The following is a 70,070-nucleotide window of genomic DNA, read 5'->3' as shown; positions in this document are numbered from 1 at the left end:
AAGAGAAAAGAAAAAGTTAGAAAGAGTAAGAAGATAAAGGAGGAAAAGCAAGAAAAAACGTTGGTTTACGAGAACCTTTCCTCGGATGACTCGAATTTGCCATCCACGAGACGATCTGACCACATAACGGACGTGGTCTGCCTCTCATCCACAGGGGATGACTCAGGCGTGGAAGACATGGTGATGGCAGCACAGGCCCCTCAGCCACCAGCGCAGGCCCCCGATCCACCAGCTTCACAGGCCCCCAATCCACCAGCTTCACAGGCCCCCGATCCACCAGCTTCACAGGCCCCGGATCCACCAGCGCCACAGGCCCCCGATCCACCAGCTTCACAGGCCGCCGATCCACCAGCTTCACAGGCCCCCGATCCACCAGCTTCACAGGCCCCCGATCCACCAGCTTCACATGCCCCCGATCCACCAGCTTCACAGGCCCCCGATCCACCAGCTTCACAGGCCCCCGATCCACCAGCTTCACAGGCCCCCGATCCACCAGCTTCACAGGCCCCCGATCCACCAGCGCCACAGGCGCCCGATCCACCAGCTTCACAGGCCCCCGATCCACCAGCTTCACAGGCCCCCGATCCACCAGCGCCTCAGGCCCCCGAACCACCACCTCCACAGGCCCCCGATCCACCACCTCCACAGGCCCCCGATCCACCACCTCCACAGGCCCCCGATCCACCAGCGCAGGCCCCCGATCCACAAGCGCAGGCCCCCGATCCACCACCTCCACAGGCCCCCGATCCACCACCTCCACAGGCCCCCGATCCACCAGCGCAGGCCCCCGATCCACCAGCTTCACAGGCCCCCGATCCACCAGCTTCACAGGCCCCGGATCCACCAGCTTCACAGGCCCCCGATCCACCAGCTTCACAGGCCCCCGATCCACCAGCTTCACAGGCCCCCGATCCACCAGCGCCACAGGCCCCCGATCCACCAGCTTCACAGGCGCCCGATCCACCAGCTTCACAGGCCCCCGATCCACCAGCTTCACAGGCCCCCGATCCACCAGCGCCACAGGCCCCCGATCCACCAGCGCCTCAGGCCCCCGAACCACCACCTCCACAGGCCCCCGATCCACCACCTCCACAGGCCCCCGATCCACCACCTCCACAGGCCCCCGATCCACCAGCGCAGGCCCCCGATCCACAAGCGCAGGCCCCCGATCCACCACCTCCACAGGCCCCCGATCCACCACCTCCACAGGCCCCCGATCCACCAGCGCAGGCCCCCGATCCACAAGCGCAGGCCCCCGATCCACCACCTCCACAGGCCCCCGATCCACCACCTCCACAGGCCCCCGATCCACCAGCGCAGGCCCCCGATCCACAAGCGCAGGCCCCCGATCCACCACCTCCACAGGCCCCCGATCCACCAGCTTCACAGGCCCCCGATCCACCAGCTTCACAGGCCCCCGATCCACCAGCGCCACAGGCCCCCGATCCACCAGCTTCACAGGCCCCCGATCCACCAGCGCCACAGGCCCCTGATCAAGCTGCAGGCAAGGCCCCTCATCCACCAGCAGACTTGGGATGAAAAGCTGGCCGAAATCTGCCAAATAAACAGTCATGGACTTGGACTTGAGTGTCCATTTTGCTGATGTCACTGTGTTTGTTTGTTGTTTGCTTTTGTTGTTTGATGTTTTTGTTTTTTTACAGCATTTTGCAGTGAATAAAAGTTCACAGTTAACTTGATCATTGCTTCCTCTTTCTTTGTTTTTAGAGGGTCTGTCATCAACGACAAAGAGGAGATAAAAATCACTAATCCTTCCAGCATTTCGATTGAAATGCCTAAATTGCTATTGATACAGATAACTGAACCTTCCAATCTAAAAATATTAATCACTAATGGTTCCGGGTTTTGAATTCTGATGAATTAACTGATTTTAAATCAGCCATTGCTGGCTCTAAGTTTGACAGTCTAACTTTTTCAAATACAAATGTAGATGGTTACTGCTTCAAAATAAAAATAAAAAAGGTTTACTATTGAAGAACTGGTTGAATATTGGCATCCATAGTAAAGTGTTTCAAACATTCAAGTTTAAGAATCGGAATTGCTTTATTGTCCCACATGGGGGAAATATGTTTGCCACAGCATCCAAAGGACAGAATATTACAATGACAGACAGAACAAAACAACAGCAGCAGCAGACGGCGGCAGCGGCGGCTCTTCTTCTTCTCTTTCGGTATTTACAAACATCCGTAAGTAGAATAGAACAAAACAAAGGAACAAGGACGCAGAAAACAAACAAAGACACTTGCTTGTAAACAGGCCAATCCCAGTTGAGAATATGACTTCCTGGGATGAGCTAACAAGCTTCATCACACATTTTTTCAAATCCAAAATGAAAAATTCAAATAAGTGATTCTTGATCCTAAATTGAATCCAAAAACGGCATCTCATAATTCGAGCCTGTAGCCCAATTGGCCGCTGAGTACGAGCCAATGAGACGCACTGTTGGGAGAGCATAAGAGGCAGCGCTTGCATTCGCATGCATTTGTTGGACGCGTAAATGAGGTAAGGTAAATTCCAGAAATGTGATATAAAGTTGTTTTTTACCATCAATCTTTATCACTAAGGCTTCTTCCAAATTTAAAATGACATTCGCAAAATAATTCCGGAAGGTGAATCTTTATCACTAAGGCTTCTTCCAAATCTACTATAAAATTAGCTAAATTATTTCAGAAAGTGATTATATATTACTAAATCTCCCAAATTTAGCATAATTTCGCTAAATGATCCCGAAAGTGAATATGAATTACCAAGGCTTCCAAATTCTGCATAATAATCCATAATTGATTCCATAAAGTGAATATTTATTACTTACTTCTTCCAAATATAACAAGACTCGCTAAATAACACCAGAAGGTGAATCTTTATCGCTAAGGCTTCCAAGTTTGACTTAAAAGTACTTTGTGTTCCAAATAGCTCATCTGAAGCCCTAAATCTTCAATTCTTCTTCTTCTTCTTCTTCTTCTTCTTCTTCTTCTTCGAGAGAGAGAGATAGCGAGTGCCATTATCTTGTCGTCGGTCTTTAGAGGAAGGGTCGTCGTTCTTGAAATCGGCCAAGCGCCCATCTCTCACGTTTGCTTTTCTTCACCAGGGGAGACGATGCCCACCAGTCTTGCTCCCCCCTCCAATCTGCATGTCTTCGTTCCCGTTGTGCAATGCCATCCTGCTGAGGGTATGCCATTTTCTCAGAATGCAATCTTCCTCTTTCAGTCTAAAACAGAAGGAAATATGACAATAAATAATGTTCTGCATTACAACATTTGGAATGATGGAATGATTGTCCATTTAAAAAAAGAGAAGGCAAGGTTTTCTCACCATCTGTTGTGTCACAAAAACAGCTGGATGAAGGTTGGTGTTTGTAACTCGCTGCGGTATCTACGAAGCAATCTGGAAATATAGCGGAGAAACACATTTGCGATGGGTAAAGGAAGGATAAAAAGGCATTATGCGTTGGTCTTTCTGCACAGATTTCAATATCACATATTTACGATCTGAATATTTCTGCCGTCATTTAGGTACTGCAATTGAAAATGGCGATGGATCGCACTGTATCGTAATATGGTGAGCGCAGTGTCTCAAATTCTTTGTTATCTGTCTTGTGGATGTGGATATTACTCAAAGCTTAATGTGCGTATTTACTCTCGAATGGCCATCCCTGTTTAGGCAACCACCTGATGATGTCGGAAAATACCGTGTAAGTGTTAAAAGCATCTACCACCGTGGCCAAAGACTGTAAATATGAAATCGGATGACCGTTTGTTTGTTTGTTTCTTTCTTTCTTTCTTTCTTTCTTTCTTTCTTTCTTTCCTTCTCTGTCTCTCTGTCTGTCTGACTGAATGTCTGTCTGTCTGACTGACTGTGTGTTGTTTTTTTCCCCCCCTTTCTTAGTGCGCGGATCCCTTCGACTGTGGCATCGCTCTGCTGGCTCTTGTTCTCGTCCTCCTGTTGACCTACATCTTCTACCTGTTAGTGCGCTGTAAGTTTGGACACGGTTGAGAGACAAAAAAAACCCCCCACACCCTTTGGTTGAGCCCAGAAGACTTGCAAGTTGATTTAAAGAGAAGGCTTTAAGACTCTAAAAATATGATCTTGCATAATTAAGGCATTCCAAAGACAGATATGTCAATCACTTGTCTTAAAAATCTGAACTGAAGGATCATTTCGAACCAATTCCAAATAGTGGATAAAAATGACTAAAGGTTCCAACTTGCTATTTCTTTCTGCTAATTCTTCCATGTTCAACTTCCACCTTACTGAAAGTGCATACGAATCCCTAATTCTTCAAAAAAGATAACCCACACCCTTTGGTTGAGCACAGAAGACTTGCAAGTTGATTTAAAGAGAAGGCTTTAAGACTCTAAAAATATGATCTTGCATAATTAAGGCATTCCAAAGACAGATATGTCAATCACTCGTCTTAAAAATCTGAACTGAAGGATCATTTCTAACAAATTCCAAATAGTGGATAAAAATGACTAAAGGTTCCAACTTGCTATTTCTTTCTGCTAATTCTTCCATGTTCAACTTCCACCTTACTGAAAGTGCATACGAATCCCTAATTCTTCAAAAAAGAAAACCCACACCCTTTGGTTGAGCCCAGAAGATTTGCAAGTTGATTTAAAGAGAAGGCTTTAAGACTCTAAAAATATGATCTTGCATAATTAAGGCATTCCAAAGACAGATATGTCAATCACTCGTCTTAAAAATCTGAACTGAAGGATCATTTCTAACCAATTCCAAATAGTGGATAAAAATGACTAAAGGTTCCAACTTGCTATTTCTTTCTGCTAATTCTTCCATGTTCAACTTCCACCTTTCTGAAAGTGCATACGAATCCCTAATTCTTCAATTCACATCACGATAACATAACTCCCCCCTCTTTGTAGATGTCTTCCAGTGACTCCGTCGGCGGTCCACCGGGTCGAAAAATCAAGGAAGAGCCAGGCTCCCCGGTAAGTGCAAGTTGTTGTTAAATAGCGTAATAACACGCTGTTGCATTACAATGCACGAAGGCGCGCGCTCGCAAGAGTCGGATTCACATTGGGATTCTCTTTGCTGTACCCCCCCTCAGGTGAGGCCGGCTTGCGGTCGAAGACGGGGCGTGTTGGTGAAGCAGGAGCCAGAATGTTCAGTAAGTAGAAAGCAAGTCGTTCTATGCATTTGCAATAAGTATCCAACAGCTTTGGTTAACCTAAAACTGTAACCGTCTCCATCTCTGTTCTACTCGATAAGAGGTTCAGGCTATTGACCTCTTTTACACTTGTCCTTAGGCAGCCTTTCCTACCCTGGCAGGACGTTTGAAGTGTGAGGTGGGCAAAAAACAAACAAACAAACAACACACAATCTTACTTCATCAATATTCAGGACAAGACATGTCATTGAAAACATTTAAATGCATCGCAATGTCATTGCGACAGTGTATCAAATACCCATCAACTGTGTCATTGTCTCATCTGTCGTCCTCGGCTCAGCCCGACAGCTCGTCCGACGATTCTTCTTCTTCTTCTTCTTCTTCTTCTTCTTCTTCTTCTTCTTCCGGCGATTCCTACGATTCCTCTACCAGCGACACAGATGATTCTTCCTCCAGCAGCTCCGATGACTTGCCAGTGTTCTCGCCACGACCAGTGAGTCTCACCATTTCATGCACCCACTGCATGCAAGACACATTTGTGTCATTGCAGTCGTTGTTTTTTTTATTTTTTTATTTTCTTTCTGCTTCCTTCCTCACCATCGCGCAATCAGGGAAAACGAAGGAGGCTTCACTACACTCAGGAATTTGACCAGCTGCTGAGACGGCTTTTTCGAAAGGAGCTCAAAGAAGGGGACATCAGGCGGCAGAGAGTAGGAATTTGCGTCCTTCTGTGTCTTCTCCAAATCCGCATCATTTTGGACTGTTTGTTTTCACCCTCTCCTTAGATCAAAGAAGTCCTCTCGGATTCCGCCGACCTGTTGGCGGAGGCGAGAAAGCTCCATCTGACCTTTGAAAATGTCCGGACGAGGCTCCGCAAACTCGCCTTTACACCAGAGGACTTCTACCGGAGAGACTCCTGGACCTGAGGTAGGCTACTGAATGACAGCGAGGCACTTCAGACATCGCGTGTGTGCGTGCGTGCCTGCTTGCGATGATATATTGATTATTGAGCAGTCGCCCTCTTTTTTTCACCTTCCCGATGTGAAAACACACACACACACACACACACACACACACGTCGACATTATAAAAAAAGTACTGTTGTTATTCCAAATTTGATATACAAATCACTAATGATGACAAGATATAAATAATAATAACGTAGAATCCGCTTAGCGCTTGGGATATTACTTTTGGATTAACAAAATATGGAATCTATTTAGGACGCCTTATGAGCTAACAAGCTTCATCATTCAACAATTTTTTCAATCACAAAATATGAGTATTTCGAATAAGTGATCCTCGATCCTAAATTGAATCCAAGAACAGCATCTGATATTTCCAGCCCTGCCAGATTGGCGGCAGAGTAGGAGCCAATGAAACGCTCCGCTCGGAGTATTACAAAAAAAAAGCCCTTCCTTCCGAGCAGCGCATGCATTCGCACGCATCTGTCGGACGCGTAACTGAGGTGAGATCAATTCCAAATATATATGATATAAAGTTGCTAAGCCCTCCAAATGTACCATAAGATGCGCTAAATCATTCCGGAAAGTTAATCTTTCTTCCTATATATTTCTGCAGGTAGTGCATATAAATCCCTAATTCTTCCAAGTTTAACTTCCAACTTTCTGTATATGTCCGGGAGTGCATATAAATCCTTCCAAATTTAACATAAGAGTCGCTAAACGATTCCAGAAAGCGAATATTTATCACTAAGGCTTCCAAAGTTAACATAAGATTTTCTAAGCGATTTCAGAAAGCGAATATTTATCACTAATGTTTCCAAGTTTGCGCTAAAATGACTTTATCTTCCAAAACCGTGTTTTAAAATGTCACAAAAACAGCTGGATGAAATTGCACATTTGTAACTCATTGTATCTGTATCTGTGAAGCATTCCGCAAATATAGTGGAGGAACAGATTTATGAATGGTAAAAAAAAAAAAAGGAAAAAAGACAGAATTCTGTATTTGCTGTTATACACCGATTTGAGTATAACTTTTCTCATACAAGTGTTTCTGTCATCATTCAGGTTCTTCGGAAGACCAGTCGCACCGGATCGCTTGCACCACATCCCCACATGGTAGGCATGGTGTCTGGAGTTCTTTGGTGTCTGTCTTGTGGACGTGCATTGCATTTTACTCAATACATAATGTGTGTAGTCATTCTAGAATTGCCCTCTCTTTAGGCAGATGTCAGCCCCCCTCCCCGAGAAGTGAACTCACCTGTTGTCGTCCGAAAATTGTGTGTAAGTGTTAAATGTAGTATCTGTGACTTTGGCCAAAGGGCGTGAATACGAAGCACACTGACTGTTTCTTTTCTCTCTCTCAGTGCAAGGATCCTTTAAACGTCGTCTTCGGTCTGCTGTTAATCTTTCTGATTCTCATACTCCTCTACATTTTCTTCATCACGTGGCGTAAGTATGGAAATTTTATTTTTGGATTTGCTACTAACTAACTAAGTGTCAGCGTAACCGTTTGCGTCATTATTCTCAGCCAATTTCTGGGGTTAATCACCAGAAATTGAATCACTTTGTGAATAGAAGAATTTAAAGATGATGATGAACAATTGCTGGCGTCTCGCTTTGCAGATGTGTTTCGGGGATCCAAAAGCCAGCCCTGATGGGTCGACATGAGGAGCGGGGCTCTGGCACCCGTTCTTGGGTTATGGTGCCTTCAGTTCAGACTCCGCCCTCCCTCGCCTCAGAGATGAACTCGTCCTCGGCGTCACCTGTTTGTTGTCCACGACCGGCGGACGGCGCGACCCTCAGCCACTGAATGCCTTTTCTGTTGTCATGTTGAGCGTTTTGAATAAAAAAATTTCGTGAAAGGGTCGCGTTTTCTTTTTTCAATGTTCCCGATATTAGCACACACACACACACACACACACACATGTCAAGTACATTTAAAAGTACTAATTTTTATTCCAAATTTGTCATACAAATCAGTAATGATAACAACATATAAATTAAATTGACCACACCGTCCAAATTTGTCATTCCAAAACTACAGTATAAATTGCTAAATATAACCCAAGTTGTAATATAAATTACTAAACAGATTCCAAAGTTAAACGTTTATTAGATAGCAATACTGTCATAAGACAAAAAAGACAACTATACAATAATTTGCAAATAGGCAGTGTGTCAGTCAGTAATATCAGTCATGTAAGTGTGGGTGTGTGAATAATGAAGCGTAGGGTGTTGTGGAGTGAAAACAGAACCAGAGACAAACAAACAAAAGGCCTGCGGCTGCTGGCCGGTGGAAGCGTCAAAGCCAGAGAGGGCGAACAGCACTCTGTGGCAGCAAGGCACAGGTGCTCCAAATTCGGCTGGCTGCCACACCCACACTCTCCCAGGTACCCCGTAGATCTGCAGGGAAAATACAGACACAACTCCCAGAGTTGAGTTAGATTGGCATTCCAAAAATGTTACCACATTTGGCACTAACGTCATTCCAGGAAATCCGAGAAGGTGTGGTCACTGATTGTCCAATCAGAAATGAGCTCTCGAAGGCATATAAAAGCAACCTTGGCCAGCTGAAGTGCCACCACTATCGAATGCACAGGCCTGAAGTACAGTGCAAGGTGAGCGTCTTAAAGCCTACTATGTTCATTCCAGATTTTGTATAGAAATCACTAATGATGCCAAGATATGAATTAAATGACTACTAAATAGATTCCAAAGTTAAAATGTTATTCCCTAAAACTTCCAGAAATACAATATAAGTGACTAAAGACATCACAATCACAAACTTGGAATTTGTTTGGTAATTATATTCTATTTTTGGAATCACAAACTTGGAATTTGTTTATTAATAATATATACAATTTGGAATCACAAACTTGGAATTTGTTTATTAATAATATATACAATTTGGAATCACAAACTTGGAATATAGTTAGTAATTATATTCTATTTTTGGAATCACAAACTTGGAATTTGTTTATTAATAATATATACAATTTGGAATCACAAACTTGGAACTTGTTTAGTAATTATATTCCATTTTTGGAATCACAAACTTGGAATTTGTTTATTAATAATATATACAATTTGGAATCACAAACTTGGAATTCAGTTAGTAGTTATATTCTATTTTTGGAATCACAAACTTGGAATATAGTTAGTAATTATATTCTATTTTTGGAATCACAAACTTGGAATTTGTTTGGTAATTATATTCTATTTTTGGAATCACAAACTTGGAATTTGTTTATTAATAATATATACAATTTGGAATCACAAACTTGGAATATAGTTAGTAATTATATTCTATTTTTGGAATCACAAACTTGGAATTTGTTTAGTAATTATATTCTATTTTTGGAATCACAAACTTGGAATTTGTTTATTAATAATATATACAATTTGGAATCACAAACTTGGAATATAGTTAGTAATTATATTCTATTTTTGGAATCACAAACTTGGAATTTGTTTGGTAATTATATTCTATTTTTGGAATCACAAACTTGGAATTTGTTTATTAATAATATATACAATTTGGAATCACAAACTTGGAATATAGTTAGTAATTATATTCTATTTTTGGAATCACAAACTTGGAATTTGTTTATTAATAATATATACAATTTGGAATCACAAACTTGGAATTTGTTTAGTAATTATATTCCATTTTTGGAATCACAAACTTGGAATTTGTTTATTAATAATATATACAATTTGGAATCACAAACTTGGAATTCAGTTAGTAGTTATATTCTATTTTTGGAATCACAAACTTGGAATATGTTTATTAATAATATATACAATTTGGAATCACAAACTTGGAATTTGTTTAGTAATTATATTCTATTTTTGGAATCACAAACTTGGAATTTGTTTATTAATAATATATACAATTTGGAATCACAAACTTGGAATTTGTTTAGTAATTATATTCTATTTTTGGAATCACAAACTTGGAATTTGTTTATTAATAATATATGCAATTTGGAATCACAAACTTGGAATATAGTTAGTAATTATATTCTATTTTTGGAATCACAAACTTGGAATTTAGTTAGTAATTACATTCCAAGTTTGTGATTCCAAATAGTGAATATAATTACTAAACAGGTTCCAAGTTTGTGATTCCAAATAATGAATATGATTACTAAACAGATTACAAGTTTGTGATTCCAAATGGTGAATATAATTACTAAACAGGTTCCAAGTTTGTGATTCCAAATAATGAATATGATTACTAAACAGATTACAAGTTTGTGATTCCAAATGGTGAATATAATTACTAAACAGGTTCCAAGTTTGTGATTCCAAATAGTGAATATGATTACTAAACAGATTACAAGTTTGTGATTCCAAATGGTGAATATAATTACTAAACAGATTACAAGTTTGTGATTCCAAATAGTGAATATAATTACTAAACAGTAGAGGTGGAACAGACAAAAGATACCAGTTTTGGGAATTTTTTATTCACAAACCGTGACGAATAAAACGAGGGTACCAAATGCGATGGAAGTAGGTAAATGCGTACTGCAGAACCCCCGAAGGGCTAAGAATTTGCATACTCCACGTCGAAATTAAACAATTCTGAAAAAAGAGAATTTGGATTCAAGATTTTCCAGAAATGCCATACGTTCAACTAAAAATGTAGTGTTAAGGACTAGGGCTTCTGTCGCACTTCTGGAACTCGTAGAATGGGCCGGAATTCCCAACTTGTCAGAAGGACTTTCCTTCCAAATTGGTACATTAGAGGGAATACCCAACTTGGAAATCACATTCTTGGGTGAGTTTAGGGATTTCGATGCACCGTTTGGAGTGGGAGGGTTAAAGGGAAAACCGACCAATCACAGGCCGGATGCGAAACGAGGAATCGATTTAGGAATTGTATGCACCTTTTGGAATCCATTTATGGATTTGGATGCAAGCTTTGGAATCCATTTAGCGTAGCTGTATTGATGTGACAAGTGTCTGCAATTTTAGCCCAAGCTATGCTAACATTACTTTCTCTATTCCCACATGTATCTTCAACCATTCAAGAACTTTTGCGAGGAAGTGACAATGGTAAGTTTTAACACAGTTATCAACAGATTTTTTTAACCTCTTGAAGATGATATCATCAAACCGTAATGTGTTTTTTTTCAACATTTATCACACATTTGACTGTAGCAGTGTGACAACAACAACAACTACGCCCGCGCCGCCAGCCAGCCACCCGTGGACTCCGGTGCCCCTGGGGAAAAAACAAGCAAGGAGCAGGAGGCTGATCGCCCTGGGACACCTCAGGTAAGTGTCAGTGTGTGTGTGTGTGTGTGTGTGTTTGAATGGGTTAGCTTTCCGTTGATGAGCAGGTTGTCGCTGTGTGAATACACTCCAGTTACACTAAATGGTAACGCTTGACTTTTTGATTTTTTAGGACAAAAAGATGCTCCAGATAGGCGTAAACCTCACCTTCGTTCCGGGGGCAGCCAGCGACGAGGAGGGAAACACCCCCCCTTCAAGCCAGAACCCCAAGCCGCTCAACATGGTTCCGGACGCAGTCCCCAAGGGGTTAGACTCCAAGCCCCCGGGGAGTTTTTCTGTGGACAACAAGAAGTGGGAGCATTGAGGGCATTCGACTGTTGTCGACATTGTTTTTGCTTTAATGCAGTTCATTAAAAAGTTTGTTATTTGTTGTTCCGTTTTAAAAATAATGAAGTTCCTGTTCCTGTGAATTCAGAGGAACGTACAGAAATAGTTGCTGTACAAGTCACGAAACGTGGCTTCAGGGTGAGCTGTGGCACATGGAGATGGGCGCTTACTTTTTTTTTGTTTCTTTTCAGCTCATGTGTGTCTGAGTAATAAAAAATAAATAATAATGAATATTAAAAAAGTTTCTCTATACAAAGTACACATTTTAATTAATAAAGTTATGATAATGATGATTGTGTTGGTGCATATTTGTGCCTTTATCCTGTTATAATGTGTATAAAGTCCACAGATTCCACACATGATATCCTAATCTCTAACACATCCAAATAAAACTGATATCCTACCCTCTAATGCTTCCAAGTTACCCGCGCCCTTGGTACTCCAGTTTAAATTACAAAAATAAAATCCTAATCACTAACACGTCCAAATTTTTCTGCGCCCCTGGTACTCCAGTTTAAATGACAAACATAAAATCCTGATCACTAACACGTCCAAATTTTTCTGCACCCCTGTTACTATCTTAAATTACAAACGTAAAATCCTAATCACTAACACGTCCAAATTTTTCTGCGCCCCTGGTACTCCAGTTTAAATGACAAACATAAAATCCTAATCACTAACACGTCCAAATTTTTCTGCGCCCCTGGTACTCCAGTTTAAATGACAAACATAAAATCCTAATCACTAACACGTCCAAATTTTTCTGCGCCCCTGGTACTCCAGTTTAAATGACAAACATAAAATCCTAATCACTAACACGTCCAAATTTTTCTGCGCCCCTGTTACTCCATCTTAAATTACAAACATAAAATCCTAATCACTAACACGTCCAAATTTTTCTGCGCCCGTTACTCCATCTTAAATTACAAACATAAAATCCTAATCACTAACACGTCCAAATTTTTCTGCGCCCCTGTTACTCCATCTTAAATTACAAACATAAAATCCTAATCACTAACACGTCCAAATTTTTCTGCGCCCCTGGTACTCCATCTTAAATTACAAACATAAAATCCTAATCACTAACACGTCCAAATTTTCCCTGCGCCCCTGGTACTCCATCTTAAATTACAAACATAAAATCCTAATCACTGATACTTCCAGAAATCCTTGTCCGATTGACAAAAAACACGATTCCAGGGCGGGGTTCTCCGCATCTTGGCTTACCTGACACACCTGTCTGTCGGCTGGACCCCCGCGGACTCCGCCACGGTGCGGTGCGGTGTGGTGCCACCTTCGACCGCGATCGGCCGGCCGTTCCGTCGTGATTATGACCCAAATATTCGGGTCGGCTCTGGTCTTAGTCTTGCTTTGCTTTGCTGGTTTCCAGTGTCATGGTGTGTTTCTTTTTAGCTCATGAGTGTCTGAGTAATAAGAAATAGAAAATGATGAATATTAAAAAAGGCTTCTCTATACAAAATACACATTTCAATTAATACATTTATGATATAGATGAGTGTGTTGATTCGCATTTGTGCTGTTTTGGTGTTATAATGTGTCCAACCTGTACTGATTCCAAAAATGAAATCATAATCACTAACACGTCCAAATTTTTCTGCGCCCCTGGTACTCCATCTTAAATTACAAACGTAAAATCCTAATCACTAACACGTCCAAATTTTTCTGCGCCCCTGGTACTCCATTTTAAATTACAAAAATAAAATCCTAATCACTAACACTTCCAAATTTTCCCTGCACCCCTGGTACTCCAGTTTAAATGACAAACATAAAATCCCGATCACTAATACTTCCAAAAACCCTCGTCGGATTGACAAAGAAGACGATCCAGCGCGGGGGTCTCCGCATCTTGGATCGGCCGGCCGAAGCACCGCCGTATTTCCCGTGGTCACAGTCTAAATATTCGGGTAGGCTCTGGTCTTATTCTTGCTTTGCTTTGCTGGTTTCCAGTGTCATGGTGTGTTTCTTTTTAGCTCATGTGCGTCTGAGTAATAAGAAATAGAAAATGATAAATATTAAAAAAGGCTTCTCTATACAAAATACACATTTCAATTAATACATTTATGATATAGATGAGTGCGTTGATTGGCATTTGTGCTGTTTTGGTGTTATAATGTGTCCAACCTGTACCGATTCCAAAAATGAAATCATAATAACTAACAGCTCCAAATTTTTCTGCGCCCCTGGTACTCCATTTTAAATTACAAAAATAAAATCCTAATCACTAACACTTCCAAATTTTCCCTGCACCCCTGGTACTCCAGTTTAAATGACAAACATAAAATCCCAATCACTGTTACTTCCAAAAACCCTCGTCGGATTGACAAAGAAGACGATCCAGCGCGGGGGTCTCCGCATCTTGGATCGGCCGGCCGAAGCACCGCCGTTTTTCCCGTGGTCACTGTCTAAATATTCGGGTAGGCCCTGGTCTTATCCTTGCTTTGCTTTGCTGGTTTCCAGTGTCATGGTGTGTTTCTTTTTAGCTCATGTGTGTCTGAGTAATTGGAAATAGAAAATGATAAATATTAAAAAAGGCTTCTCTATACAAAATACACATTTCAATTAATACATTTATGATATAGATGAGTGCGTTGATTGGCATTTGTGCTGTTTTGGTGTTATAATGTGTCCAACCTGTACCGATTCCAAAGATGAAATCATAATAACTAACACCTCCAAATTTTTCTGCGCCCCTGGTACTCCATCTTAAATTACAAAAATAAAATCCTAATCACTAACACTTCCAAATTTTCCCTGCGCCCCTGGTACTCCAGTGTGGACTTAGTCATATTTCGGCTAAGTCCAAAATGGAATACCAGGGGCACGAAAGCTGAAACGGAGTACCAGGGGCGCGAGCTTCCAGCGGGTGCGGCTATTGGCTTCATCCCAGGAGGTGTGCTTAAGTGTGGGTACGCAGGTCCGGCTGGGGCGCAAGGTTCCTGGAGAGTCCATCTCTGGCTCTCCACAGGGAGACTTCTGGAGCCGTCGTGCCCGCCTCTGGAGGTCCACGGCCGGGCTTGTTGGTGCCGAGCTCCCCGGTCCCTGGAGCTTAGCTTCCAGGAGGCCGTCTCAGAGGGTCCTGGGGGTCATTTGGAGCGGATTGAGCGCTCACTTCCAAGGCCTCTGGAGCTCAGGGGCCCGGCTGGAGCAGCCGACGTGCCCAGCCTCTGGAGCTGACGTGCCCAGCCTCTGGAGGTCCACGGCCGGGCTTGTTGGTGCCGAGCTCCCCGGTCCCTGGAGCTTAGCTTCCAGGAGGCCATCTCAGAGGGTCCTGGGGGTCATTTGGAGCGGATTGAGCGCTCACTTCCAAGGCCTCTGGAGCTCAGGGGCCCGGCTAGAGCAGCCGACGTGCCCAGCCTCTGGAGGTCCACGGCCGGGCTTGTTGGTGCCGAGCTCCCCGGTCCCTGGAGCTCAGCTTCCAGGAGGCCATCTCAGAGGGTCCTGGGGGTCATTTGGAGCGGATTGAGCGCTCACTTCCAAGGCCTCTGGAGCTCAGGGGCCCGGCTAGAGCAGCCGACGTGCCCAGCCTATGGAGGTCCACGGCCGGGCTTGTTGGTGCCGACCTCCCCGGTCCCTGGAGCTGAGCTTCCAGGAGGCCATCTCAGAGGGTCCTGGGGGTCATTTGGAGCGGATTGAGCGCTCACTTCCAAGGTCTCTGGAGCTCAGGGGCCAGGCTAGAGCAGCCGACGTGCCCAGCCTCTGGAGGTCCACGGGCGGGCTTGTTGGTGCCGAGCTCCCCGGTCCCTGGAGCTTAGCTTCCAGGAGGCCATCTCAGAGGGTCCTGGGGGTCATTTGGAGCGGATTGAGCGCTCACTTCCAAGGCCTCTGGAGCTCAGGGGCCCGGCTGGAGCAGCCGACGTGCCCAGCCTCTGGAGCTGACGTGCCCAGCCTCTGGAGGTCCACGGGCGGGCTTGTTGGTGCCGAGCTCCCCGGTCCCTGGAGCTTAGCTTCCAGGAGGCCATCTCAGAGGGTCCTGGGGGTCATTTGGAGCGGATTGAGCGCTCACTTCCAAGGCCTCTGGAGCTCAGGGGCCCGGCTAGAGCAGCCGACATGCCCAGCCTCTGGAGGTCCACGGCCGGGCTTGTTGGTGCCGAGCTCCCCGGTCCCTGGAGCTTAGCTTCCAGGAGGCCGTCTCAGAGGGTCCTGGGGGTCATTTGGAGCGGATTGAGCGCTCACTTCCAAGGCCTCTGGAGCTCAGGGGCCCGGCTGGAGCAGCCGACGTGCCCAGCCTCTGGAGCTGACGTGCCCAGCCTATGGAGGTCCACGGCCGGGCTTGTTGGTGCCGAGCTCCCCGGTCCCTGGAGCTTAGCTTCCAGGAGGCCATCTCAGAGGGTCCTGGGGGTCATTTGGAGCGGATTGAGCGCTCACTTCCAAGGCCTCTGGAGCTCAGGGGCCCGGCTGGAGCAGCCGACGTGCCCAGCCTCTGGAGCTGACGTGCCCAGCCTATGGAGGTCCACGGCCGGGCTTGTTGGTGCCGAGCTCCCCGGTCCCTGGAGCTTAGCTTCCAGGAGGCCATCTCAGAGGGTCCTGGGGGTCATTTGGAGCGGATTGAGCGCTCACTTCCAAGGCCTCTGGAGCTCAGGGGCCCGGCTGGAGCAGCCGACGTGCCCAGCCTCTGGAGGTCCACGGCCGGGCTTGCGGGTGCCGACCTCCCCACCCTTGGTACTCCAGTTTTAATTACAAACGTAAAATCCTAATCACTAACACGTCCAAATTTTTCTGCGCCCCTGGTACTCCATTTTAAATTACAAAAATAAAATCCTAATCACTAACACTTCCAAATTTTCCCTGCACCCCTGGTACTCCAGTTTAAATGACAAACATAAAATCCCGATCACTAATACTTCCAAAAACCCTCGTCGGATTGACAAAGAAGACGATCCAGCGCGGGGGTCTCCGCATCTTGGATCGGCCGGCCGAAGCACCGCCGTATTTCCCGTGGTCACAGTCTAAATATTCGGGTAGGCTCTGGTCTTATTCTTGCTTTGCTTTGCTGGTTTCCAGTGTCATGGTGTGTTTCTTTTTAGCTCATGTGCGTCTGAGTAATAAGAAATAGAAAATGATAAATATTAAAAAAGGCTTCTCTATACAAAATACACATTTCAATTAATACATTTATGATATAGATGAGTGCGTTGATTGGCATTTGTGCTGTTTTGGTGTTATAATGTGTCCAACCTGTACCGATTCCAAAAATGAAATCATAATAACTAACACCTCCAAATTTTTCTGCGCCCCTGGTACTCCATCTTAAATTACAAAAATAAAATCCTAATCACTAACACTTCCAAATTTTCCCTGCGCCCCTGGTACTCCAGTGTGGACTTAGTCATATTTCGGCTAAGTCCAAAATGGAATACCAGGGGCACGAAAGCTGAAACGGAGTACCAGGGGCGCGAGCTTCCAGCGGGTGCGGCTATTGGCTTCATCCCAGGAGGTGTGCTTAAGTGTGGGTACGCAGGTCCGGCTGGGGCGCAAGGTTCCTGGAGAGTCCATCTCTGGCTCTCCACAGGGAGACTTCTGGAGCCGTCGTGCCCGCCTCTGGAGGTCCACGGCCGGGCTTGTTGGTGCCGCCCCCCCCCCGGTCCCTGGAGCTGAGCTTCCAGGAGGCCACCTCAGAGGGTCCTGGGGGTCATTTGGAGCGGATTGAGCGCTCACTTCCAAGGTCTCTGGAGCTCAGGGGCCAGGCTGGAGCAGCGGACGTGCCCAGCCTCTGGAGGTCCACGGCCGGGCTTGTTGGTGCCGACCTCCCCGGTCTCTGGAGCTGAGCTTCCAGGAGGCCATCTCAGAGGGTCCTGGGGGTCATTTGGAGCGGATTGAGCGCTCACTTCCAAGGTCTCTGGAGCTCAGGGGCCAGGCTAGAGCAGCCGACGTGCCCAGCCTCTGGAGGTCCACGGGCGGGCTTGTTGGTGCCGAGCTCCCCGGTCCCTGGAGCTTAGCTTCCAGGAGGCCATCTCAGAGGGTCCTGGGGGTCATTTGGAGCGGATTGAGCGCTCACTTCCAAGGCCTCTGGAGCTCAGGGGCCCGGCTGGAGCAGCCGACGTGCCCAGCCTCTGGAGCTGACGTGCCCAGCCTATGGAGGTCCACGGGCGGGCTTGTTGGTGCCGAGCTCCCCGGTCCCTGGAGCTTAGCTTCCAGGAGGCCATCTCAGAGGGTCCTGGGGGTCATTTGGAGCGGATTGAGCGCTCACTTCCAAGGCCTCTGGAGCTCAGGGGCCCGGCTAGAGCAGCCGACGTGCCCAGCCTCTGGAGGTCCACGGCCGGGCTTGTTGGTGCCGAGCTCCCCGGTCCCTGGAGCTTAGCTTCCAGGAGGCCGTCTCAGAGGGTCCTGGGGGTCATTTGGAGCGGATTGAGCGCTCACTTCCAAGGCCTCTGGAGCTCAGGGGCCCGGCTGGAGCAGCCGACGTGCCCAGCCTCTGGAGCTGACGTGCCCAGCCTCTGGAGGTCCACGGCCGGGCTTGTTGGTGCCGAGCTCCCCGGTCCCTGGAGCTTAGCTTCCAGGAGGCCATCTCAGAGGGTCCTGGGGGTCATTTGGAGCGGATTGAGCGCTCACTTCCAAGGCCTCTGGAGCTCAGGGGCCCGGCTAGAGCAGCCGACGTGCCCAGCCTCTGGAGGTCCACGGCCGGGCTTGTTGGTGCCGAGCTCCCCGGTCCCTGGAGCTCAGCTTCCAGGAGGCCATCTCAGAGGGTCCTGGGGGTCATTTGGAGCGGATTGAGCGCTCACTTCCAAGGCCTCTGGAGCTCAGGGGCCCGGCTAGAGCAGCCGACGTGCCCAGCCTATGGAGGTCCACGGCCGGGCTTGTTGGTGCCGACCTCCCCGGTCCCTGGAGCTGAGCTTCCAGGAGGCCATCTCAGAGGGTCCTGGGGGTCATTTGGAGCGGATTGAGCGCTCACTTCCAAGGTCTCTGGAGCTCAGGGGCCAGGCTAGAGCAGCCGACGTGCCCAGCCTCTGGAGGTCCACGGGCGGGCTTGTTGGTGCCGAGCTCCCCGGTCCCTGGAGCTTAGCTTCCAGGAGGCCATCTCAGAGGGTCCTGGGGGTCATTTGGAGCGGATTGAGCGCTCACTTCCAAGGCCTCTGGAGCTCAGGGGCCCGGCTGGAGCAGCCGACGTGCCCAGCCTCTGGAGCTGACGTGCCCAGCCTCTGGAGGTCCACGGGCGGGCTTGTTGGTGCCGAGCTCCCCGGTCCCTGGAGCTTAGCTTCCAGGAGGCCATCTCAGAGGGTCCTGGGGGTCATTTGGAGCGGATTGAGCGCTCACTTCCAAGGCCTCTGGAGCTCAGGGGCCCGGCTAGAGCAGCCGACATGCCCAGCCTCTGGAGGTCCACGGCCGGGCTTGTTGGTGCCGAGCTCCCCGGTCCCTGGAGCTTAGCTTCCAGGAGGCCGTCTCAGAGGGTCCTGGGGGTCATTTGGAGCGGATTGAGCGCTCACTTCCAAGGCCTCTGGAGCTCAGGGGCCCGGCTGGAGCAGCCGACGTGCCCAGCCTCTGGAGCTGACGTGCCCAGCCTATGGAGGTCCACGGCCGGGCTTGTTGGTGCCGAGCTCCCCGGTCCCTGGAGCTTAGCTTCCAGGAGGCCATCTCAGAGGGTCCTGGGGGTCATTTGGAGCGGATTGAGCGCTCACTTCCAAGGCCTCTGGAGCTCAGGGGCCCGGCTGGAGCAGCCGACGTGCCCAGCCTCTGGAGCTGACGTGCCCAGCCTATGGAGGTCCACGGCCGGGCTTGTTGGTGCCGAGCTCCCCGGTCCCTGGAGCTTAGCTTCCAGGAGGCCATCTCAGAGGGTCCTGGGGGTCATTTGGAGCGGATTGAGCGCTCACTTCCAAGGCCTCTGGAGCTCAGGGGCCCGGCTGGAGCAGCCGACGTGCCCAGCCTCTGGAGGTCCACGGCCGGGCTTGCGGGTGCCGACCTCCCCACCCTTGGTACTCCAGTTTTAATTACAAACGTAAAATCCTAATCACTAACACGTCCAAATTTTTCTGCGCCCCTGGTACTCCATTTTAAATTACAAAAATAAAATCCTAATCACTAACACTTCCAAATTTTCCCTGCACCCCTGGTACTCCAGTTTAAATGACAAACATAAAATCCCGATCACTAATACTTCCAAAAACCCTCGTCGGATTGACAAAGAAGACGATCCAGCGCGGGGGTCTCCGCATCTTGGATCGGCCGGCCGAAGCACCGCCGTATTTCCCGTGGTCACAGTCTAAATATTCGGGTAGGCTCTGGTCTTATTCTTGCTTTGCTTTGCTGGTTTCCAGTGTCATGGTGTGTTTCTTTTTAGCTCATGTGCGTCTGAGTAATAAGAAATAGAAAATGATAAATATTAAAAAAGGCTTCTCTATACAAAATACACATTTCAATTAATACATTTATGATATAGATGAGTGCGTTGATTGGCATTTGTGCTGTTTTGGTGTTATAATGTGTCCAACCTGTACCGATTCCAAAAATGAAATCATAATAACTAACACCTCCAAATTTTTCTGCGCCCCTGGTACTCCATCTTAAATTACAAAAATAAAATCCTAATCACTAACACTTCCAAATTTTCCCTGCGCCCCTGGTACTCCAGTGTGGACTTAGTCATATTTCGGCTAAGTCCAAAATGGAATACCAGGGGCACGAAAGCTGAAACGGAGTACCAGGGGCGCGAGCTTCCAGCGGGTGCGGCTATTGGCTTCATCCCAGGAGGTGTGCTTAAGTGTGGGTACGCAGGTCCGGCTGGGGCGCAAGGTTCCTGGAGAGTCCATCTCTGGCTCTCCACAGGGAGACTTCTGGAGCCGTCGTGCCCGCCTCTGGAGGTCCACGGCCGGGCTTGTTGGTGCCGCCCCCCCCCCGGTCCCTGGAGCTGAGCTTCCAGGAGGCCACCTCAGAGGGTCCTGGGGGTCATTTGGAGCGGATTGAGCGCTCACTTCCAAGGTCTCTGGAGCTCAGGGGCCAGGCTGGAGCAGCGGACGTGCCCAGCCTCTGGAGGTCCACGGCCGGGCTTGTTGGTGCCGACCTCCCCGGTCTCTGGAGCTGAACTTCCAGGAGGCCATCTCAGAGGGTCCTGGGGGTCATTTGGAGCGGATTGAGCGCTCACTTCCAAGGTCTCTGGAGCTCAGGGGCCAGGCTAGAGCAGCCGACGTGCCCAGCCTCTGGAGGTCCACGGGCGGGCTTGTTGGTGCCGAGCTCCCCGGTCCCTGGAGCTTAGCTTCCAGGAGGCCATCTCAGAGGGTCCTGGGGGTCATTTGGAGCGGATTGAGCGCTCACTTCCAAGGCCTCTGGAGCTCAGGGGCCCGGCTGGAGCAGCCGACGTGCCCAGCCTCTGGAGCTGACGTGCCCAGCCTCTGGAGGTCCACGGGCGGGCTTGTTGGTGCCGAGCTCCCCGGTCCCTGGAGCTTAGCTTCCAGGAGGCCATCTCAGAGGGTCCTGGGGGTCATTTGGAGCGGATTGAGCGCTCACTTCCAAGGCCTCTGGAGCTCAGGGGCCCGGCTAGAGCAGCCGACATGCCCAGCCTCTGGAGGTCCACGGCCGGGCTTGTTGGTGCCGAGCTCCCCGGTCCCTGGAGCTTAGCTTCCAGGAGGCCGTCTCAGAGGGTCCTGGGGGTCATTTGGAGCGGATTGAGCGCTCACTTCCAAGGCCTCTGGAGCTCAGGGGCCCGGCTGGAGCAGCCGACGTGCCCAGCCTCTGGAGCTGACGTGCCCAGCCTATGGAGGTCCACGGCCGGGCTTGTTGGTGCCGAGCTCCCCGGTCCCTGGAGCTTAGCTTCCAGGAGGCCATCTCAGAGGGTCCTGGGGGTCATTTGGAGCGGATTGAGCGCTCACTTCCAAGGCCTCTGGAGCTCAGGGGCCCGGCTGGAGCAGCCGACGTGCCCAGCCTCTGGAGCTGACGTGCCCAGCCTATGGAGGTCCACGGCCGGGCTTGTTGGTGCCGAGCTCCCCGGTCCCTGGAGCTTAGCTTCCAGGAGGCCATCTCAGAGGGTCCTGGGGGTCATTTGGAGCGGATTGAGCGCTCACTTCCAAGGCCTCTGGAGCTCAGGGGCCCGGCTGGAGCAGCCGACGTGCCCAGCCTCTGGAGCTGACGTGCCCAGCCTATGGAGGTCCACGGCCGGGCTTGTTGGTGCCGAGCTCCCCGGTCCCTGGAGCTTAGCTTCCAGGAGGCCATCTCAGAGGGTCCTGGGGGTCATTTGGAGCGGATTGAGCGCTCACTTCCAAGGCCTCTGGAGCTCAGGGGCCCGGCTGGAGCAGCCGACGTGCCCAGCCTCTGGAGGTCCACGGCCGGGCTTGCGGGTGCCGACCTCCCCACCCTTGGTACTCCAGTTTTAATTACAAACGTAAAATCCTAATCACTAACACGTCCAAATTTTTCTGCGCCCCTGGTACTCCATTTTAAATTACAAAAATAAAATCCTAATCACTAACACTTCCAAATTTTCCCTGCACCCCTGGTACTCCAGTTTAAATGACAAACATAAAATCCCGATCACTAATACTTCCAAAAACCCTCGTCGGATTGACAAAGAAGACGATCCAGCGCGGGGGTCTCCGCATCTTGGATCGGCCGGCCGAAGCACCGCCGTATTTCCCGTGGTCACAGTCTAAATATTCGGGTAGGCTCTGGTCTTATTCTTGCTTTGCTTTGCTGGTTTCCAGTGTCATGGTGTGTTTCTTTTTAGCTCATGTGCGTCTGAGTAATAAGAAATAGAAAATGATAAATATTAAAAAAGGCTTCTCTATACAAAATACACATTTCAATTAATACATTTATGATATAGATGAGTGCGTTGATTGGCATTTGTGCTGTTTTGGTGTTATAATGTGTCCAACCTGTACCGATTCCAAAAATGAAATCATAATAACTAACACCTCCAAATTTTTCTGCGCCCCTGGTACTCCATCTTAAATTACAAAAATAAAATCCTAATCACTAACACTTCCAAATTTTCCCTGCGCCCCTGGTACTCCAGTGTGGACTTAGTCATATTTCGGCTAAGTCCAAAATGGAATACCAGGGGCACGAAAGCTGAAACGGAGTACCAGGGGCGCGAGCTTCCAGCGGGTGCGGCTATTGGCTTCATCCCAGGAGGTGTGCTTAAGTGTGGGTACGCAGGTCCGGCTGGGGCGCAAGGTTCCTGGAGAGTCCATCTCTGGCTCTCCACAGGGAGACTTCTGGAGCCGTCGTGCCCGCCTCTGGAGGTCCACGGCCGGGCTTGTTGGTGCCGCCCCCCCCCCGGTCCCTGGAGCTGAGCTTCCAGGAGGCCACCTCAGAGGGTCCTGGGGGTCATTTGGAGCGGATTGAGCGCTCACTTCCAAGGTCTCTGGAGCTCAGGGGCCAGGCTGGAGCAGCGGACGTGCCCAGCCTCTGGAGGTCCACGGCCGGGCTTGTTGGTGCCGACCTCCCCGGTCTCTGGAGCTGAGCTTCCAGGAGGCCATCTCAGAGGGTCCTGGGGGTCATTTGGAGCGGATTGAGCGCTCACTTCCAAGGTCTCTGGAGCTCAGGGGCCAGGCTAGAGCAGCCGACGTGCCCAGCCTCTGGAGGTCCACGGGCGGGCTTGTTGGTGCCGAGCTCCCCGGTCCCTGGAGCTTAGCTTCCAGGAGGCCATCTCAGAGGGTCCTGGGGGTCATTTGGAGCGGATTGAGCGCTCACTTCCAAGGCCTCTGGAGCTCAGGGGCCCGGCTGGAGCAGCCGACGTGCCCAGCCTCTGGAGCTGACGTGCCCAGCCTATGGAGGTCCACGGGCGGGCTTGTTGGTGCCGAGCTCCCCGGTCCCTGGAGCTTAGCTTCCAGGAGGCCATCTCAGAGGGTCCTGGGGGTCATTTGGAGCGGATTGAGCGCTCACTTCCAAGGCCTCTGGAGCTCAGGGGCCCGGCTAGAGCAGCCGACGTGCCCAGCCTCTGGAGGTCCACGGCCGGGCTTGTTGGTGCCGAGCTCCCCGGTCCCTGGAGCTTAGCTTCCAGGAGGCCGTCTCAGAGGGTCCTGGGGGTCATTTGGAGCGGATTGAGCGCTCACTTCCAAGGCCTCTGGAGCTCAGGGGCCCGGCTGGAGCAGCCGACGTGCCCAGCCTCTGGAGCTGACGTGCCCAGCCTCTGGAGGTCCACGGCCGGGCTTGTTGGTGCCGAGCTCCCCGGTCCCTGGAGCTTAGCTTCCAGGAGGCCATCTCAGAGGGTCCTGGGGGTCATTTGGAGCGGATTGAGCGCTCACTTCCAAGGCCTCTGGAGCTCAGGGGCCCGGCTAGAGCAGCCGACGTGCCCAGCCTCTGGAGGTCCACGGCCGGGCTTGTTGGTGCCGAGCTCCCCGGTCCCTGGAGCTCAGCTTCCAGGAGGCCATCTCAGAGGGTCCTGGGGGTCATTTGGAGCGGATTGAGCGCTCACTTCCAAGGCCTCTGGAGCTCAGGGGCCCGGCTAGAGCAGCCGACGTGCCCAGCCTATGGAGGTCCACGGCCGGGCTTGTTGGTGCCGACCTCCCCGGTCCCTGGAGCTGAGCTTCCAGGAGGCCATCTCAGAGGGTCCTGGGGGTCATTTGGAGCGGATTGAGCGCTCACTTCCAAGGTCTCTGGAGCTCAGGGGCCAGGCTAGAGCAGCCGACGTGCCCAGCCTCTGGAGGTCCACGGGCGGGCTTGTTGGTGCCGAGCTCCCCGGTCCCTGGAGCTTAGCTTCCAGGAGGCCATCTCAGAGGGTCCTGGGGGTCATTTGGAGCGGATTGAGCGCTCACTTCCAAGGCCTCTGGAGCTCAGGGGCCCGGCTGGAGCAGCCGACGTGCCCAGCCTCTGGAGCTGACGTGCCCAGCCTCTGGAGGTCCACGGCCGGGCTTGTTGGTGCCGAGCTCCCCGGTCCCTGGAGCTTAGCTTCCAGGAGGCCATCTCAGAGGGTCCTGGGGGTCATTTGGAGCGGATTGAGCGCTCACTTCCAAGGCCTCTGGAGCTCAGGGGCCCGGCTAGAGCAGCCGACGTGCCCAGCCTCTGGAGGTCCACGGCCGGGCTTGTTGGTGCCGAGCTCCCCGGTCCCTGGAGCTCAGCTTCCAGGAGGCCATCTCAGAGGGTCCTGGGGGTCATTTGGAGCGGATTGAGCGCTCACTTCCAAGGCCTCTGGAGCTCAGGGGTCCGGCTAGAGCAGCTGACGCGTTTATATACATATATACACCAATACATATTTATGTATATATATATATATATATATATATATATATATATATATATATATATATACACACATATATACATATATGTATATATATATATATATATATATATATACATACTTAAATCATAACTAATAAATACTCTGTAATTGAATGATGTCATATATGTCAAGACAGACATATATCAAGACAAGCATGGCACGTATTCCATATAAGTGAACCTCTATCCTAAATTATGTCCATGCTCTGATTGGCCGAGAGCGAGCCAATGAAAGGCTTTAAATAGCCCTTCCATCAAGTGCATCCATTTAGATGCACTTGTTGGATGCAACACTGAGGTAAGACCAATTTCAAGTCATCATCTAACGCTACTAATGCTTCCATATTTGCAATGAGATTCACTAAATAACATCCAGAAAGTGAATATTTCTCACTAAGACTTCCAAATTCAGCCTAATTTCTACTAATTGATTCCAGAAAGTGAATATTTCTTACCAAGGCTTCCAAATTCAGCCTAATTTCTACTAATTGATTCCAGAAAGTGAATATTTCTCACTAAGACTTCCAAATTCAGCCTAATTTCTACTAATTGATTCCAGAAAGTGAATATTTCTTACCAAGGCTTCCAAATTCAGCCTAATTTTTACTAATTGATTTCAGAAAGTGAATATTTATTACAAGGCTTCCAAATTCAGCCTCATTTCTACTAATTGATTCCAGAAAGTGAATATTTATTACCAAGGCTTCCAAATTCAGCCTAATTTCTACTAAATTATTCCAGAAAGTGGTTATGTATTACTAAGGCTTGCAATTTGGGTGTAATAATGACTAGGTCTTCAAAATACTGAATATCATTAATATCGCGCGTCCGCCTCGGTGGTGAGTGTGTGTGTGTGTGTGTGTGTGGGGGGGGGGGGGGGGTAATGAGTAACGATAACGGACTAATAAACTAATAGACTAATAACGTCTGTCTGCTTGTCTTCACCAGAGAAAAAGATGCCACGGAGTCCAGTCCCGTGTCCAGTCTGTGCGGTGCCCTATGTTGCTGTTCGCCAGCATCTGGTCAAGTACCACCAGATTGGAAACTCCATAGAATTGAAGCTGCTCCTCGGCTACGCTTCGGCGACGTAAGTACCGTTCGGTGGCTCTGATGAATCGCGTCTCACACCTCCGCTTTTGTTTCCTTAATGGTGTCGCGTTTATTATTGTTAATTTTGAATTGTCATTTTTTTCTTTTCTTTTTTTTTCTTTTCTTCTCTTATTTCCAGCCATAACGGCAGGCTAACATGTCCCATATGCAAACGCAAAAAGCTATCCCGGCTGGACAAGCATGTGGAGAATATGCACGGCGGGCTGAAGGTTAGTTCCTCTGTCCGCCTTGATTTAAAATACACAATATCAACATGTGCTATTGGCGTACACGTGTCGTGCTGAGATTTAACCTTCAATGTGCTTTCTTGCCATTACAGAAAGAGACTCAGAAAAATATTCTGAGGATCGCCAAACGGAGTGCCAAATTGAAAGCCCTGAGGAGGCTGAGGAAGTCCAATCCCCTGCCAGCGATGATGACCACCCTGGACCAGGAGAAGCTGACGTCGAGCAGTGATGGAGATGGAGATGGAGATGAGGATGGAGATGGAGATGAGGATGGAGATGAGGATGGAGTTGGAGATGCCACCGCCAGCCCCAGCAGCAGCAGCGCCAGCGCCAGTGCCAGCGCCAGCACCAGCACCAGCCACAGCGCCAGCACCAGCACTCTCTCTTCCTGTGGTCATGCCTTACCTCTACGGAAAAACTGTAACGGCTGCGTCGGTCTCAGGGTAAGAATTCACCGGCTGAGGAGCGACACGAATACTTGGATGACATCATCGACTCCTTCTCGGGAGCAGCAGGAGTCCACCCAGCAGCAGCAGCAGCAGCAGGAGGAGGAGGAGGAGTTGTCCACCCCTTCTCTTCATCATCATGATCAGCAGCAGCAGTCCTCCACCCCGCAGCACCCGCAGCAGTCGTCCACCCCGCAGCAGCAGCAGTCGTCCACCCCGCAGCAGTCGTCCACCCCGCAGCAGCAGCAGTCGTCCACCCCGCAGCACCCGCAGCAGTCGTCCACCCCGCAGCACCTGCAGTCGCCGTCCACCCCTCACCAGCAGCAGTCGTCGTCCTCTTCGTCCACCACGCCAAAGAAGATGCTGGAGTACAACCCTCAGACTCCAGGGAGTTCTGCGCGTAAAAAATTCGAGAGGAGAAAAATTGTGAGCGACCCGACCAAGCTACCTCGCTATGGTATTTACATTTTTGTATTACTCGCATATAAGATATTCTTGTTGTTTATGTTGTTGTTGTTGTTCTCCTAATAATCGATACAATTTGCTAATAATTCCAAAAAACAAATTTTAATCTCTTTATCTTTCACATATTGTATCCACATCGCACGTGCGTTTGGTGCAGGTTTTCCAAATAATCGATACAATTTGCTAATAATTCCAAAAAACAAATTTTAATCTCTTTATCTTTCACATATTGTATCCACATCGCACGTGCGTTTGGTGCAGGTTTTCCAAATAATCGATACAATTTGCTAATAATTCCAAAAAGCGAATTTTAATCTCTTTATCTTTCACATATTGTATCCACATCGCACGTGCGTTTGGTGCAGGTTTTCCAAATAATCGATACAATTTGCTAATAATTCCAAAAAGCGAATTTTAATCTCTTTATCTTTCACATATTGTATCCACATCGCACGTGCGTTTGGTGCAGGTTTTCCAAATAATCGATACAATTTGCTAATAATTCCAAAAAGCGAATTTTAATCTCTTTATCTTTCACATATTGTATCCACATCGCACGTGCGTTTTGTGCAGGTTTTCCAAATAATCGATACAATTTGCTAATAATTCCAAACAACCCTTATAACAATAAAATTCTCTTTCCCTTTCACACAGAAAAAATTCTCGACTTGTGGTTCAAGAACATCGCCGCTGGAAACAGGAGACAGGAGGAGAACGCGAGGATGCGGGTTGCACACGCCCGACGGTGGATGCTCTTCATGGCAGACCGCAGTATACCGGAGATGACGTTCAGTTTTTTGAGAAACACTGAGAGGCTGCTTGAGTAAATACTTTAATACTCTTTTTAACTTTCTTGTGTCTATCAAACACTACGTGTAACCGAGAGGAAGGGAGAGAGTAGCACGTTGCAAATCTACTAGGTGTGCTAATCTGTGTGTGTGTGTGTGTGTGTGTCTCTCTCTCTCTCTCTCTCTCTCTCTCTCTCTCTCACTCACTCACTCTCTCTCACTCACTCACTCAGATGGCGGGACACGCTCAAAAAATATGCTGTCACAACGCAGCTAATTATTCTTGGCAACGTGAGGGCATTTCTACAATTCCTCTTGGAGGCACAACTCCAGGAGGTCAAGGCTCCTCAAAAATTACTGAGAGGAGTTATTTTCATCTTGAAGTCTGCTGCAAGAATGTGCAAAAAGGACATTGTGACGCATCGGCAATCTGTCAGGATGAAAAAAACTAGTAGGTTTAACCGCATCTGTTTTTATTTTTTATTTATTCTTATTCTTACTATTTTATTATTATTATTATTATTATTGTTATTATTTATTCATTTATTTATTTATTTATTTTTATCTCGCCAGTCACGACACCATCATTTACTTGAAATCCGGTTTGTGTCTGACTTTCAGGTTTGCTTGTGAAGGCCGCCCACATCAGCTCCTACCTCCGGCAGGTGCGAAGAGAGATACCGGCTGCACTGCGTAAGTATTTCGGTTACCGGCGTTTGAAAACTCAGATAAGACGAAGATGGTTGTGGCACGCTAGTTGAAAATGTCCTTCTGCTTTACAGTGCGCCTGGAAAAACGGCCAAACAGAAAAAAGTTGGATCATTTCTACGGACTCATCGCCGGATTCATTGTCTGTACGACGGGCCACAGGAGGGGGGTCCTGGCAAACCTAAAGGTGGAGGAGGTGACGGCGGCAGACTGTGACAGGAATGGCAGACGTATAATTGGGGTAAGAGCGTGCTGTGTTGGCAGACTTGGAGATGTATTTCGTGCAGTGTTTTCCAAATAGTCGATACAATTTGCTAATAATTACAAACAACGCATTTTAGTCTCTTTATCTTTCACATATTGCATCCGCAAAGCACGTGCGTTTGGAGGTGCGTTTCCTGCAGTGTTTTCCAAATAGTCGCTACAATTTGCTAATAATTACAAACAACGCATTTTAGTCTCTTTATCTTTCACATATTGCATCCGCAAAGCACGTGCGTTTGGAGGTGCGTTTCCTGCAGTGTTTTCCAAATAGTCGATACAATTTGCTAATAATTACAAACAACGCATTTTAGTCTCTTTATCTTTCACATATTGCATCCGCAAAGCACGTGCGTTTGGAGGTGCGTTTCGTGCAGTGTTTTCCAAATAGTGGATACAATTTGCTAATAATTACAAACAACGCATTTTAGTCTCTTTATCTTTCACATATTGCATCCGCAAAGCACGTGCGTTTGGAGGTGCGTTTCCTGCAGTGTTTTCCAAATAGTGGATACAATTTGCTAATAATTACAAACAACGCATTTTAGTCTCTTTATCTTTCACATATTGCATCCGCAAAGCACGTGCGTTTGGAGGTGCGTTTCCTGCAGTGTTTTCCAAATAGTCGCTACAATTTGCTAATAATTACAAACAACGCATTTTAGTCTCTTTATCTTTCACATATTGCATCCGCAAAGCACGTGCGTTTGGAGGTGCGTTTCCTGCAGTGTTTTCCAAATAGTCGATACAATTTGCTAATAATTACAAACAACGCATTTTAGTCTCTTTATCTTTCACATATTGCATCCGCAAAGCACGTGCGTTTGGAGGTGTGTTTCGTGCAGTGTTTTCCAAATAGTGGATACAATTTGCTAATAATTTTAAATAGTCGATCCATACTTGCTAATAGTTCCAAAGAAAGTATTTTAATCTCTTTATCTTTCAGATAATGTATCCATATCACAGTGCGTAATTATTTGCTTTATTGATTTCTTTTCTCGCTCTCTCACTCTCTCTCTCTCTCTCTCTCTCTCTCACTCTCTCAGGTCACACAGCACAAGACGAAGGAAACGTTTGGTCGCGCTCTCATTCCTTTGAATAAGGAGGAGTACCTTTGGCTCAGCAGATTCATCTACCACCGACACAAATTCAAGTGCGGCGACTCTGAGATTTTTTTCTCTAATTCCAATGGTGGCCCCTACAACGTACTCCTGGAGTCCTTCCAGGCCACCTGGAAAGGTTTCGGCCTACCGGGGAGTCCGACCTTCAATCTGATCCGCAGCAGTATCAGCACCTGCGTAAGAATTCTTATTATTTTTTTATTTATTTATTTAATTTTTTTAATATTCAATCGGTTCGAGTTTTGACCAGCTAATAAGTGTTTTTCCTCAACTTGTTTTATGTCTTCTCTTTTTGTAGATCGGGAGGTCTTTGGACACTAGCAAGAAGTCCAGCGTCCGCAGGTTGATGTGCCACTCGAATGCAACAGCTGAGAAGTTTTACGAGGCAGATCTGGACTTCAAGGAGGCTTTCGAGTCGAGGGCTCACACCGCCGACGCTCTGTGTCAGAACACTGAAAGGATTGAAGAAAAAGAGTCGGACTCGGAAGATGGTGATGGTGATGGTGCTGCTGCTGCTGCTGCGGAGGAGGAGGAGGAGGAGGAGGAGGACAACAACGACGACAACGACGAGGACAAGGAGGAGGAGGAAGTGTCAAAAAAAGACAATTCACAGACACAGGAAGACGGAGAAAGGGGACAGAAAGAGACTGATAAAGAAATGAAAAAGCAACCCAGGAACAAGGGGAGATCAAAAAAGCCAATGATGACCAGACTACAGAGGAAGAAAAGGGACAAGAAAAGAGCTGAAGCCCCTGACCAGGCAGAGAAGGGAATGGATGAGGGGTCTGCCAAACTCCCAGACGCAGACAAAGACGCTACACAGGGGATGAGCTCAAAGAAGAGGAAGAGGAAGAGAAAAGAAAAAGTTAGAAAGAGTAAGAAGATAAAGGAGGAAAAGCAAGAAAAAACGTTGGTTTACGAGAACCTTTCCTCGGATGACTCGAATTTGCCATCCACGAGACGATCTGACCACATAACGGACGTGGTCTGCCTCTCATCCACAGGGGATGACTCAGGCGTGGAAGACATGGTGATGGCAGCACAGGCCCCTCAGCCACCAGCGCAGGCCCCCGATCCACCAGCTTCACAGGCCCCCAATCCACCAGCTTCACAGGCCCCCGATCCACCAGCTTCACAGGCCCCGGATCCACCAGCGCCACAGGCCCCCGATCCACCAGCTTCACAGGCCGCCGATCCACCAGCTTCACAGGCCCCCGATCCACCAGCTTCACAGGCCCCCGATCCACCAGCTTCACATGCCCCCGATCCACCAGCTTCACAGGCCCCCGATCCACCAGCTTCACAGGCCCCCGATCCACCAGCTTCACAGGCCCCCGATCCACCAGCTTCACAGGCCCCCGATCCACCAGCGCCACAGGCGCCCGATCCACCAGCTTCACAGGCCCCCGATCCACCAGCTTCACAGGCCCCCGATCCACCAGCGCCTCAGGCCCCCGAACCACCACCTCCACAGGCCCCCGATCCACCACCTCCACAGGCCCCCGATCCACCACCTCCACAGGCCCCCGATCCACCAGCGCAGGCCCCCGATCCACAAGCGCAGGCCCCCGATCCACCACCTCCACAGGCCCCCGATCCACCACCTCCACAGGCCCCCGATCCACCAGCGCAGGCCCCCGATCCACCAGCTTCACAGGCCCCCGATCCACCAGCTTCACAGGCCCCGGATCCACCAGCTTCACAGGCCCCCGATCCACCAGCTTCACAGGCCCCCGATCCACCAGCTTCACAGGCCCCCGATCCACCAGCGCCACAGGCCCCCGATCCACCAGCTTCACAGGCGCCCGATCCACCAGCTTCACAGGCCCCCGATCCACCAGCTTCACAGGCCCCCGATCCACCAGCGCCACAGGCCCCCGATCCACCAGCGCCTCAGGCCCCCGAACCACCACCTCCACAGGCCCCCGATCCACCACCTCCACAGGCCCCCGATCCACCACCTCCACAGGCCCCCGATCCACCAGCGCAGGCCCCCGATCCACAAGCGCAGGCCCCCGATCCACCACCTCCACAGGCCCCCGATCCACCACCTCCACAGGCCCCCGATCCACCAGCGCAGGCCCCCGATCCACAAGCGCAGGCCCCCGATCCACCACCTCCACAGGCCCCCGATCCACCACCTCCACAGGCCCCCGATCCACCAGCGCAGGCCCCCGATCCACAAGCGCAGGCCCCCGATCCACCACCTCCACAGGCCCCCGATCCACCAGCTTCACAGGCCCCCGATCCACCAGCTTCACAGGCCCCCGATCCACCAGCGCCACAGGCCCCCGATCCACCAGCTTCACAGGCCCCCGATCCACCAGCGCCACAGGCCCCTGATCAAGCTGCAGGCAAGGCCCCTCATCCACCAGCAGACTTGGGATGAAAAGCTGGCCGAAATCTGCCAAATAAACAGTCATGGACTTGGACTTGAGTGTCCATTTTGCTGATGTCACTGTGTTTGTTTGTTGTTTGCTTTTGTTGTTTGATGTTTTTGTTTTTTTACAGCATTTTGCAGTGAATAAAAGTTCACAGTTAACTTGATCATTGCTTCCTCTTTCTTTGTTTTTAGAGGGTCTGTCATCAACGACAAAGAGGAGATAAAAATCACTAATCCTTCCAGCATTTCGATTGAAATGCCTAAATTGCTATTGATACAGATAACTGAACCTTCCAATCTAAAAATATTAATCACTAATGGTTCCGGGTTTTGAATTCTGATGAATTAACTGATTTTAAATCAGCCATTGCTGGCTCTAAGTTTGACAGTCTAACTTTTTCAAATACAAATGTAGATGGTTACTGCTTCAAAATAAAAATAAAAAAGGTTTACTATTGAAGAACTGGTTGAATATTGGCATCCATAGTAAAGTGTTTCAAACATTCAAGTTTAAGAATCGGAATTGCTTTATTGTCCCACATGGGGGAAATATGTTTGCCACAGCATCCAAAGGACAGAATATTACAATGACAGACAGAACAAAACAACAGCAGCAGCAGACGGCGGCAGCGGCGGCTCTTCTTCTTCTCTTTCGGTATTTACAAACATCCGTAAGTAGAATAGAACAAAACAAAGGAACAAGGACGCAGAAAACAAACAAAGACACTTGCTTGTAAACAGGCCAATCCCAGTTGAGAATATGACTTCCTGGGATGAGCTAACAAGCTTCATCACACATTTTTTCAAATCCAAAATGAAAAATTCAAATAAGTGATTCTTGATCCTAAATTGAATCCAAAAACGGCATCTCATAATTCGAGCCTGTAGCCCAATTGGCCGCTGAGTACGAGCCAATGAGACGCACTGTTGGGAGAGCATAAGAGGCAGCGCTTGCATTCGCATGCATTTGTTGGACGCGTAAATGAGGTAAGGTAAATTCCAGAAATGTGATATAAAGTTGTTTTTTACCATCAATCTTTATCACTAAGGCTTCTTCCAAATTTAAAATGACATTCGCAAAATAATTCCGGAAGGTGAATCTTTATCACTAAGGCTTCTTCCAAATCTACTATAAAATTAGCTAAATTATTTCAGAAAGTGATTATATATTACTAAATCTCCCAAATTTAGCATAATTTCGCTAAATGATCCCGAAAGTGAATATGAATTACCAAGGCTTCCAAATTCTGCATAATAATCCATAATTGATTCCATAAAGTGAATATTTATTACTTACTTCTTCCAAATATAACAAGACTCGCTAAATAACACCAGAAGGTGAATCTTTATCGCTAAGGCTTCCAAGTTTGACTTAAAAGTACTTTGTGTTCCAAATAGCTCATCTGAAGCCCTAAATCTTCAATTCTTCTTCTTCTTCTTCTTCTTCTTCTTCTTCTTCTTCGAGAGAGAGAGATAGCGAGTGCCATTATCTTGTCGTCGGTCTTTAGAGGAAGGGTCGTCGTTCTTGAAATCGGCCAAGCGCCCATCTCTCACGTTTGCTTTTCTTCACCAGGGGAGACGATGCCCACCAGTCTTGCTCCCCCCTCCAATCTGCATGTCTTCGTTCCCGTTGTGCAATGCCATCCTGCTGAGGGTATGCCATTTTCTCAGAATGCAATCTTCCTCTTTCAGTCTAAAACAGAAGGAAATATGACAATAAATAATGTTCTGCATTACAACATTTGGAATGATGGAATGATTGTCCATTTAAAAAAAGAGAAGGCAAGGTTTTCTCACCATCTGTTGTGTCACAAAAACAGCTGGATGAAGGTTGGTGTTTGTAACTCGCTGCGGTATCTACGAAGCAATCTGGAAATATAGCGGAGAAACACATTTGCGATGGGTAAAGGAAGGATAAAAAGGCATTATGCGTTGGTCTTTCTGCACAGATTTCAATATCACATATTTACGATCTGAATATTTCTGCCGTCATTTAGGTACTGCAATTGAAAATGGCGATGGATCGCACTGTATCGTAATATGGTGAGCGCAGTGTCTCAAATTCTTTGTTATCTGTCTTGTGGATGTGGATATTACTCAAAGCTTAATGTGCGTATTTACTCTCGAATGGCCATCCCTGTTTAGGCAACCACCTGATGATGTCGGAAAATACCGTGTAAGTGTTAAAAGCATCTACCACCGTGGCCAAAGACTGTAAATATGAAATCGGATGACCGTTTGTTTGTTTGTTTCTTTCTTTCTTTCTTTCTTTCTTTCTTTCTTTCCTTCTCTGTCTCTCTGTCTGTCTGACTGAATGTCTGTCTGTCTGACTGACTGTGTGTTGTTTTTTTCCCCCCCTTTCTTAGTGCGCGGATCCCTTCGACTGTGGCATCGCTCTGCTGGCTCTTGTTCTCGTCCTCCTGTTGACCTACATCTTCTACCTGTTAGTGCGCTGTAAGTTTGGACACGGTTGAGAGACAAAAAAAACCCCCCACACCCTTTGGTTGAGCCCAGAAGACTTGCAAGTTGATTTAAAGAGAAGGCTTTAAGACTCTAAAAATATGATCTTGCATAATTAAGGCATTCCAAAGACAGATATGTCAATCACTCGTCTTAAAAATCTGAACTGAAGGATCATTTCGAACCAATTCCAAATAGTGGATAAAAATGACTAAAGGTTCCAACTTGCTATTTCTTTCTGCTAATTCTTCCATGTTCAACTTCCACCTTACTGAAAGTGCATACGAATCCCTAATTCTTCAAAAAAGATAACCCACACCCTTTGGTTGAGCACAGAAGACTTGCAAGTTGATTTAAAGAGAAGGCTTTAAGACTCTAAAAATATGATCTTGCATAATTAAGGCATTCCAAAGACAGATATGTCAATCACTCGTCTTAAAAATCTGAACTGAAGGATCATTTCTAACAAATTCCAAATAGTGGATAAAAATGACTAAAGGTTCCAACTTGCTATTTCTTTCTGCTAATTCTTCCATGTTCAACTTCCACCTTACTGAAAGTGCATACGAATCCCTAATTCTTCAAAAAAGAAAACCCACACCCTTTGGTTGAGCCCAGAAGATTTGCAAGTTGATTTAAAGAGAAGGCTTTAAGACTCTAAAAATATGATCTTGCATAATTAAGGCATTCCAAAGACAGATATGTCAATCACTCGTCTTAAAAATCTGAACTGAAGGATCATTTCTAACCAATTCCAAATAGTGGATAAAAATGACTAAAGGTTCCAACTTGCTATTTCTTTCTGCTAATTCTTCCATGTTCAACTTCCACCTTTCTGAAAGTGCATACGAATCCCTAATTCTTCAATTCACATCACGATAACATAACTCCCCCCTCTTTGTAGATGTCTTCCAGTGACTCCGTCGGCGGTCCACCGGGTCGAAAAATCAAGGAAGAGCCAGGCTCCCCGGTAAGTGCAAGTTGTTGTTAAATAGCGTAATAACACGCTGTTGCATTACAATGCACGAAGGCGCGCGCTCGCAAGAGTCGGATTCACATTGGGATTCTCTTTGCTGTACCCCCCCTCAGGTGAGGCCGGCTTGCGGTCGAAGACGGGGCGTGTTGGTGAAGCAGGAGCCAGAATGTTCAGTAAGTAGAAAGCAAGTCGTTCTATGCATTTGCAATAAGTATCCAACAGCTTTGGTTAACCTAAAACTGTAACCGTCTCCATCTCTGTTCTACTCGATAAGAGGTTCAGGCTATTGACCTCTTTTACACTTGTCCTTAGGCAGCCTTTCCTACCCTGGCAGGACGTTTGAAGTGTGAGGTGGGCAAAAAACAAACAAACAAACAACACACAATCTTACTTCATCAATATTCAGGACAAGACATGTCATTGAAAACATTTAAATGCATCGCAATGTCATTGCGACAGTGTATCAAATACCCATCAACTGTGTCATTGTCTCATCTGTCGTCCTCGGCTCAGCCCGACAGCTCGTCCGACGATTCTTCTTCTTCTTCTTCTTCTTCTTCTTCTTCTTCTTCTTCTTCCGGCGATTCCTACGATTCCTCTACCAGCGACACAGATGATTCTTCCTCCAGCAGCTCCGATGACTTGCCAGTGTTCTCGCCACGACCAGTGAGTCTCACCATTTCATGCACCCACTGCATGCAAGACACATTTGTGTCATTGCAGTCGTTGTTTTTTTTATTTTTTTATTTTCTTTCTGCTTCCTTCCTCACCATCGCGCAATCAGGGAAAACGAAGGAGGCTTCACTACACTCAGGAATTTGACCAGCTGCTGAGACGGCTTTTTCGAAAGGAGCTCAAAGAAGGGGACATCAGGCGGCAGAGAGTAGGAATTTGCGTCCTTCTGTGTCTTCTCCAAATCCGCATCATTTTGGACTGTTTGTTTTCACCCTCTCCTTAGATCAAAGAAGTCCTCTCGGATTCCGCCGACCTGTTGGCGGAGGCGAGAAAGCTCCATCTGACCTTTGAAAATGTCCGGACGAGGCTCCGCAAACTCGCCTTTACACCAGAGGACTTCTACCGGAGAGACTCCTGGACCTGAGGTAGGCTACTGAATGACAGCGAGGCACTTCAGACATCGCGTGTGTGCGTGCGTGCCTGCTTGCGATGATATATTGATTATTGAGCAGTCGCCCTCTTTTTTTCACCTTCCCGATGTGAAAACACACACACACACACACACACACACACACGTCGACATTATAAAAAAAGTACTGTTGTTATTCCAAATTTGATATACAAATCACTAATGATGACAAGATATAAATAATAATAACGTAGAATCCGCTTAGCGCTTGGGATATTACTTTTGGATTAACAAAATATGGAATCTATTTAGGACGCCTTATGAGCTAACAAGCTTCATCATTCAACAATTTTTTCAATCACAAAATATGAGTATTTCGAATAAGTGATCCTCGATCCTAAATTGAATCCAAGAACAGCATCTGATATTTCCAGCCCTGCCAGATTGGCGGCAGAGTAGGAGCCAATGAAACGCTCCGCTCGGAGTATTACAAAAAAAAAGCCCTTCCTTCCGAGCAGCGCATGCATTCGCACGCATCTGTCGGACGCGTAACTGAGGTGAGATCAATTCCAAATATATATGATATAAAGTTGCTAAGCCCTCCAAATGTACCATAAGATGCGCTAAATCATTCCGGAAAGTTAATCTTTCTTCCTATATATTTCTGCAGGTAGTGCATATAAATCCCTAATTCTTCCAAGTTTAACTTCCAACTTTCTGTATATGTCCGGGAGTGCATATAAATCCTTCCAAATTTAACATAAGAGTCGCTAAACGATTCCAGAAAGCGAATATTTATCACTAAGGCTTCCAAAGTTAACATAAGATTTTCTAAGCGATTTCAGAAAGCGAATATTTATCACTAATGTTTCCAAGTTTGCGCTAAAATGACTTTATCTTCCAAAACCGTGTTTTAAAATGTCACAAAAACAGCTGGATGAAATTGCACATTTGTAACTCATTGTATCTGTATCTGTGAAGCATTCCGCAAATATAGTGGAGGAACAGATTTATGAATGGTAAAAAAAAAAAAAGGAAAAAAGACAGAATTCTGTATTTGCTGTTATACACCGATTTGAGTATAACTTTTCTCATACAAGTGTTTCTGTCATCATTCAGGTTCTTCGGAAGACCAGTCGCACCGGATCGCTTGCACCACATCCCCACATGGTAGGCATGGTGTCTGGAGTTCTTTGGTGTCTGTCTTGTGGACGTGCATTGCATTTTACTCAATACATAATGTGTGTAGTCATTCTAGAATTGCCCTCTCTTTAGGCAGATGTCAGCCCCCCTCCCCGAGAAGTGAACTCACCTGTTGTCGTCCGAAAATTGTGTGTAAGTGTTAAATGTAGTATCTGTGACTTTGGCCAAAGGGCGTGAATACGAAGCACACTGACTGTTTCTTTTCTCTCTCTCAGTGCAAGGATCCTTTAAACGTCGTCTTCGGTCTGCTGTTAATCTTTCTGATTCTCATACTCCTCTACATTTTCTTCATCACGTGGCGTAAGTATGGAAATTTTATTTTTGGATTTGCTACTAACTAACTAAGTGTCAGCGTAACCGTTTGCGTCATTATTCTCAGCCAATTTCTGGGGTTAATCACCAGAAATTGAATCACTTTGTGAATAGAAGAATTTAAAGATGATGATGAACAATTGCTGGCGTCTCGCTTTGCAGATGTGTTTCGGGGATCCAAAAGCCAGCCCTGATGGGTCGACATGAGGAGCGGGGCTCTGGCACCCGTTCTTGGGTTATGGTGCCTTCAGTTCAGACTCCGCCCTCCCTCGCCTCAGAGATGAACTCGTCCTCGGCGTCACCTGTTTGTTGTCCACGACCGGCGGACGGCGCGACCCTCAGCCACTGAATGCCTTTTCTGTTGTCATGTTGAGCGTTTTGAATAAAAAAATTTCGTGAAAGGGTCGCGTTTTCTTTTTTCAATGTTCCCGATATTAGCACACACACACACACACACACACACATGTCAAGTACATTTAAAAGTACTAATTTTTATTCCAAATTTGTCATACAAATCAGTAATGATAACAACATATAAATTAAATTGACCACACCGTCCAAATTTGTCATTCCAAAACTACAGTATAAATTGCTAAATATAACCCAAGTTGTAATATAAATTACTAAACAGATTCCAAAGTTAAACGTTTATTAGATAGCAATACTGTCATAAGACAAAAAAGACAACTATACAATAATTTGCAAATAGGCAGTGTGTCAGTCAGTAATATCAGTCATGTAAGTGTGGGTGTGTGAATAATGAAGCGTAGGGTGTTGTGGAGTGAAAACAGAACCAGAGACAAACAAACAAAAGGCCTGCGGCTGCTGGCCGGTGGAAGCGTCAAAGCCAGAGAGGGCGAACAGCACTCTGTGGCAGCAAGGCACAGGTGCTCCAAATTCGGCTGGCTGCCACACCCACACTCTCCCAGGTACCCCGTAGATCTGCAGGGAAAATACAGACACAACTCCCAGAGTTGAGTTAGATTGGCATTCCAAAAATGTTACCACATTTGGCACTAACGTCATTCCAGGAAATCCGAGAAGGTGTGGTCACTGATTGTCCAATCAGAAATGAGCTCTCGAAGGCATATAAAAGCAACCTTGGCCAGCTGAAGTGCCACCACTATCGAATGCACAGGCCTGAAGTACAGTGCAAGGTGAGCGTCTTAAAGCCTACTATGTTCATTCCAGATTTTGTATAGAAATCACTAATGATGCCAAGATATGAATTAAATGACTACTAAATAGATTCCAAAGTTAAAATGTTATTCCCTAAAACTTCCAGAAATACAATATAAGTGACTAAAGACATCACAATCACAAACTTGGAATTTGTTTGGTAATTATATTCTATTTTTGGAATCACAAACTTGGAATTTGTTTATTAATAATATATACAATTTGGAATCACAAACTTGGAATTTGTTTATTAATAATATATACAATTTGGAATCACAAACTTGGAATATAGTTAGTAATTATATTCTATTTTTGGAATCACAAACTTGGAATTTGTTTATTAATAATATATACAATTTGGAATCACAAACTTGGAACTTGTTTAGTAATTATATTCCATTTTTGGAATCACAAACTTGGAATTTGTTTATTAATAATATATACAATTTGGAATCACAAACTTGGAATTCAGTTAGTAGTTATATTCTATTTTTGGAATCACAAACTTGGAATATAGTTAGTAATTATATTCTATTTTTGGAATCACAAACTTGGAATTTGTTTGGTAATTATATTCTATTTTTGGAATCACAAACTTGGAATTTGTTTATTAATAATATATACAATTTGGAATCACAAACTTGGAATATAGTTAGTAATTATATTCTATTTTTGGAATCACAAACTTGGAATTTGTTTAGTAATTATATTCTATTTTTGGAATCACAAACTTGGAATTTGTTTATTAATAATATATACAATTTGGAATCACAAACTTGGAATATAGTTAGTAATTATATTCTATTTTTGGAATCACAAACTTGGAATTTGTTTGGTAATTATATTCTATTTTTGGAATCACAAACTTGGAATTTGTTTATTAATAATATATACAATTTGGAATCACAAACTTGGAATATAGTTAGTAATTATATTCTATTTTTGGAATCACAAACTTGGAATTTGTTTATTAATAATATATACAATTTGGAATCACAAACTTGGAATTTGTTTAGTAATTATATTCCATTTTTGGAATCACAAACTTGGAATTTGTTTATTAATAATATATACAATTTGGAATCACAAACTTGGAATTCAGTTAGTAGTTATATTCTATTTTTGGAATCACAAACTTGGAATATGTTTATTAATAATATATACAATTTGGAATCACAAACTTGGAATTTGTTTAGTAATTATATTCTATTTTTGGAATCACAAACTTGGAATTTGTTTATTAATAATATATACAATTTGGAATCACAAACTTGGAATTTGTTTAGTAATTATATTCTATTTTTGGAATCACAAACTTGGAATTTGTTTATTAATAATATATGCAATTTGGAATCACAAACTTGGAATATAGTTAGTAATTATATTCTATTTTTGGAATCACAAACTTGGAATTTAGTTAGTAATTACATTCCAAGTTTGTGATTCCAAATAGTGAATATAATTACTAAACAGGTTCCAAGTTTGTGATTCCAAATAATGAATATGATTACTAAACAGATTACAAGTTTGTGATTCCAAATGGTGAATATAATTACTAAACAGGTTCCAAGTTTGTGATTCCAAATAATGAATATGATTACTAAACAGATTACAAGTTTGTGATTCCAAATGGTGAATATAATTACTAAACAGGTTCCAAGTTTGTGATTCCAAATAGTGAATATGATTACTAAACAGATTACAAGTTTGTGATTCCAAATGGTGAATATAATTACTAAACAGATTACAAGTTTGTGATTCCAAATAGTGAATATAATTACTAAACAGTAGAGGTGGAACAGACAAAAGATACCAGTTTTGGGAATTTTTTATTCACAAACCGTGACGAATAAAACGAGGGTACCAAATGCGATGGAAGTAGGTAAATGCGTACTGCAGAACCCCCGAAGGGCTAAGAATTTGCATACTCCACGTCGAAATTAAACAATTCTGAAAAAAGAGAATTTGGATTCAAGATTTTCCAGAAATGCCATACGTTCAACTAAAAATGTAGTGTTAAGGACTAGGGCTTCTGTCGCACTTCTGGAACTCGTAGAATGGGCCGGAATTCCCAACTTGTCAGAAGGACTTTCCTTCCAAATTGGTACATTAGAGGGAATACCCAACTTGGAAATCACATTCTTGGGTGAGTTTAGGGATTTCGATGCACCGTTTGGAGTGGGAGGGTTAAAGGGAAAACCGACCAATCACAGGCCGGATGCGAAACGAGGAATCGATTTAGGAATTGTATGCACCTTTTGGAATCCATTTATGGATTTGGATGCAAGCTTTGGAATCCATTTAGCGTAGCTGTATTGATGTGACAAGTGTCTGCAATTTTAGCCCAAGCTATGCTAACATTACTTTCTCTATTCCCACATGTATCTTCAACCATTCAAGAACTTTTGCGAGGAAGTGACAATGGTAAGTTTTAACACAGTTATCAACAGATTTTTTTAACCTCTTGAAGATGATATCATCAAACCGTAATGTGTTTTTTTTCAACATTTATCACACATTTGACTGTAGCAGTGTGACAACAACAACAACTACGCCCGCGCCGCCAGCCAGCCACCCGTGGACTCCGGTGCCCCTGGGGAAAAAACAAGCAAGGAGCAGGAGGCTGATCGCCCTGGGACACCTCAGGTAAGTGTCAGTGTGTGTGTGTGTGTGTGTGTGTTTGAATGGGTTAGCTTTCCGTTGATGAGCAGGTTGTCGCTGTGTGAATACACTCCAGTTACACTAAATGGTAACGCTTGACTTTTTGATTTTTTAGGACAAAAAGATGCTCCAGATAGGCGTAAACCTCACCTTCGTTCCGGGGGCAGCCAGCGACGAGGAGGGAAACACCCCCCCTTCAAGCCAGAACCCCAAGCCGCTCAACATGGTTCCGGACGCAGTCCCCAAGGGGTTAGACTCCAAGCCCCCGGGGAGTTTTTCTGTGGACAACAAGAAGTGGGAGCATTGAGGGCATTCGACTGTTGTCGACATTGTTTTTGCTTTAATGCAGTTCATTAAAAAGTTTGTTATTTGTTGTTCCGTTTTAAAAATAATGAAGTTCCTGTTCCTGTGAATTCAGAGGAACGTACAGAAATAGTTGCTGTACAAGTCACGAAACGTGGCTTCAGGGTGAGCTGTGGCACATGGAGATGGGCGCTTACTTTTTTTTTGTTTCTTTTCAGCTCATGTGTGTCTGAGTAATAAAAAATAAATAATAATGAATATTAAAAAAGTTTCTCTATACAAAGTACACATTTTAATTAATAAAGTTATGATAATGATGATTGTGTTGGTGCATATTTGTGCCTTTATCCTGTTATAATGTGTATAAAGTCCACAGATTCCACACATGATATCCTAATCTCTAACACATCCAAATAAAACTGATATCCTACCCTCTAATGCTTCCAAGTTACCCGCGCCCTTGGTACTCCAGTTTAAATTACAAAAATAAAATCCTAATCACTAACACGTCCAAATTTTTCTGCGCCCCTGGTACTCCAGTTTAAATGACAAACATAAAATCCTGATCACTAACACGTCCAAATTTTTCTGCACCCCTGTTACTATCTTAAATTACAAACGTAAAATCCTAATCACTAACACGTCCAAATTTTTCTGCGCCCCTGGTACTCCAGTTTAAATGACAAACATAAAATCCTAATCACTAACACGTCCAAATTTTTCTGCGCCCCTGGTACTCCAGTTTAAATGACAAACATAAAATCCTAATCACTAACACGTCCAAATTTTTCTGCGCCCCTGGTACTCCAGTTTAAATGACAAACATAAAATCCTAATCACTAACACGTCCAAATTTTTCTGCGCCCCTGTTACTCCATCTTAAATTACAAACATAAAATCCTAATCACTAACACGTCCAAATTTTTCTGCGCCCGTTACTCCATCTTAAATTACAAACATAAAATCCTAATCACTAACACGTCCAAATTTTTCTGCGCCCCTGTTACTCCATCTTAAATTACAAACATAAAATCCTAATCACTAACACGTCCAAATTTTTCTGCGCCCCTGGTACTCCATCTTAAATTACAAACATAAAATCCTAATCACTAACACGTCCAAATTTTCCCTGCGCCCCTGGTACTCCATCTTAAATTACAAACATAAAATCCTAATCACTGATACTTCCAGAAATCCTTGTCCGATTGACAAAAAACACGATTCCAGGGCGGGGTTCTCCGCATCTTGGCTTACCTGACACACCTGTCTGTCGGCTGGACCCCCGCGGACTCCGCCACGGTGCGGTGCGGTGTGGTGCCACCTTCGACCGCGATCGGCCGGCCGTTCCGTCGTGATTATGACCCAAATATTCGGGTCGGCTCTGGTCTTAGTCTTGCTTTGCTTTGCTGGTTTCCAGTGTCATGGTGTGTTTCTTTTTAGCTCATGAGTGTCTGAGTAATAAGAAATAGAAAATGATGAATATTAAAAAAGGCTTCTCTATACAAAATACACATTTCAATTAATACATTTATGATATAGATGAGTGTGTTGATTCGCATTTGTGCTGTTTTGGTGTTATAATGTGTCCAACCTGTACTGATTCCAAAAATGAAATCATAATCACTAACACGTCCAAATTTTTCTGCGCCCCTGGTACTCCATCTTAAATTACAAACGTAAAATCCTAATCACTAACACGTCCAAATTTTTCTGCGCCCCTGGTACTCCATTTTAAATTACAAAAATAAAATCCTAATCACTAACACTTCCAAATTTTCCCTGCACCCCTGGTACTCCAGTTTAAATGACAAACATAAAATCCCGATCACTAATACTTCCAAAAACCCTCGTCGGATTGACAAAGAAGACGATCCAGCGCGGGGGTCTCCGCATCTTGGATCGGCCGGCCGAAGCACCGCCGTATTTCCCGTGGTCACAGTCTAAATATTCGGGTAGGCTCTGGTCTTATTCTTGCTTTGCTTTGCTGGTTTCCAGTGTCATGGTGTGTTTCTTTTTAGCTCATGTGCGTCTGAGTAATAAGAAATAGAAAATGATAAATATTAAAAAAGGCTTCTCTATACAAAATACACATTTCAATTAATACATTTATGATATAGATGAGTGCGTTGATTGGCATTTGTGCTGTTTTGGTGTTATAATGTGTCCAACCTGTACCGATTCCAAAAATGAAATCATAATAACTAACAGCTCCAAATTTTTCTGCGCCCCTGGTACTCCATTTTAAATTACAAAAATAAAATCCTAATCACTAACACTTCCAAATTTTCCCTGCACCCCTGGTACTCCAGTTTAAATGACAAACATAAAATCCCAATCACTGTTACTTCCAAAAACCCTCGTCGGATTGACAAAGAAGACGATCCAGCGCGGGGGTCTCCGCATCTTGGATCGGCCGGCCGAAGCACCGCCGTTTTTCCCGTGGTCACTGTCTAAATATTCGGGTAGGCCCTGGTCTTATCCTTGCTTTGCTTTGCTGGTTTCCAGTGTCATGGTGTGTTTCTTTTTAGCTCATGTGTGTCTGAGTAATTGGAAATAGAAAATGATAAATATTAAAAAAGGCTTCTCTATACAAAATACACATTTCAATTAATACATTTATGATATAGATGAGTGCGTTGATTGGCATTTGTGCTGTTTTGGTGTTATAATGTGTCCAACCTGTACCGATTCCAAAGATGAAATCATAATAACTAACACCTCCAAATTTTTCTGCGCCCCTGGTACTCCATCTTAAATTACAAAAATAAAATCCTAATCACTAACACTTCCAAATTTTCCCTGCGCCCCTGGTACTCCAGTGTGGACTTAGTCATATTTCGGCTAAGTCCAAAATGGAATACCAGGGGCACGAAAGCTGAAACGGAGTACCAGGGGCGCGAGCTTCCAGCGGGTGCGGCTATTGGCTTCATCCCAGGAGGTGTGCTTAAGTGTGGGTACGCAGGTCCGGCTGGGGCGCAAGGTTCCTGGAGAGTCCATCTCTGGCTCTCCACAGGGAGACTTCTGGAGCCGTCGTGCCCGCCTCTGGAGGTCCACGGCCGGGCTTGTTGGTGCCGAGCTCCCCGGTCCCTGGAGCTTAGCTTCCAGGAGGCCGTCTCAGAGGGTCCTGGGGGTCATTTGGAGCGGATTGAGCGCTCACTTCCAAGGCCTCTGGAGCTCAGGGGCCCGGCTGGAGCAGCCGACGTGCCCAGCCTCTGGAGCTGACGTGCCCAGCCTCTGGAGGTCCACGGCCGGGCTTGTTGGTGCCGAGCTCCCCGGTCCCTGGAGCTTAGCTTCCAGGAGGCCATCTCAGAGGGTCCTGGGGGTCATTTGGAGCGGATTGAGCGCTCACTTCCAAGGCCTCTGGAGCTCAGGGGCCCGGCTAGAGCAGCCGACGTGCCCAGCCTCTGGAGGTCCACGGCCGGGCTTGTTGGTGCCGAGCTCCCCGGTCCCTGGAGCTCAGCTTCCAGGAGGCCATCTCAGAGGGTCCTGGGGGTCATTTGGAGCGGATTGAGCGCTCACTTCCAAGGCCTCTGGAGCTCAGGGGCCCGGCTAGAGCAGCCGACGTGCCCAGCCTATGGAGGTCCACGGCCGGGCTTGTTGGTGCCGACCTCCCCGGTCCCTGGAGCTGAGCTTCCAGGAGGCCATCTCAGAGGGTCCTGGGGGTCATTTGGAGCGGATTGAGCGCTCACTTCCAAGGTCTCTGGAGCTCAGGGGCCAGGCTAGAGCAGCCGACGTGCCCAGCCTCTGGAGGTCCACGGGCGGGCTTGTTGGTGCCGAGCTCCCCGGTCCCTGGAGCTTAGCTTCCAGGAGGCCATCTCAGAGGGTCCTGGGGGTCATTTGGAGCGGATTGAGCGCTCACTTCCAAGGCCTCTGGAGCTCAGGGGCCCGGCTGGAGCAGCCGACGTGCCCAGCCTCTGGAGCTGACGTGCCCAGCCTCTGGAGGTCCACGGGCGGGCTTGTTGGTGCCGAGCTCCCCGGTCCCTGGAGCTTAGCTTCCAGGAGGCCATCTCAGAGGGTCCTGGGGGTCATTTGGAGCGGATTGAGCGCTCACTTCCAAGGCCTCTGGAGCTCAGGGGCCCGGCTAGAGCAGCCGACATGCCCAGCCTCTGGAGGTCCACGGCCGGGCTTGTTGGTGCCGAGCTCCCCGGTCCCTGGAGCTTAGCTTCCAGGAGGCCGTCTCAGAGGGTCCTGGGGGTCATTTGGAGCGGATTGAGCGCTCACTTCCAAGGCCTCTGGAGCTCAGGGGCCCGGCTGGAGCAGCCGACGTGCCCAGCCTCTGGAGCTGACGTGCCCAGCCTATGGAGGTCCACGGCCGGGCTTGTTGGTGCCGAGCTCCCCGGTCCCTGGAGCTTAGCTTCCAGGAGGCCATCTCAGAGGGTCCTGGGGGTCATTTGGAGCGGATTGAGCGCTCACTTCCAAGGCCTCTGGAGCTCAGGGGCCCGGCTGGAGCAGCCGACGTGCCCAGCCTCTGGAGCTGACGTGCCCAGCCTATGGAGGTCCACGGCCGGGCTTGTTGGTGCCGAGCTCCCCGGTCCCTGGAGCTTAGCTTCCAGGAGGCCATCTCAGAGGGTCCTGGGGGTCATTTGGAGCGGATTGAGCGCTCACTTCCAAGGCCTCTGGAGCTCAGGGGCCCGGCTGGAGCAGCCGACGTGCCCAGCCTCTGGAGGTCCACGGCCGGGCTTGCGGGTGCCGACCTCCCCACCCTTGGTACTCCAGTTTTAATTACAAACGTAAAATCCTAATCACTAACACGTCCAAATTTTTCTGCGCCCCTGGTACTCCATTTTAAATTACAAAAATAAAATCCTAATCACTAACACTTCCAAATTTTCCCTGCACCCCTGGTACTCCAGTTTAAATGACAAACATAAAATCCCGATCACTAATACTTCCAAAAACCCTCGTCGGATTGACAAAGAAGACGATCCAGCGCGGGGGTCTCCGCATCTTGGATCGGCCGGCCGAAGCACCGCCGTATTTCCCGTGGTCACAGTCTAAATATTCGGGTAGGCTCTGGTCTTATTCTTGCTTTGCTTTGCTGGTTTCCAGTGTCATGGTGTGTTTCTTTTTAGCTCATGTGCGTCTGAGTAATAAGAAATAGAAAATGATAAATATTAAAAAAGGCTTCTCTATACAAAATACACATTTCAATTAATACATTTATGATATAGATGAGTGCGTTGATTGGCATTTGTGCTGTTTTGGTGTTATAATGTGTCCAACCTGTACCGATTCCAAAAATGAAATCATAATAACTAACACCTCCAAATTTTTCTGCGCCCCTGGTACTCCATCTTAAATTACAAAAATAAAATCCTAATCACTAACACTTCCAAATTTTCCCTGCGCCCCTGGTACTCCAGTGTGGACTTAGTCATATTTCGGCTAAGTCCAAAATGGAATACCAGGGGCACGAAAGCTGAAACGGAGTACCAGGGGCGCGAGCTTCCAGCGGGTGCGGCTATTGGCTTCATCCCAGGAGGTGTGCTTAAGTGTGGGTACGCAGGTCCGGCTGGGGCGCAAGGTTCCTGGAGAGTCCATCTCTGGCTCTCCACAGGGAGACTTCTGGAGCCGTCGTGCCCGCCTCTGGAGGTCCACGGCCGGGCTTGTTGGTGCCGCCCCCCCCCCGGTCCCTGGAGCTGAGCTTCCAGGAGGCCACCTCAGAGGGTCCTGGGGGTCATTTGGAGCGGATTGAGCGCTCACTTCCAAGGTCTCTGGAGCTCAGGGGCCAGGCTGGAGCAGCGGACGTGCCCAGCCTCTGGAGGTCCACGGCCGGGCTTGTTGGTGCCGACCTCCCCGGTCTCTGGAGCTGAGCTTCCAGGAGGCCATCTCAGAGGGTCCTGGGGGTCATTTGGAGCGGATTGAGCGCTCACTTCCAAGGTCTCTGGAGCTCAGGGGCCAGGCTAGAGCAGCCGACGTGCCCAGCCTCTGGAGGTCCACGGGCGGGCTTGTTGGTGCCGAGCTCCCCGGTCCCTGGAGCTTAGCTTCCAGGAGGCCATCTCAGAGGGTCCTGGGGGTCATTTGGAGCGGATTGAGCGCTCACTTCCAAGGCCTCTGGAGCTCAGGGGCCCGGCTGGAGCAGCCGACGTGCCCAGCCTCTGGAGCTGACGTGCCCAGCCTATGGAGGTCCACGGGCGGGCTTGTTGGTGCCGAGCTCCCCGGTCCCTGGAGCTTAGCTTCCAGGAGGCCATCTCAGAGGGTCCTGGGGGTCATTTGGAGCGGATTGAGCGCTCACTTCCAAGGCCTCTGGAGCTCAGGGGCCCGGCTAGAGCAGCCGACGTGCCCAGCCTCTGGAGGTCCACGGCCGGGCTTGTTGGTGCCGAGCTCCCCGGTCCCTGGAGCTTAGCTTCCAGGAGGCCGTCTCAGAGGGTCCTGGGGGTCATTTGGAGCGGATTGAGCGCTCACTTCCAAGGCCTCTGGAGCTCAGGGGCCCGGCTGGAGCAGCCGACGTGCCCAGCCTCTGGAGCTGACGTGCCCAGCCTCTGGAGGTCCACGGCCGGGCTTGTTGGTGCCGAGCTCCCCGGTCCCTGGAGCTTAGCTTCCAGGAGGCCATCTCAGAGGGTCCTGGGGGTCATTTGGAGCGGATTGAGCGCTCACTTCCAAGGCCTCTGGAGCTCAGGGGCCCGGCTAGAGCAGCCGACGTGCCCAGCCTCTGGAGGTCCACGGCCGGGCTTGTTGGTGCCGAGCTCCCCGGTCCCTGGAGCTCAGCTTCCAGGAGGCCATCTCAGAGGGTCCTGGGGGTCATTTGGAGCGGATTGAGCGCTCACTTCCAAGGCCTCTGGAGCTCAGGGGCCCGGCTAGAGCAGCCGACGTGCCCAGCCTATGGAGGTCCACGGCCGGGCTTGTTGGTGCCGACCTCCCCGGTCCCTGGAGCTGAGCTTCCAGGAGGCCATCTCAGAGGGTCCTGGGGGTCATTTGGAGCGGATTGAGCGCTCACTTCCAAGGTCTCTGGAGCTCAGGGGCCAGGCTAGAGCAGCCGACGTGCCCAGCCTCTGGAGGTCCACGGGCGGGCTTGTTGGTGCCGAGCTCCCCGGTCCCTGGAGCTTAGCTTCCAGGAGGCCATCTCAGAGGGTCCTGGGGGTCATTTGGAGCGGATTGAGCGCTCACTTCCAAGGCCTCTGGAGCTCAGGGGCCCGGCTGGAGCAGCCGACGTGCCCAGCCTCTGGAGCTGACGTGCCCAGCCTCTGGAGGTCCACGGGCGGGCTTGTTGGTGCCGAGCTCCCCGGTCCCTGGAGCTTAGCTTCCAGGAGGCCATCTCAGAGGGTCCTGGGGGTCATTTGGAGCGGATTGAGCGCTCACTTCCAAGGCCTCTGGAGCTCAGGGGCCCGGCTAGAGCAGCCGACATGCCCAGCCTCTGGAGGTCCACGGCCGGGCTTGTTGGTGCCGAGCTCCCCGGTCCCTGGAGCTTAGCTTCCAGGAGGCCGTCTCAGAGGGTCCTGGGGGTCATTTGGAGCGGATTGAGCGCTCACTTCCAAGGCCTCTGGAGCTCAGGGGCCCGGCTGGAGCAGCCGACGTGCCCAGCCTCTGGAGCTGACGTGCCCAGCCTATGGAGGTCCACGGCCGGGCTTGTTGGTGCCGAGCTCCCCGGTCCCTGGAGCTTAGCTTCCAGGAGGCCATCTCAGAGGGTCCTGGGGGTCATTTGGAGCGGATTGAGCGCTCACTTCCAAGGCCTCTGGAGCTCAGGGGCCCGGCTGGAGCAGCCGACGTGCCCAGCCTCTGGAGCTGACGTGCCCAGCCTATGGAGGTCCACGGCCGGGCTTGTTGGTGCCGAGCTCCCCGGTCCCTGGAGCTTAGCTTCCAGGAGGCCATCTCAGAGGGTCCTGGGGGTCATTTGGAGCGGATTGAGCGCTCACTTCCAAGGCCTCTGGAGCTCAGGGGCCCGGCTGGAGCAGCCGACGTGCCCAGCCTCTGGAGGTCCACGGCCGGGCTTGCGGGTGCCGACCTCCCCACCCTTGGTACTCCAGTTTTAATTACAAACGTAAAATCCTAATCACTAACACGTCCAAATTTTTCTGCGCCCCTGGTACTCCATTTTAAATTACAAAAATAAAATCCTAATCACTAACACTTCCAAATTTTCCCTGCACCCCTGGTACTCCAGTTTAAATGACAAACATAAAATCCCGATCACTAATACTTCCAAAAACCCTCGTCGGATTGACAAAGAAGACGATCCAGCGCGGGGGTCTCCGCATCTTGGATCGGCCGGCCGAAGCACCGCCGTATTTCCCGTGGTCACAGTCTAAATATTCGGGTAGGCTCTGGTCTTATTCTTGCTTTGCTTTGCTGGTTTCCAGTGTCATGGTGTGTTTCTTTTTAGCTCATGTGCGTCTGAGTAATAAGAAATAGAAAATGATAAATATTAAAAAAGGCTTCTCTATACAAAATACACATTTCAATTAATACATTTATGATATAGATGAGTGCGTTGATTGGCATTTGTGCTGTTTTGGTGTTATAATGTGTCCAACCTGTACCGATTCCAAAAATGAAATCATAATAACTAACACCTCCAAATTTTTCTGCGCCCCTGGTACTCCATCTTAAATTACAAAAATAAAATCCTAATCACTAACACTTCCAAATTTTCCCTGCGCCCCTGGTACTCCAGTGTGGACTTAGTCATATTTCGGCTAAGTCCAAAATGGAATACCAGGGGCACGAAAGCTGAAACGGAGTACCAGGGGCGCGAGCTTCCAGCGGGTGCGGCTATTGGCTTCATCCCAGGAGGTGTGCTTAAGTGTGGGTACGCAGGTCCGGCTGGGGCGCAAGGTTCCTGGAGAGTCCATCTCTGGCTCTCCACAGGGAGACTTCTGGAGCCGTCGTGCCCGCCTCTGGAGGTCCACGGCCGGGCTTGTTGGTGCCGCCCCCCCCCCGGTCCCTGGAGCTGAGCTTCCAGGAGGCCACCTCAGAGGGTCCTGGGGGTCATTTGGAGCGGATTGAGCGCTCACTTCCAAGGTCTCTGGAGCTCAGGGGCCAGGCTGGAGCAGCGGACGTGCCCAGCCTCTGGAGGTCCACGGCCGGGCTTGTTGGTGCCGACCTCCCCGGTCTCTGGAGCTGAACTTCCAGGAGGCCATCTCAGAGGGTCCTGGGGGTCATTTGGAGCGGATTGAGCGCTCACTTCCAAGGTCTCTGGAGCTCAGGGGCCAGGCTAGAGCAGCCGACGTGCCCAGCCTCTGGAGGTCCACGGGCGGGCTTGTTGGTGCCGAGCTCCCCGGTCCCTGGAGCTTAGCTTCCAGGAGGCCATCTCAGAGGGTCCTGGGGGTCATTTGGAGCGGATTGAGCGCTCACTTCCAAGGCCTCTGGAGCTCAGGGGCCCGGCTGGAGCAGCCGACGTGCCCAGCCTCTGGAGCTGACGTGCCCAGCCTCTGGAGGTCCACGGGCGGGCTTGTTGGTGCCGAGCTCCCCGGTCCCTGGAGCTTAGCTTCCAGGAGGCCATCTCAGAGGGTCCTGGGGGTCATTTGGAGCGGATTGAGCGCTCACTTCCAAGGCCTCTGGAGCTCAGGGGCCCGGCTAGAGCAGCCGACATGCCCAGCCTCTGGAGGTCCACGGCCGGGCTTGTTGGTGCCGAGCTCCCCGGTCCCTGGAGCTTAGCTTCCAGGAGGCCGTCTCAGAGGGTCCTGGGGGTCATTTGGAGCGGATTGAGCGCTCACTTCCAAGGCCTCTGGAGCTCAGGGGCCCGGCTGGAGCAGCCGACGTGCCCAGCCTCTGGAGCTGACGTGCCCAGCCTATGGAGGTCCACGGCCGGGCTTGTTGGTGCCGAGCTCCCCGGTCCCTGGAGCTTAGCTTCCAGGAGGCCATCTCAGAGGGTCCTGGGGGTCATTTGGAGCGGATTGAGCGCTCACTTCCAAGGCCTCTGGAGCTCAGGGGCCCGGCTGGAGCAGCCGACGTGCCCAGCCTCTGGAGCTGACGTGCCCAGCCTATGGAGGTCCACGGCCGGGCTTGTTGGTGCCGAGCTCCCCGGTCCCTGGAGCTTAGCTTCCAGGAGGCCATCTCAGAGGGTCCTGGGGGTCATTTGGAGCGGATTGAGCGCTCACTTCCAAGGCCTCTGGAGCTCAGGGGCCCGGCTGGAGCAGCCGACGTGCCCAGCCTCTGGAGCTGACGTGCCCAGCCTATGGAGGTCCACGGCCGGGCTTGTTGGTGCCGAGCTCCCCGGTCCCTGGAGCTTAGCTTCCAGGAGGCCATCTCAGAGGGTCCTGGGGGTCATTTGGAGCGGATTGAGCGCTCACTTCCAAGGCCTCTGGAGCTCAGGGGCCCGGCTGGAGCAGCCGACGTGCCCAGCCTCTGGAGGTCCACGGCCGGGCTTGCGGGTGCCGACCTCCCCACCCTTGGTACTCCAGTTTTAATTACAAACGTAAAATCCTAATCACTAACACGTCCAAATTTTTCTGCGCCCCTGGTACTCCATTTTAAATTACAAAAATAAAATCCTAATCACTAACACTTCCAAATTTTCCCTGCACCCCTGGTACTCCAGTTTAAATGACAAACATAAAATCCCGATCACTAATACTTCCAAAAACCCTCGTCGGATTGACAAAGAAGACGATCCAGCGCGGGGGTCTCCGCATCTTGGATCGGCCGGCCGAAGCACCGCCGTATTTCCCGTGGTCACAGTCTAAATATTCGGGTAGGCTCTGGTCTTATTCTTGCTTTGCTTTGCTGGTTTCCAGTGTCATGGTGTGTTTCTTTTTAGCTCATGTGCGTCTGAGTAATAAGAAATAGAAAATGATAAATATTAAAAAAGGCTTCTCTATACAAAATACACATTTCAATTAATACATTTATGATATAGATGAGTGCGTTGATTGGCATTTGTGCTGTTTTGGTGTTATAATGTGTCCAACCTGTACCGATTCCAAAAATGAAATCATAATAACTAACACCTCCAAATTTTTCTGCGCCCCTGGTACTCCATCTTAAATTACAAAAATAAAATCCTAATCACTAACACTTCCAAATTTTCCCTGCGCCCCTGGTACTCCAGTGTGGACTTAGTCATATTTCGGCTAAGTCCAAAATGGAATACCAGGGGCACGAAAGCTGAAACGGAGTACCAGGGGCGCGAGCTTCCAGCGGGTGCGGCTATTGGCTTCATCCCAGGAGGTGTGCTTAAGTGTGGGTACGCAGGTCCGGCTGGGGCGCAAGGTTCCTGGAGAGTCCATCTCTGGCTCTCCACAGGGAGACTTCTGGAGCCGTCGTGCCCGCCTCTGGAGGTCCACGGCCGGGCTTGTTGGTGCCGCCCCCCCCCCGGTCCCTGGAGCTGAGCTTCCAGGAGGCCACCTCAGAGGGTCCTGGGGGTCATTTGGAGCGGATTGAGCGCTCACTTCCAAGGTCTCTGGAGCTCAGGGGCCAGGCTGGAGCAGCGGACGTGCCCAGCCTCTGGAGGTCCACGGCCGGGCTTGTTGGTGCCGACCTCCCCGGTCTCTGGAGCTGAGCTTCCAGGAGGCCATCTCAGAGGGTCCTGGGGGTCATTTGGAGCGGATTGAGCGCTCACTTCCAAGGTCTCTGGAGCTCAGGGGCCAGGCTAGAGCAGCCGACGTGCCCAGCCTCTGGAGGTCCACGGGCGGGCTTGTTGGTGCCGAGCTCCCCGGTCCCTGGAGCTTAGCTTCCAGGAGGCCATCTCAGAGGGTCCTGGGGGTCATTTGGAGCGGATTGAGCGCTCACTTCCAAGGCCTCTGGAGCTCAGGGGCCCGGCTGGAGCAGCCGACGTGCCCAGCCTCTGGAGCTGACGTGCCCAGCCTATGGAGGTCCACGGGCGGGCTTGTTGGTGCCGAGCTCCCCGGTCCCTGGAGCTTAGCTTCCAGGAGGCCATCTCAGAGGGTCCTGGGGGTCATTTGGAGCGGATTGAGCGCTCACTTCCAAGGCCTCTGGAGCTCAGGGGCCCGGCTAGAGCAGCCGACGTGCCCAGCCTCTGGAGGTCCACGGCCGGGCTTGTTGGTGCCGAGCTCCCCGGTCCCTGGAGCTTAGCTTCCAGGAGGCCGTCTCAGAGGGTCCTGGGGGTCATTTGGAGCGGATTGAGCGCTCACTTCCAAGGCCTCTGGAGCTCAGGGGCCCGGCTGGAGCAGCCGACGTGCCCAGCCTCTGGAGCTGACGTGCCCAGCCTCTGGAGGTCCACGGCCGGGCTTGTTGGTGCCGAGCTCCCCGGTCCCTGGAGCTTAGCTTCCAGGAGGCCATCTCAGAGGGTCCTGGGGGTCATTTGGAGCGGATTGAGCGCTCACTTCCAAGGCCTCTGGAGCTCAGGGGCCCGGCTAGAGCAGCCGACGTGCCCAGCCTCTGGAGGTCCACGGCCGGGCTTGTTGGTGCCGAGCTCCCCGGTCCCTGGAGCTCAGCTTCCAGGAGGCCATCTCAGAGGGTCCTGGGGGTCATTTGGAGCGGATTGAGCGCTCACTTCCAAGGCCTCTGGAGCTCAGGGGCCCGGCTAGAGCAGCCGACGTGCCCAGCCTATGGAGGTCCACGGCCGGGCTTGTTGGTGCCGACCTCCCCGGTCCCTGGAGCTGAGCTTCCAGGAGGCCATCTCAGAGGGTCCTGGGGGTCATTTGGAGCGGATTGAGCGCTCACTTCCAAGGTCTCTGGAGCTCAGGGGCCAGGCTAGAGCAGCCGACGTGCCCAGCCTCTGGAGGTCCACGGGCGGGCTTGTTGGTGCCGAGCTCCCCGGTCCCTGGAGCTTAGCTTCCAGGAGGCCATCTCAGAGGGTCCTGGGGGTCATTTGGAGCGGATTGAGCGCTCACTTCCAAGGCCTCTGGAGCTCAGGGGCCCGGCTGGAGCAGCCGACGTGCCCAGCCTCTGGAGCTGACGTGCCCAGCCTCTGGAGGTCCACGGGCGGGCTTGTTGGTGCCGAGCTCCCCGGTCCCTGGAGCTTAGCTTCCAGGAGGCCGTCTCAGAGGGTCCTGGGGGTCATTTGGAGCGGATTGAGCGCTCACTTCCAAGGCCTCTGGAGCTCAGGGGCCCGGCTGGAGCAGCCGACGTGCCCAGCCTCTGGAGCTGACGTGCCCAGCCTCTGGAGGTCCACGGCCGGGCTTGTTGGTGCCGAGCTCCCCGGTCCCTGGAGCTTAGCTTCCAGGAGGCCATCTCAGAGGGTCCTGGGGGTCATTTGGAGCGGATTGAGCGCTCACTTCCAAGGCCTCTGGAGCTCAGGGGCCCGGCTAGAGCAGCCGACGTGCCCAGCCTCTGGAGGTCCACGGCCGGGCTTGTTGGTGCCGAGCTCCCCGGTCCCTGGAGCTCAGCTTCCAGGAGGCCATCTCAGAGGGTCCTGGGGGTCATTTGGAGCGGATTGAGCGCTCACTTCCAAGGCCTCTGGAGCTCAGGGGTCCGGCTAGAGCAGCTGACGCGTTTATATACATATATACACCAATACATATTTATGTATATATATATATATATATATATATATATATATATATATATATATATATATACACACATATATACATATATGTATATATATATATATATATATATATATACATACTTAAATCATAACTAATAAATACTCTGTAATTGAATGATGTCATATATGTCAAGACAGACATATATCAAGACAAGCATGGCACGTATTCCATATAAGTGAACCTCTATCCTAAATTATGTCCATGCTCTGATTGGCCGAGAGCGAGCCAATGAAAGGCTTTAAATAGCCCTTCCATCAAGTGCATCCATTTAGATGCACTTGTTGGATGCAACACTGAGGTAAGACCAATTTCAAGTCATCATCTAACGCTACTAATGCTTCCATATTTGCAATGAGATTCACTAAATAACATCCAGAAAGTGAATATTTCTCACTAAGACTTCCAAATTCAGCCTAATTTCTACTAATTGATTCCAGAAAGTGAATATTTCTTACCAAGGCTTCCAAATTCAGCCTAATTTCTACTAATTGATTCCAGAAAGTGAATATTTCTCACTAAGACTTCCAAATTCAGCCTAATTTCTACTAATTGATTCCAGAAAGTGAATATTTCTTACCAAGGCTTCCAAATTCAGCCTAATTTTTACTAATTGATTTCAGAAAGTGAATATTTATTACAAGGCTTCCAAATTCAGCCTCATTTCTACTAATTGATTCCAGAAAGTGAATATTTATTACCAAGGCTTCCAAATTCAGCCTAATTTCTACTAAATTATTCCAGAAAGTGGTTATGTATTACTAAGGCTTGCAATTTGGGTGTAATAATGACTAGGTCTTCAAAATACTGAATATCATTAATATCGCGCGTCCGCCTCGGTGGTGAGTGTGTGTGTGTGTGTGTGTGTGTGGGGGGGGGGGGGGGTAATGAGTAACGATAACGGACTAATAAACTAATAGACTAATAACGTCTGTCTGCTTGTCTTCACCAGAGAAAAAGATGCCACGGAGTCCAGTCCCGTGTCCAGTCTGTGCGGTGCCCTATGTTGCTGTTCGCCAGCATCTGGTCAAGTACCACCAGATTGGAAACTCCATAGAATTGAAGCTGCTCCTCGGCTACGCTTCGGCGACGTAAGTACCGTTCGGTGGCTCTGATGAATCGCGTCTCACACCTCCGCTTTTGTTTCCTTAATGGTGTCGCGTTTATTATTGTTAATTTTGAATTGTCATTTTTTTCTTTTCTTTTTTTTTCTTTTCTTCTCTTATTTCCAGCCATAACGGCAGGCTAACATGTCCCATATGCAAACGCAAAAAGCTATCCCGGCTGGACAAGCATGTGGAGAATATGCACGGCGGGCTGAAGGTTAGTTCCTCTGTCCGCCTTGATTTAAAATACACAATATCAACATGTGCTATTGGCGTACACGTGTCGTGCTGAGATTTAACCTTCAATGTGCTTTCTTGCCATTACAGAAAGAGACTCAGAAAAATATTCTGAGGATCGCCAAACGGAGTGCCAAATTGAAAGCCCTGAGGAGGCTGAGGAAGTCCAATCCCCTGCCAGCGATGATGACCACCCTGGACCAGGAGAAGCTGACGTCGAGCAGTGATGGAGATGGAGATGGAGATGAGGATGGAGATGGAGATGAGGATGGAGATGAGGATGGAGTTGGAGATGCCACCGCCAGCCCCAGCAGCAGCAGCGCCAGCGCCAGTGCCAGCGCCAGCACCAGCACCAGCCACAGCGCCAGCACCAGCACTCTCTCTTCCTGTGGTCATGCCTTACCTCTACGGAAAAACTGTAACGGCTGCGTCGGTCTCAGGGTAAGAATTCACCGGCTGAGGAGCGACACGAATACTTGGATGACATCATCGACTCCTTCTCGGGAGCAGCAGGAGTCCACCCAGCAGCAGCAGCAGCAGCAGGAGGAGGAGGAGGAGTTGTCCACCCCTTCTCTTCATCATCATGATCAGCAGCAGCAGTCCTCCACCCCGCAGCACCCGCAGCAGTCGTCCACCCCGCAGCAGCAGCAGTCGTCCACCCCGCAGCAGTCGTCCACCCCGCAGCAGCAGCAGTCGTCCACCCCGCAGCACCCGCAGCAGTCGTCCACCCCGCAGCACCTGCAGTCGCCGTCCACCCCTCACCAGCAGCAGTCGTCGTCCTCTTCGTCCACCACGCCAAAGAAGATGCTGGAGTACAACCCTCAGACTCCAGGGAGTTCTGCGCGTAAAAAATTCGAGAGGAGAAAAATTGTGAGCGACCCGACCAAGCTACCTCGCTATGGTATTTACATTTTTGTATTACTCGCATATAAGATATTCTTGTTGTTTATGTTGTTGTTGTTGTTCTCCTAATAATCGATACAATTTGCTAATAATTCCAAAAAACAAATTTTAATCTCTTTATCTTTCACATATTGTATCCACATCGCACGTGCGTTTGGTGCAGGTTTTCCAAATAATCGATACAATTTGCTAATAATTCCAAAAAACAAATTTTAATCTCTTTATCTTTCACATATTGTATCCACATCGCACGTGCGTTTGGTGCAGGTTTTCCAAATAATCGATACAATTTGCTAATAATTCCAAAAAACAAATTTTAATCTCTTTATCTTTCCCATATTGTATCCACATCGCACGTGCGTTTGGTGCAGGTTTTCCAAATAATCGATACAATTTGCTAATAATTCCAAAAAGCGAATTTTAATCTCTTTATCTTTCACATATTGTATCCACATCGCACGTGCGTTTGGTGCAGGTTTTCCAAATAATCGATACAATTTGCTAATAATTCCAAAAAGCGAATTTTAATCTCTTTATCTTTCACATATTGTATCCACATCGCACGTGCGTTTGGTGCAGGTTTTCCAAATAATCGATACAATTTGCTAATAATTCCAAAAAGCGAATTTTAATCTCTTTATCTTTCACATATTGTATCCACATCGCACGTGCGTTTTGTGCAGGTTTTCCAAATAATCGATACAATTTGCTAATAATTCCAAACAACCCTTATAACAATAAAATTCTCTTTCCCTTTCACACAGAAAAAATTCTCGACTTGTGGTTCAAGAACATCGCCGCTGGAAACAGGAGACAGGAGGAGAACGCGAGGATGCGGGTTGCACACGCCCGACGGTGGATGCTCTTCATGGCAGACCGCAGTATACCGGAGATGACGTTCAGTTTTTTGAGAAACACTGAGAGGCTGCTTGAGTAAATACTTTAATACTCTTTTTAACTTTCTTGTGTCTATCAAACACTACGTGTAACCGAGAGGAAGGGAGAGAGTAGCACGTTGCAAATCTACTAGGTGTGCTAATCTGTGTGTGTGTGTGTGTGTGTGTGTCTCTCTCTCTCTCTCTCTCTCTCTCTCTCTCTCTCACTCACTCTCTCTCACTCACTCACTCAGATGGCGGGACACGCTCAAAAAATATGCTGTCACAACGCAGCTAATTATTCTTGGCAACGTGAGGGCATTTCTACAATTCCTCTTGGAGGCACAACTCCAGGAGGTCAAGGCTCCTCAAAAATTACTGAGAGGAGTTATTTTCATCTTGAAGTCTGCTGCAAGAATGTGCAAAAAGGACATTGTGACGCATCGGCAATCTGTCAGGATGAAAAAAACTAGTAGGTTTAACCGCATCTGTTTTTATTTTTTATTTATTCTTATTCTTACTATTTTATTATTATTATTATTATTATTGTTATTATTTATTCATTTATTTATTTATTTATTTTTATCTCGCCAGTCACGACATCATCATTTACTTGAAATCCGGTTTGTGTCTGACTTTCAGGTTTGCTTGTGAAGGCCGCCCACATCAGCTCCTACCTCCGGCAGGTGCGAAGAGAGATACCGGCTGCACTGCGTAAGTATTTCGGTTACCGGCGTTTGAAAACTCAGATAAGACGAAGATGGTTGTGGCACGCTAGTTGAAAATGTCCTTCTGCTTTACAGTGCGCCTGGAAAAACGGCCAAACAGAAAAAAGTTGGATCATTTCTACGGACTCATCGCCGGATTCATTGTCTGTACGACGGGCCACAGGAGGGGGGTCCTGGCAAACCTAAAGGTGGAGGAGGTGACGGCGGCAGACTGTGACAGGAATGGCAGACGTATAATTGGGGTAAGAGCGTGCTGTGTTGGCAGACTTGGAGATGTATTTCGTGCAGTGTTTTCCAAATAGTCGATACAATTTGCTAATAATTACAAACAACGCATTTTAGTCTCTTTATCTTTCACATATTGCATCCGCAAAGCACGTGCGTTTGGAGGTGCGTTTCGTGCAGTGTTTTCCAAATAGTCGCTACAATTTGCTAATAATTACAAACAACGCATTTTAGTCTCTTTATCTTTCACATATTGCATCCGCAAAGCACGTGCGTTTGGAGGTGCGTTTCGTGCAGTGTTTTCCAAATAGTCGATACAATTTGCTAATAATTACAAACAACGCATTTTAGTCTCTTTATCTTTCACATATTGCATCCGCAAAGCACGTGCGTTTGGAGGTGCGTTTCGTGCAGTGTTTTCCAAATAGTGGATACAATTTGCTAATAATTACAAACAACGCATTTTAGTCTCTTTATCTTTCACATATTGCATCCGCAAAGCACGTGCGTTTGGAGGTGCGTTTCCTGCAGTGTTTTCCAAATAGTGGATACAATTTGCTAATAATTACAAACAACGCATTTTAGTCTCTTTATCTTTCACATATTGCATCCGCAAAGCACGTGCGTTTGGAGGTGCGTTTCCTGCAGTGTTTTCCAAATAGTCGCTACAATTTGCTAATAATTACAAACAACGCATTTTAGTCTCTTTATCTTTCACATATTGCATCCGCAAAGCACGTGCGTTTGGAGGTGCGTTTCCTGCAGTGTTTTCCAAATAGTCGATACAATTTGCTAATAATTACAAACAACGCATTTTAGTCTCTTTATCTTTCACATATTGCATCCGCAAAGCACGTGCGTTTGGAGGTGTGTTTCGTGCAGTGTTTTCCAAATAGTGGATACAATTTGCTAATAATTTTAAATAGTCGATCCATACTTGCTAATAGTTCCAAAGAAAGTATTTTAATCTCTTTATCTTTCAGATAATGTATCCATATCACAGTGCGTAATTATTTGCTTTATTGATTTCTTTTCTCGCTCTCTCACTCTCTCTCTCTCTCTCTCTCTCTCTCTGTCTCTCTCTCTCTCTCTCTCTCACTCTCTCAGGTCACACAGCACAAGACGAAGGAAACGTTTGGTCGCGCTCTCATTCCTTTGAATAAGGAGGAGTACCTTTGGCTCAGCAGATTCATCTACCACCGACACAAATTCAAGTGCGGCGACTCTGAGATTTTTTTCTCTAATTCCAATGGTGGCCCCTACAACGTACTCCTGGAGTCCTTCCAGGCCACCTGGAAAGGTTTCGGCCTACCGGGGAGTCCGACCTTCAATCTGATCCGCAGCAGCATCAGCACCTGCGTAAGAATTCTTATTATTTTTTTATTTATTTATTTAATTTTTTTAATATTCAATCGGTTCGAGTTTTGACCAGCTAATAAGTGTTTTTCCTCAACTTGTTTTATGTCTTCTCTTTTTGTAGATCGGGAGGTCTTTGGACACTAGCAAGAAGTCCAGCGTCCGCAGGTTGATGTGCCACTCGAATGCAACAGCTGAGAAGTTTTACGAGGCAGATCTGGACTTCAAGGAGGCTTTCGAGTCGAGGGCTCACACCGCCGACGCTCTGTGTCAGAACACTGAAAGGATTGAAGAAAAAGAGTCGGACTCGGAAGATGGTGATGGTGATGGTGCTGCTGCTGCTGCTGCTGCTGCGGAGGAGGAGGAGGAGGAGGAGGAGGAGGACAACAACGACGACAACGACGAGGACAAGGAGGAGGAGGAAGTGTCAAAAAAAGACAATTCACAGACACAGGAAGACGGAGAAAGGGGACAGAAAGAGACTGATAAAGAAATGAAAAAGCAACCCAGGAACAAGGGGAGATCAAAAAAGCCAATGATGACCAGACTACAGAGGAAGAAAAGGGACAAGAAAAGAGCTGAAGCCCCTGACCAGGCAGAGAAGGGAATGGATGAGGGGTCTGCCAAACTCCCAGACGCAGACAAAGACGCTACACAGGGGATGAGCTCAAAGAAGAGGAAGAGGAAGAGAAAAGAAAAAGTTAGAAAGAGTAAGAAGATAAAGGAGGAAAAGCAAGAAAAAACGTTGGTTTACGAGAACCTTTCCTCGGATGACTCGAATTTGCCATCCACGAGACGATCTGACCACATAACGGACGTGGTCTGCCTCTCATCCACAGGGGATGACTCAGGCGTGGAAGACATGGTGATGGCAGCACAGGCCCCTCAGCCACCAGCGCAGGCCCCCGATCCACCAGCTTCACAGGCCCCCAATCCACCAGCTTCACAGGCCCCCGATCCACCAGCTTCACAGGCCCCGGATCCACCAGCGCCACAGGCCCCCGATCCACCAGCTTCACAGGCCGCCGATCCACCAGCTTCACAGGCCCCCGATCCACCAGCTTCACAGGCCCCCGATCCACCAGCTTCACATGCCCCCGATCCACCAGCTTCACAGGCCCCCGATCCACCAGCTTCACAGGCCCCCGATCCACCAGCTTCACAGGCCCCCGATCCACCAGCTTCACAGGCCCCCGATCCACCAGCGCCACAGGCCCCCGATCCACCAGCTTCACAGGCGCCCGATCCACCAGCTTCACAGGCCCCCGATCCACCAGCTTCACAGGCCCCCGATCCACCAGCGCCACAGGCCCCCGATCCACCAGCGCCTCAGGCCCCCGAACCACCACCTCCACAGGCCCCCGATCCACCACCTCCACAGGCCCCCGATCCACCACCTCCACAGGCCCCCGATCCACCAGCGCAGGCCCCCGATCCACAAGCGCAGGCCCCCGATCCACCACCTCCACAGGCCCCCGATCCACCACCTCCACAGGCCCCCGATCCACCAGCGCAGGCCCCCGATCCACAAGCGCAGGCCCCCGATCCACCAGCTTCACAGGCCCCCGATCCACCAGCTTCACAGGCCCCGGATCCACCAGCTTCACAGGCCCCCGATCCACCAGCTTCACAGGCCCCCGATCCACCAGCTTCACAGGCCCCCAATCCACCAGCTTCACAGGCCCCCGATCCACCAGCGCCACAGGCCCCCGATCCACCAGCTTCACAGGCGCCCGATCCACCAGCTTCACAGGCCCCCGATCCACCAGCTTCACAGGCCCCCGATCCACCAGCGCCACAGGCCCCCGATCCACCAGCGCCTCAGGCCCCCGAACCACCACCTCCACAGGCCCCCGATCCACCACCTCCACAGGCCCCCGATCCACCAGCGCAGGCCCCCGATCCACAAGCGCAGGCCCCCGATCCACCACCTCCACAGGCCCCCGATCCACCACCTCCACAGGCCCCCGATCCACCAGCGCAGGCCCCCGATCCACAAGCGCAGGCCCCCGATCCACCACCTCCACAGGCCCCCGATCCACCAGCGCAGGCCCCCGATCCACAAGCGCAGGCCCCCGATCCACCACCTCCACAGGCCCCCGATCCACCACCTCCACAGGCCCCCGATCCACCAGCTTCACAGGCCCCCGATCCACCAGCTTCACAGGCCCCCGATCCACCAGCGCCACAGGCCCCCGATCCACCAGCTTCACAGGCCCCCGATCCACCAGCGCCACAGGCCCCTGATCAAGCTGCAGGCAAGGCCCCTCATCCACCAGCAGACTTGGGATGAAAAGCTGGCCGAAATCTGCCAAATAAACAGTCATGGACTTGGACTTGAGTGTCCATTTTGCTGATGTCACTGTGTTTGTTTGTTGTTTGCTTTTGTTGTTTGATGTTTTTGTTTTTTTACAGCATTTTGCAGTGAATAAAAGTTCACAGTTAACTTGATCATTGCTTCCTCTTTCTTTGTTTTTAGAGGGTCTGTCATCAACGACAAAGAGGAGATAAAAATCACTAATCCTTCCAGCATTTCGATTGAAATGCCTAAATTGCTATTGATACAGATAACTGAACCTTCCAATCTAAAAATATTAATCACTAATGGTTCCGGGTTTTGAATTCTGATGAATTAACTGATTTTAAATCAGCCATTGCTGGCTCTAAGTTTGACAGTCTAACTTTTTCAAATACAAATGTAGATGGTTACTGCTTCAAAATAAAAATAAAAAAGGTTTACTATTGAAGAACTGGTTGAATATTGGCATCCATAGTAAAGTGTTTCAAACATTCAAGTTTAAGAATCGGAATTGCTTTATTGTCCCACATGGGGGAAATATGTTTGCCACAGCATCCAAAGGACAGAATATTACAATGACAGACAGAACAAAACAACAGCAGCAGCAGACGGCGGCAGCGGCGGCTCTTCTTCTTCTCTTTCGGTATTTACAAACATCCGTAAGTAGAATAGAACAAAACAAAGGAACAAGGACGCAGAAAACAAACAAAGACACTTGCTTGTAAACAGGCCAATCCCAGTTGAGAATATGACTTCCTGGGATGAGCTAACAAGCTTCATCACACATTTTTTCAAATCCAAAATGAAAAATTCAAATAAGTGATTCTTGATCCTAAATTGAATCCAAAAACGGCATCTCATAATTCGAGCCTGTAGCCCAATTGGCCGCTGAGTACGAGCCAATGAGACGCACTGTTGGGAGAGCATAAGAGGCAGCGCTTGCATTCGCATGCATTTGTTGGACGCGTAAATGAGGTAAGGTAAATTCCAGAAATGTCATATAAAGTTGTTTTTTACCATCAATCTTTATCACTAAGGCTTCTTCCAAATTTAAAATGACATTCGCAAAATAATTCCGGAAGGTGAATCTTTATCACTAAGGCTTCTTCCAAATCTACTATAAAATTAGCTAAATTATTTCAGAAAGTGATTATATATTACTAAATCTCCCAAATTTAGCATAATTTCGCTAAATGATCCCGAAAGTGAATATGAATTACCAAGGCTTCCAAATTCTGCATAATAATCCATAATTGATTCCATAAAGTGAATATTTATTACTTACTTCTTCCAAATATAACAAGACTCGCTAAATAACACCAGAAGGTGAATCTTTATCGCTAAGGCTTCCAAGTTTGACTTAAAAGTACTTTGTGTTCCAAATAGCTCATCTGAAGCCCTAAATCTTCAATTCTTCTTCTTCTTCTTCTTCTTCTTCTTCTTCTTCGAGAGAGATAGCGAGTGCCATTATCTTGTCGTCGGTCTTTAGAGGAAGGGTCGTCGTTCTTGAAATCGGCCAAGCGCCCATCTCTCACGTTTGCTTTTCTTCACCAGGGGAGACGATGCCCACCAGTCTTGCTCCCCCCTCCAATCTGCATGTCTTCGTTCCCGTTGTGCAATGCCATCCTGCTGAGGGTATGCCATTTTCTCAGAATGCAATCTTCCTCTTTCAGTCTAAAACAGAAGGAAATATGACAATAAATAATGTTCTGCATTACAACATTTGGAATGATGGAATGATTGTCCATTTAAAAAAAGAGAAGGCAAGGTTTTCTCACCATCTGTTGTGTCACAAAAACAGCTGGATGAAGGTTGGTGTTTGTAACTCGCTGCGGTATCTACGAAGCAATCTGGAAATATAGCGGAGAAACACATTTGCGATGGGTAAAGGAAGGATAAAAAGGCATTATGCGTTGGTCTTTCTGCACAGATTTCAATATCACATATTTACGATCTGAATATTTCTGCCGTCATTTAGGTACTGCAATTGAAAATGGCGATGGATCGCACTGTATCGTAATATGGTGAGCGCAGTGTCTCAAATTCTTTGTTATCTGTCTTGTGGATGTGGATATTACTCAAAGCTTAATGTGCGTATTTACTCTCGAATGGCCATCCCTGTTTAGGCAACCACCTGATGATGTCGGAAAATACCGTGTAAGTGTTAAAAGCATCTACCACCGTGGCCAAAGACTGTAAATATGAAATCGGATGACCGTTTGTTTGTTTGTTTGTTTCTTTCTTTCTTTCTTTCTTTCTTTCTTTCTTTCTTTCCTTCTCTGTCTCTCTGTCTGTCTGACTGACTGTCTGTCTGTCTGACTGACTGTGTGTTGTTTTTTTCCCCCCCTTTCTTAGTGCGCGGATCCCTTCGACTGTGGCATCGCTCTGCTGGCTCTTGTTCTCGTCCTCCTGTTGACCTACATCTTCTACCTGTTAGTGCGCTGTAAGTTTGGACACGGTTGAGAGACAAAAAAAACCCCCCACACCCTTTGGTTGAGCCCAGAAGACTTGCAAGTTGATTTAAAGAGAAGGCTTTAAGACTCTAAAAATATGATCTTGCATAATTAAGGCATTCCAAAGACAGATATGTCAATCACTCGTCTTAAAAATCTGAACTGAAGGATCATTTCGAACCAATTCCAAATAGTGGATAAAAATGACTAAAGGTTCCAACTTGCTATTTCTTTCTGCTAATTCTTCCATGTTCAACTTCCACCTTACTGAAAGTGCATACGAATCCCTAATTCTTCAAAAAAGATAACCCACACCCTTTGGTTGAGCACAGAAGACTTGCAAGTTGATTTAAAGAGAAGGCTTTAAGACTCTAAAAATATGATCTTGCATAATTAAGGCATTCCAAAGACAGATATGTCAATCACTCGTCTTAAAAATCTGAACTGAAGGATCATTTCTAACCAATTCCAAATAGTGGATAAAAATGACTAAAGGTTCCAACTTGCTATTTCTTTCTGCTAATTCTTCCATGTTCAACTTCCACCTTACTGAAAGTGCATACGAATCCCTAATTCTTCAAAAAAGAAAACCCACACCCTTTGGTTGAGCCCAGAAGATTTGCAAGTTGATTTAAAGAGAAGGCTTTAAGACTCTAAAAATATGATCTTGCATAATTAAGGCATTCCAAAGACAGATATGTCAATCACTCGTCTTAAAAATCTGAACTGAAGGATCATTTCTAACCAATTCCAAATAGTGGATAAAAATGACTAAAGGTTCCAACTTGCTATTTCTTTCTGCTAATTCTTCCATGTTCAACTTCCACCTTTCTGAAAGTGCATACGAATCCCTAATTCTTCAATTCACATCACGATAACATAACTCCCCCCTCTTTGTAGATGTCTTCCAGTGACTCCGTCGGCGGTCCACCGGGTCGAAAAATCAAGGAAGAGCCAGGCTCCCCGGTAAGTGCAAGTTGTTGTTAAATAGCGTAATAACACGCTGTTGCATTACAATGCACGAAGGCGCGCGCTCGCAAGAGTCGGATTCACATTGGGATTGTCTTTGCTGTACCCCCCCTCAGGTGAGGCCGGCTTGCGGTCGAAGACGGGGCGTGTTGGTGAAGCAGGAGCCAGAATGTTCAGTAAGTAGAAAGCAAGTCGTTCTATGCATTTGCAATAAGTATCCAACAGCTTTGGTTAACCTAAAACTGTAACCGTCTCCATCTCTGTTCTACTCGATAAGAGGTTCAGGCTATTGACCTCTTTTACACTTGTCCTTAGGCAGCCTTTCCTACCCTGGCAGGACGTTTGAAGTGTGAGGTGGGCAAAAAACACACAAACAAACAACACACAATCTTACTTCATCAATATTCAGGACAAGACATGTCATTGAAAACATTTAAATGCATCGCAATGTCATTGCGACAGTGTATCAAATACCCATCAACTGTGTCATTGTCTCATCTGTCGTCCTCGGCTCAGCCCGACAGCTCGTCCGACGATTCTTCTTCTTCTTCTTCTTCTTCTTCTTCTTCTTCTTCTTCTTCTTCCGGCGATTCCTACGATTCCTCTACCAGCGACACAGATGATTCTTCCTCCAGCAGCTCCGATGACTTGCCAGTGTTCTCGCCACGACCAGTGAGTCTCACCATTTCATGCACCCACTGCATGCAAGACACATTTGTGTCATTGCAGTCGTTGTTTTTTTTATTTTTTTATTTTCTTTCTGCTTCCTTCCTCACCATCGCGCAATCAGGGAAAACGAAGGAGGCTTCACTACACTCAGGAATTTGACCAGCTGCTGAGACGGCTTTTTCGAAAGGAGCTCAAAGAAGGGGACATCAGGCGGCAGAGAGTAGGAATTTGCGTCCTTCTGTGTCTTCTCCAAATCCGCATCATTTTGGACTGTTTGTTTTCACCCTCTCCTTAGATCAAAGAAGTCCTCTCGGATTCCGCCGACCTGTTGGCGGAGGCGAGAAAGCTCCATCTGACCTTTGAAAATGTCCGGACGAGGCTCCGCAAACTCGCCTTTACACCAGAGGACTTCTACCGGAGAGACTCCTGGACCTGAGGTAGGCTACTGAATGACAGCGAGGCACTTCAGACATCGCGTGTGTGCGTGCGTGCCTGCTTGCGATGATATATTGATTATTGAGCAGTCGCCCTCTTTTTTTCACCTTCCCGATGTGAAAACACACACACACACACACACACACACACACACACACGTCGACATTATAAAAAAAGTACTGTTGTTATTCCAAATTTGATATACAAATCACTAATGATGACAAGATATAAATAATAATAACGTAGAATCCGCTTAGCGCTTTGGATATTACTTTTGGATTAACAAAATATGGAATCTATTTAGGACGCCTTATGAGCTAACAAGCTTCATCATTCAACAATTTTTTCAATCACAAAATATGAGTATTTCGAATAAGTGATCCTCGATCCTAAATTGAATCCAAGAACAGCATCTGATATTTCCAGCCCTGCCAGATTGGCGGCAGAGTAGGAGCCAATGAAACGCTCCGCTCGGAGTATTACAAAAAAAAAGCCCTTCCTTCCGAGCAGCGCATGCATTCGCACGCATCTGTCGGACGCGTAACTGAGGTGAGATCAATTCCAAATATATATGATATAAAGTTGCTAAGCCCTCCAAATGTACCATAAGATGCGCTAAATCATTCCGGAAAGTTAATCTTTCTTCCTATATATTTCTGCAGGTAGTGCATATAAATCCCTAATTCTTCCAAGTTTAACTTCCAACTTTCTGTATATGTCCGGGAGTGCATATAAATCCTTCCAAATTTAACATAAGAGTCGCTAAACGATTCCAGAAAGCGAATATTTATCACTAAGGCTTCCAAAGTTAACATAAGATTTTCTAAGCGATTTCAGAAAGCGAATATTTATCACTAATGTTTCCAAGTTTGCGCTAAAATGACTTTATCTTCCAAAACCGTGTTTTAAAATGTCACAAAAACAGCTGGATGAAATTGCACATTTGTAACTCATTGTATCTGTATCTGTGAAGCATTCCGCAAATATAGTGGAGGAACAGATTTATGAATGGTAAAAAAAAAAAAGGAAAAAAGACAGAATTCTGTATTTGCTGTTATACACCGATTTGAGTATAACTTTTCTCATACAAGTGTTTCTGTCATCATTCAGGTTCTTCGGAAGACCAGTCGCACCGGATCGCTTGCACCACATCCCCACATGGTAGGCATGGTGTCTGGAGTTCTTTGGTGTCTGTCTTGTGGACGTGCATTGCATTTTACTCAATACATAATGTGTGTAGTCATTCTAGAATTGCCCTCTCTTTAGGCAGATGTCAGCCCCCCTCCCCGAGAAGTGAACTCACCTGTTGTCGTCCGAAAATTGTGTGTAAGTGTTAAATGTAGTATCTGTGACTTTGGCCAAAGGGCGTGAATACGAAGCACACTGACTGTTTCTTTTCTCTCTCTCAGTGCAAGGATCCTTTAAACGTCATCTTCGGTCTGCTGTTAATCTTTCTGATTCTCATACTCCTCTACATTTTCTTCATCACGTGGCGTAAGTATGGAAATTTTATTTTTGGATTTGCTACTAACTAACTAAGTGTCAGCGTAACCGTTTGCGTCATTATTCTCAGCCAATTTCTGGGGTTAATCACCAGAAATTGAATCACTTTGTGAATAGAAGAATTTAAAGATGATGATGAACAATTGCTGGCGTCTCGCTTTGCAGATGTGTTTCGGGGATCCAAAAGCCAGCCCTGATGGGTCGACATGAGGAGCGGGGCTCTGGCACCCGTTCTTGGGTTATGGTGCCTTCAGTTCAGACTCCGCCCTCCCTCGCCTCAGAGATGAACTCGTCCTCGGCGTCACCTGTTTGTTGTCCACGACCG

The 70,070-nt window shown here is 47.9% G+C and overlaps 5 protein-coding genes across 7 annotated transcripts in view; all 5 read left to right on the top strand.

The window, feature by feature from the left end:
* LOC311254004 (uncharacterized protein) overlaps positions 1–4,011 on the top strand; it is a gene marked incomplete at its 3' end in the record, with an annotated part of 8,914 nt that extends 4,903 nt beyond the window's left edge. The window contains exon 9 of the mRNA XM_084384432.1: positions 3,904–4,011. Within this exon, the coding sequence (XP_084240558.1) occupies positions 3,904–4,011 (108 nt within the window). The remainder of the gene's footprint in view (positions 1–3,903) is intronic.
* A 4,169-nt stretch (positions 4,012–8,180) lies between these two features.
* On the top strand, positions 8,181–12,035 carry LOC311254005 (uncharacterized protein). 2 transcript variants are annotated; one of them, XM_084384433.1, is made up of 4 exons: positions 8,181–8,729; positions 11,152–11,175; positions 11,281–11,397; positions 11,528–12,035. In XM_084384433.1, exons 1-4 carry the CDS (start codon positions 8,571–8,573, stop codon positions 11,717–11,719), a joined length of 492 nt encoding a protein of 163 aa, XP_084240559.1. In that variant the 5' UTR covers positions 8,181–8,570; the 3' UTR covers positions 11,720–12,035. The 2 variants fall into 2 exon arrangements, with proteins under 2 accessions (XP_084240559.1, XP_084240560.1); XM_084384434.1 differs by lacking the exon at positions 8,181–8,729 and having other exon boundaries at positions 10,785–11,175; positions 11,284–11,397.
* Positions 12,036–25,868: 13,833 nt separating this feature from the next.
* On the top strand, positions 25,869–34,895 carry LOC311254003 (uncharacterized protein; the record flags this gene model as incomplete). Its single annotated transcript, XM_084384431.1, has 10 exons — positions 25,869–25,999; positions 26,141–26,231; positions 26,342–27,152; positions 27,815–27,983; positions 28,182–28,399; positions 28,570–28,641; positions 28,731–28,897; positions 29,964–30,215; positions 30,337–30,627; positions 34,788–34,895. 10 exons carry the CDS (start codon positions 25,869–25,871, stop codon positions 34,893–34,895), a joined length of 2,310 nt encoding a protein of 769 aa, XP_084240557.1.
* Positions 34,896–39,064: 4,169 nt separating this feature from the next.
* On the top strand, positions 39,065–42,919 carry LOC311253998 (uncharacterized protein). Of its 2 annotated transcripts, XM_084384426.1 has the most exons (4): positions 39,065–39,613; positions 42,036–42,059; positions 42,165–42,281; positions 42,412–42,919. In XM_084384426.1, exons 1-4 carry the CDS (start codon positions 39,455–39,457, stop codon positions 42,601–42,603), a joined length of 492 nt encoding a protein of 163 aa, XP_084240552.1. In that variant the 5' UTR covers positions 39,065–39,454; the 3' UTR covers positions 42,604–42,919. The 2 variants fall into 2 exon arrangements, with proteins under 2 accessions (XP_084240552.1, XP_084240553.1); XM_084384427.1 differs by lacking the exon at positions 39,065–39,613 and having other exon boundaries at positions 41,669–42,059; positions 42,168–42,281.
* A 14,028-nt stretch (positions 42,920–56,947) lies between these two features.
* Positions 56,948–66,179, top strand: LOC311254002 (uncharacterized protein; the record flags this gene model as incomplete). The annotated part of the gene is made up of 10 exons (XM_084384430.1): positions 56,948–57,078; positions 57,220–57,310; positions 57,421–58,231; positions 58,998–59,166; positions 59,363–59,580; positions 59,751–59,822; positions 59,912–60,078; positions 61,169–61,420; positions 61,542–61,841; positions 66,072–66,179. 10 exons carry the CDS (start codon positions 56,948–56,950, stop codon positions 66,177–66,179), a joined length of 2,319 nt encoding a protein of 772 aa, XP_084240556.1.
* Between the last annotated feature and the right edge of the window lie 3,891 nt (positions 66,180–70,070).

Source organism: Pagrus pagrus, assembly GCF_965226575.1.
Source record: "Pagrus pagrus genome assembly, contig: HAP1_SCAFFOLD_121, whole genome shotgun sequence".
NCBI lineage: Eukaryota > Metazoa > Chordata > Actinopteri > Spariformes > Sparidae > Pagrus > Pagrus pagrus.
Note: the sequence above shows the minus strand (reverse complement) of the source record. Positions and strands in the feature narration are given on the sequence as shown.

What these genes read in the sequence shown, in the direction of transcription:
- LOC311254005 (XM_084384433.1), top strand. Translation starts at nt 8,571, where the DNA reads ATGTTACCACATTTGGCACTAACGTCATTCCAGGAAATCCGAGAAGGT. An exon ending in GGCCTGAAGTACAGTGCAAG is followed by an intron (nt 8,730 to 11,151) that starts GTGAGCGTCTTA and finishes CAACCATTCAAG; the next exon opens with AACTTTTGCGAGGAAGTGAC. An exon ending in ATCGCCCTGGGACACCTCAG is followed by an intron (nt 11,398 to 11,527) that starts GTAAGTGTCAGT and finishes TTGATTTTTTAG; the next exon opens with GACAAAAAGATGCTCCAGAT.
- LOC311253998 (XM_084384426.1), top strand. Translation starts at nt 39,455, where the DNA reads ATGTTACCACATTTGGCACTAACGTCATTCCAGGAAATCCGAGAAGGT. An exon ending in TTTGCGAGGAAGTGACAATG is followed by an intron (nt 42,060 to 42,164) that starts GTAAGTTTTAAC and finishes ATTTGACTGTAG; the next exon opens with CAGTGTGACAACAACAACAA. An exon ending in ATCGCCCTGGGACACCTCAG is followed by an intron (nt 42,282 to 42,411) that starts GTAAGTGTCAGT and finishes TTGATTTTTTAG; the next exon opens with GACAAAAAGATGCTCCAGAT.